This window comes from Anabrus simplex, chromosome 2, assembly GCF_040414725.1.
Source record: "Anabrus simplex isolate iqAnaSimp1 chromosome 2, ASM4041472v1, whole genome shotgun sequence".
NCBI lineage: Eukaryota > Metazoa > Arthropoda > Insecta > Orthoptera > Tettigoniidae > Anabrus > Anabrus simplex.
In genome coordinates this window covers 147,162,603-147,234,691 of record NC_090266.1, presented here as the reverse complement: position 1 = coordinate 147,234,691, position 72,089 = coordinate 147,162,603, and positions in this window count along the sequence as shown.

Below are 72,089 nucleotides of genomic sequence, written 5' to 3'. Positions count from 1 at the left end.
GTTAGATTATCCAGCATTAGATTTTTATGAGTTTGTGCGGCAGTAGATACAACAATGACTGTAATCACATACGTATAGCCTATACACCAGTTCATCCACACTAACTCACATCTGTTCTTCCTTAGAATTTCCTCACAGTGCACAGCAGTACAGTATATACACTTATTTCATACATATTTATAGGAATAACACCTATTGTAACACTCTACGATAATACCATTTACTTCTTTCAGTAATCCAGAATTGTACGCTGGACACAACTATCCCTGTTAGCACGGTTTTCAACTAAATGCGGGCATGGCGAATAATGTCGAATAATCACGTCATTTTTCGCTACCGAAAATGGGTGGGTATCCTTTACGTCTGATACGACATGTCAGTAGGACTTCATTTTACATATACCATGTTCTTCATCGTCTTCGTTCTCGTAATCATCGCCATTCATTTCTCTTGTCTATTCTTCGAGGTGATGGGTTACGAACTCTTCGATGTCTTCTAATGCCACCTCTGCCTCAACATCTGGATCAATGGCCACGTATTCATCCGCACTGACATTACCAGAATTACACTGTTCCAGAATTTGTTGTAGCACATCAGTAATTTCCTTTATTATTGTATCTTCGTCAGGGTGTGACACAAACTTGGCTTTGTGAAAGCAAGGACATGCCATATTTAGCGACAAACCTTAGACTTCCTCTGCGATCTAATTACAGCATACTGCACAGAGACAGATATTTCCTGGCCGTATGCTATCTCGGCCATCTTAGATCCTTTCGGAATACACATGTACTAAAGAGGTTTAGGAAGGAAATATTTTTTCCGTTATGATAGAAAAATTTCCTACCGTCTCCGCGTCAGAGAGATTTCGCTAAATAGGGTAAACTTACATGAATATTAAACCATACTTCACGAGACGGGGATTTTATTTTCGATATGGACAGTTTTCCGGTTCATAAAGGTTCCGCTAAAGGTAAGTTTTACTGTATATCGATGGCTTCCTTTTAACACCTCTTATGTGTTAATGCCCTTCCTACCCATTATACTCCTTAAGACTGGTCACGCCTCCCAGCCATATATTTATATGCAGTCCATCAGAATAATTTTTGTTGTGTTCATTTTCCTATGCTTACATGTAAAGGAAAATTAATCTTAAATACATTATACCGTAGGAGTGCGTAAATTCGCCATGCAAACAACTCCCTACAGTACGGTATGGTAAGGTTCATTTTCCTTTACATGCAAGCATAGGAAAATGAACACAACGAAAATTGATCTGACCGACTGCATATAAATATGTGGCTGAGAGGCGTGACTAGTCTTAAGGAGTATAATGGGTAGGAAGGGCATTGGGACATAGAAGGTTTTAAAAAGCCATCGTATGATATGTACTAACAGCGACACATGAAGCGTGGGGAAATGCAGACGTAGTCTCTACTGTACTGTGTCGAAGGTGGCGATGTTGTTGTTGTTTGAGTCATCAGTCCATAGACTGGTTTGATGCAGCTCTCCATGCCACCCTATCCTGTGCTAACCTTTTCATTTCTACGTAACTATTGCATCCTACATCTGCTCTAATCTGTTTATCATATTCATACCTTGGTCTACCCCTACCGTTCTTGCCACCTACACTTCCTTCAAAAACCAACTGAACAAGTCCTGGGTGTCTTAAGATGTGTCCTATCATTCTGTCTCTTCTTCTCGTCAAATTTAGCCAAATCGATCTCCTCTCACCAATTCGATTCAGTATCTCTTCATTCGTGATTCGATCTATCCATCTCACCTTCAGCATTCTTCTATAACACCACATTTCAAAAGCTTCTATTCTCTTTCTTTCTGAGCTAGTTATCGTCCATGTTTCACTTCCATACAATGCCACGCTCCACACAAAAGTCTTCAAAAACATCTTTCTAATTCCGATATCAATGTTTGAAGTGAGCAAATTTCTTTTCTTAAGAAAGCTCTTCCTTGCTTGTGCTAGTCTGCATTTTATGTCCTCCTTACTTCTGCCATCGTTGGTTATTTTACTACCCAAGTAACAATATTCATCTACTTCCTTTAAGACTTCGTTTCCTAATCTAATATTTCCTATATCACCTGCCTTCGTTCGACTGCACTCCATTACTTTTGTTTTGGACTTATTTATTTTCATCTTGTACTCCTTACCTAAGACTTCATCCATACCATTCAGCAACTTCTCGAGATCTTCTGCAGTCTCAGATAAAATAACAATATCATCGGCAAATCTCAAGGTTTTGATTTCCTCTCCTTGGACTGTGATTCCCTTTCCAAATTTCTCTTTGATTTCCTTTACTGCCTGTTCTATGTAAACATTGAAAAGGAGAGGGGACAAACTGCAGCCTTGCCTCACTCCTTTCTGGATTGCTGCTTCTTTTTCAAAGCCCTCGATTCTTATCACTGCAGACTGATTTTTATACAGGTTGTAGATAATTCTTCGTTCTCGGTATCTGATCCCTATCATCTTCAGAATCATAAATAGCCTGGTCCAATCAACATTATCGAATGCCTTTTCTAGATCTACGAATGCCATGTACGTGGGCTTGTCCTTCTTGATTCGATCCTCTAAGATCAGACGTAAAGTCAGGATTGCTTCACGTGTTCCTACATTTCTTCTGAAGCCAAATTGATCTTCCCCCAACTCAGCTTCAACTTGTTTTTCCATTCTTCTGTAAATAATACGTGTTAAAATTTTGCAGGCATGAGATACTAAACTAATAGTGCGGTAGTTTTCACACCTGTCAGCACCGGCTTTCTTGGGAATAGGTATAACAACATTCTGCCGAAAATCGGATGGGACTTCTCCTGTCTCATACATCTTGCACACTAAATGAAATAACCTTACCATGCTGGTTTCTCCTAAGGCAGTCAGTAATTCAGAGGGAATATCATCAATTCCAGGTGCCTTGTTCCTATTTAGGTCACTCACAGCTCTGTCCGAACTAACACAAACAGGTCTTATGGCGACGGTGGGATAGGAAAGAAGGCAATCGCCGTACAGTAGACCGTGCTAAAAATTGTCATTTAAAAACTAAATCTCAGATGAAAGGTTGTGGCTTTCTAAGCGTACACACGAATTTTTATGTAAAAATTGCTCTTAGTTTTAGTAACATGTATATTTTATCGACAGCTTGCATATTGTGATGGGCATGGCTACGTTGCAATGGATGCAAATGTACAGTGACAGACGGTTGTGTGGCGTCTCTTTTCGTCAATTTCCTATAACATTAGATGCATGGGTGGTATACATGTAGGAAATGCCTGTATCCATGGTTTAGTGAGTTTTCATTGAGAGCAGACAGCTATGAGATTCAGTTTCCAAGGTATCTGTTGGCGGTAGTAGCGGTCTGTTTTGAAATTTTCTAAGCGTTTCTATTACACTGTGTTGTGAATTGTGATCGTAATGCCCAAGAAAGGGAATGTAGCAAGATGGAACAAGAGGAGATTAGCTGGAAGTCGCTTTTCCTATCGAGAGACAGGTGGTAATTGCAATGTTATCACCTAGGTAACCACCAGGCCTAGTGCTTCATTGAGGAGACTTGGGCCAGAAGTTAGGTTACCTTTGGTCCCAAGGGCTGAGATTCTTGGTGTGGCTATCGACGAGCTGAATCAGAGGGAACAGTCAGTACTTACAAGCACCCACATCCCATTCCCAAACCTGTAATGTACGCCATAAAGCCTGTTTTTAAAGATCATGTTTAAAGAGTTATCTGGTTTCTTGTTATATCGTCGCTTCACCGGTAAAACGTTGTATCCCACAATACTCTTCCTCTCCACTATTCTCCTTAAGACTGGTCACACCTCCCAGCCGCATATGGATACGCAGTCCACCAGAACAATGTCCGTTGTGTTCGTTTTCCTATGTCGGCTATTAAACGAAAATGAACCTTACATGCATTGTACACTAGGAGTGCGTAAATACGTAATGCAAACGTACATTCCTGCAGTACAGTACAGTAAGGTTCATTTTCCTTTACACATGGGCATAGGAAAATGAACACAACAAAATTTGTTCTGATGGACTGCATATCCATACGTGGCTGGGAGGCGTGACCAGCCTTAAGGAGAATAATTGATATTAAGAGCTTTGTGGAATACAACCTTTTACCGGTCGAGCGACGATATCATGTGATTAATTAATAGTGTGGATAGTTTCCATTAAATTTGGTTTTGTACTATGTGTTGTTTGAGTCATCAGTCCATAGACTGGTTTGATGCAGCTCTCCATGCCACCCTATCCTGTGCTAACCTTTTCATTTCTACGTAACTATTGCATCCTACATCTGCTCTAATCTGCTTGTCATATTCATACCTTGGTCTACCCCTACCGTTCTTACCCCCTACACTTCCTTCAAAAACCAACTGAACAAGTCCTGGGTGTCTTAAGATGTGTCCTATCATTCTATCTCTTCTTCTCGTCAAATTTAGCCAAATTGATCTCCTCTCACCAATTCGATTCAGTATCTCTTCATTCGTGATTCGATCTATCCATCTCACCTTCAGACAATAGGTCAGGATGTTATATCACCATATTAATTTTCAATGTCCTACTTGAAATAATGTACGAAATAGTCATATACCGTACGAGTATTTGTCATAATATGACAGCTCTATGACTCCCCTCAATGTAGAGCCCGGCACTTACTTACTTACTTACTTATCCGGCGCTACAGCCCTGTGTGAGCCTTGGCCTCTTCTACGATAGTCCGCCATCTACTTCGATCCTGAGCGGCTGGTCTCCATTGGCGGATGTTCATTGCCCTCAAGTCAGCTTCAACTTCGTCACTCCATCTATTACGGGGCCTTCCTTGTCGCCGTATTTTGTCTACTCGGGATTTAACTACTTTTCTTGGCATTCGATCTTCCTCCATTCTTTCCACATGGCCAAGCCATCGCAGTCTCTGTACCTTAATAAATCTAACAATATCCTCCTGGTCTAATATGTTTTGTATTTCAGCATTCGTCCTTATCCTCCAACCATTCTGGTCTTGAATTGGGCCATATATTCGTCTAATAATCTTTCTTTCAAATATCTTTATATTATTTGCGTCATCAACTAAAAGGTTCCAGGCTTCTGAGCCAAATGTCACTACAGGTCTAATAAGGGTCTTATATATTTTGAATTTTGTAGGTTTAGACAATAGACGAGATTTAAATAATGTAAGATTAGCATAATAGGCCCTGTTTCCAGCTATTATTCTACGATGTATCTCCTCACTTATTCTATTATTATTTGTCAACATGGTTCCCAAATACTCAAAATTTCGTACATTCTCAAAATTATGGCCATTTATTGTCAGATTATCTTGACTTCTTCTGCCCTCTATAACAGTCACATGCATATACTTAGATTTACTGTCGTTCACCTCCAATCCCATCCTTTTTCCTGCTTCCTCCATTTCAAGAAACATTTCCTTCAAATATCTATCATTGCTGGCCATTAATACTACATCATCTGCATATGCACAAATTTGTTTAGATTTTTATCCAATATTTCCTGTATCCATTATTTTTTCAAGGACTTGGTTAATTGCCAGATTAAACAAAGTAGCTGAGAGTGCATCACCTTGTCTGACTCCTGTATTAAAAGCAAACTCATTTCCAATTCTTCCATCCACCACCACCTTTGCCCTTACTTCTCCTAAAGTGATTCTGAACATCCTAATCAGTTTCTGTGGTATTCCTATTGTCTCCATGTATTCATATAGCTTATCCTTGTATATACTGTCAAATGCTTGTCTAAAATCTACAAACAACATATGTAGATCTATGTTATGCTCATAGCATTTTTCCATCGTTTGACGTACCACGAATATTTGATCTACTGTGCTCCTATTTCGCCTGAAGCCACTTACCGGCACTTACCTGGTGTAAAAATAGGGAAAGCCGGGTTGAGTGGCTCAGACAGTTGAGACGCTGACCTTGTGACCCCAACTTGGCGGTTTCGATCCTGGCTCAGGCTGGTGGTATTTGAAGGTTCTCAAATACGTCAGCCTCGTGTCGGTAGATATACTGGTACGTAAAAGAACTCTTGCGGGATTAAATTCTGGCACCTCGGCATTTCCAAAGACGGTAAAAATTGTTTTTGGGACATAAAGCCAATGATATGATTTATTATTATTATTAAAATAGGAAAACCACGGAAAACCATTTTCAGGGCTGCCGACATTGGAATTCGAACCCACCATCTCTCGAATGCAAGCTCACAGCTACGTGTCCTGTACCGCGTAACCAACTCACTCGATAAGGGAAGGTTCTAATGACTCTGAGGTTAGTGAAGTAAATTCCTTTTGTAAGCCATACTCTTCATGCTGCATCATCCATTTGTGGTAACTATATTCTTATTTTCTCATTCACCTTTATTTTTAACTAGCTGATGTACCCTTCGTTGACGAGTTCGTTTTGAACCATTACAGCAGTACTGTCATCTCAGTAATACTGTCATTTAACAGAGGTGGGTGGCAGTAGTAGAAAGGGAGCATACTTGAACTGACATTTAAGATTACTGTTAACCTGTGAATTTGTATATGATGATGCTGAATTAGAATGTCAAACTAGTAGTATTTCTTGTAATAATTTCTTTCCATGGAACTGCTTATTGTATTCTTGTAGTAGTAGTAGTAGTAGTAGTAGTAGTAGTTGTTGTTCTTGTTGTATATTATGTTCTAACTTTGCTTTATTATCGCACTAATGTAAGTGATCATTGCCACCAATTGTGATGTATTTGTTAATAATAATAATAATAATAATAATAATAATAATAATAATAATAATAATAATAATAATAATAATAATAGCTGCTATTCCCGGAGGTCCGGATTCGATTCCCGGCTCTACCACGAAATTCGAAAAGTGGTACGAGGGCTGGAACGGGGTCCACTCAGTCTAGGGACGTCAACCGGGTAGAGGAGTGTTCGATTCCCATCTCAGCCATCCTCGAAGTAGTGTACCGTGTTTTGTCACTTCTCCTCCAGGCAAATACCGAGATGGTACCTAACTTAAGACCACGGCCGAGTCTTTCCCTCTTCCTTGTCTAACCTTTCCAATCTTATCATAGCCCCCACAAGGCCCGGGTTCAGCATACCAAATGAGGCTCTCTGGGCGAGGTGGGCCTACTGGTCGTCCTCCCCAGTTGTATCCCCGACCTAAAGTCTCACGCTCCAGGACACTGCCCTTGAGGTGGTAGAGTCCGAAGGAAAACCAACCCTGGAGGTAAACGGATTAAGAAAGAAAGAAAGAAAGAAAGAAAGAAAGAAAGAAAGAAAGAAAGAAAGAAAGAAAGAAAGGAAGGAAGGAAGGAAGAAAAAAATAATATCATCATACAGTGTGTTTTCAGCCTTTGTGATTTTGTTTTCAAAACGTTATCGTAATTCGTTAGCTGTTTCTGAGTTTTACACGACGAGGGCTACGTGACGCGGTCGTACTGAAATAGCTGTTCTCGCAGCGGAAGTGCACTGTCAACATACTTTACGTAAAGCGTTGGTTACGTAGTTCGCGAACTGTCTGTTTAGAAGTTAAGCCATTCGGAGAAAAACTGTACCTATTATGATGAATGATCACAAAAATAAGTTTAACACATAAGAATCCAATTTTTCCTCTCTATAAAACAACGTTCAACCCTTTAAGTGTGATGTGGATAACTATTTATATCCCTGTATTTTCCTCTTTAATCATCCTCCCAAACTTATTATAGTCGAATTTCGATATGTCGAATCACCTCGGGAGCTGAATTTTATTTCGAGTTATAGATATTTAGAGATATGGAGAATTCCCGCCTTTGAAGTTTGTGTGTAATCGGATCACGTGTAACTACGGCTTGATACGGTCACAAGTGTTATTTAAGCATATAAAAACAAACTCGAAGTATTTTGAAACTTTAATTACAACGCTTATTATAGCAAGTCGTTGAGGTTAGAATGCACACAGTAGAGGAACATGTTTTTCATTCTCAAGCTTCTCTTCTTCCACATAGTTTTGAACAACAATTATTGATGTAAGACCATTTTCATTTAAATCTACATTCGATTGACTCTGTAGGTAGGATCGAACAATAGTCAGTGCACTTAACGCCCGGTCTAGTGACGATGCAGTAGAGGGTTCATAGAGCTCTAACTGCCTATGGTCAACGCACTAGGGGTTGACAAGTAAGATATACTGTAGTAAGATAGGGAACAATAACATACAAAACTTAAAATGCCGTATTGCACGGTTAATGTTGCACGTAATTCAAGTTAACGGAATATTTTCAGTAGCTATGCTTGGAGAATTGGAGAAATTCATGTAATCGAATTTCGAGTAGTAGATGAATAAATACATGTGAAGAACAGAACAGACGGGAAGGAAATCGAAATTATTTCGAGATACTGAAAATTCGATTAATGGAGCTTCGAGATATCGAGGTTCGATTGTATTTATGAGACTAGGAAGTGTCATTTCACTCATCGTTTGCCCTGCGAGAAAACTGCGGGTTTTGACGCAGGATTAGAATCTTCAGACCAGGCTGGACAGACCTCACATTATGTGATGTTAGGAGTGGGATTTACAGCTCATTTTGGTGAAATTTACATGTGCTGATTTTAGCCTACTTCCTAGCGATTGTTACATGTGGATTATAGTTAAAATGTTTCAGGGGGTATGAAAACATTAAAATGTGTGTGAAATAAAGAATGAAAAACAAACCAAACTATTTTGTTCCGTTACGAATTGATGCCATTATGAACAAGGAAGATGCTATTGTGTGAAAAGAATTAAAATAACAGATGCCCAGGATGTTCGTCAGTAAATTACCATTTTTCCTGTACTTACAGTAGATCAACTTAAAATAATAGTTAAATGTTACGTCCTTTGCTCACGGTAAAATGTTTCGTAAAATTTGTTGTAGGCCTACAACTAATTTTATAAAAGTATGACGAAAACAAGTTGTGTTCTTCACGGTAAAATTATTTTACAAAATCCTTGGAAGTATCAGGATGGTCGTCTATGACCTAAATTCTGAACTAAGATGTGTACATGCAGCCAAGAATTGAGTTCGAAGCCCGTTTATCTTCGCGTTCACATCAGCCTGGCTTGTGTTCGGCCGAACTTATGACAAAAATTCGGCGATTGAGTTTTCTGCCTCCCTTCTTGCATTTCTGTTGTGATACATTGGCGTTTTAAATTCATACAATCACTAACAACTTCCTTAGTCCACCCGGATCCTGACATTTTAGAAATGTTAGTTTATGTTTACAAACGAGCTTCACAATCTTCTCATGTCGTAGCGCCAGCATGATCGTCATGTCAGTTTCGCTAATTGGTGCTTTTCACAAACTTAATTTTACGGAATACAATATGTCGTATTTTATGAAACGTTTTTTTCGAAGGCTTTATAAAACTTGAATCTGATCCTGAGCAACAAAAATGTTATAAAATTAAATTATTGTAAAATACTTTGAAGGAAAACTTACCGTGAGGAACAGGCATTCTATCGTCGCTGCCGGGACAAAACCTCCTATGTGAAATATTTTAGCTTAGAACTTTGACCAGTAAGGTTCTGTCATATAAGGTGCAATATTGTGTGAATAATGTCAAGGCATTCTCGCTCTTTATAATGTATGTGCTGCGGGTCAGTATACTTCCAAAAATGTTATCACATAGGAGGTTTTGTCCCGGCAACGACGATATACTCTTCCTCTCCTTCTCCTTTTTGGCCTCCTGTCAACGACTTGGGGTCGACACTAAATGTGGGTTAAGCCCAGTTTTATGACCGAATGCCTTCCCTGGCGCCAGATATCTACGGAGGGATTTATTCACTATTGTGTATTTTTGTGGGGGTTTATAATGTGGTGTATACTATGTAGGCCTAAATAAAGATGTGTATTAGGACGCAAACACAGCCCAGTCCCCGAGCTAAATGAATTAACCGGACGTTTTCAAGACTCCCGACCTTGCCAGGAATCAAACCCGAGACCCTATAAACCTAAGGCCCCTTCGCTGACGATCTATCCAAAAAAGCCGGAGAGGGAACAGTACGCTTGTTGTTAGGGCTGTCTATGCTGACTACAGTGAACATTCTCTGTGGACGTGGAATCTTCGAAGAGGATTTTGCAGTTTTACTCATTACTGGTTCATCCATCAGCAATGAATGAAAATGCTGTTCTTCTTTTTAATGAAAGTAACAAGTTTAATGGAATATGATTACTTACGAAGAATACGAAGTTATCAGCCCTTATTCGTATGTGCAAGTAATAGTGGTCCGGGGAATTTTCGAGCAGTGGCTGTTATCTCTTTATGTTGGGTTTTGATGTGAAAATGTATAGTGAACTTTTAGATACTGTATTCATATTTGTAAAAAGGGAAGGCTCGGTTACAGGAAATTTACTACAGTCAACAGAGCGTAGCTACAAGATAGGTCACATATATCAAAATACCCGTAAGCAAAAGTACACGCTCACAAACAACGAGCACATTAATTAGAAACTCATATAAATTAGCTCATTTTTCTTATGGATATAGATAAGCATAAATCTATGAAACAGCCGGACTGAGTGGCTCAGACGGTTGAGGCGCTGGCCTTGTGACCTCAACTTGACAGGTTCGACCCTGGCTCAGTCCGGTGTTATTTGAAAATAATGAAATTAAATGGCGTATGGCTTTTAGTGCCGGGAGTGTCCGAGGACAAGTTCGGCTCGCCAGAAGCAGCTCTTTCGATTTGACTGCCGTAGGCGACCTGCGCGTCGTGATGAGGATGAAATGATGATTTAAATAATTACGTGTGGCTATTTCTAGCCGGATGCAGCCCTTGTAATGCAGACCCTCCAATGAGGGTGGGTGGCATCTGCCATTTGTAGGTAACTGCGTGTTATTGTGGTGGAGGATAGTGTTATGTGTGGTGTGTGAGTTGCAGGGATGTTAAGGACAGCACATACACCCAGCCATTGGAATTAACCAATGAAGGTTAAAATCCCCCGACCCGGCCGGGAATCGAACCCGGGACCCTCTGAACCGAAGGCCAGTACGCTGACCATTCAGCCAAGGAGTCGGACTGAAATGGTGATGAAGCCGACACTTACATCCAGCCCCCGTGCCAGCGAAATTAACCAATTAAGGTTAAAATTCCCGACCTTGCCGGGAATCGAACCCAGGACCCCTGTGACCAAGGATCAGCACGCTAACCATTTAGCCATGGAGCCGGACTATATGAAGGTGCTCAAATACGTCAGCTCCGTGTTGGTAGATTTCCTGGCACGTAAAAGAGCTCCTGCGGGATTAGATTCCGCCACCTCTGCTTCTCCCAAAATCGTAAAAGTAATTAGTGGGACGTAAAGCCAATGACATTATTATTAATCTATGGGACACGGACTACACTGTATCTTGTTTTTCCTGAGGTATTTATCGTTTGTTACTTTGTTATCTCTTGTTCCCAGTTCTATGATTTTATATTTGTTTAGAGTTTCCCCACTGTTCTAGAAAGTACTGTAAGTTTTTAAAGCACTTTCGAACATGACGTCTGTTGTCATGTAAAATTTGTCGGATTTCTACAGCTGCCATAACACTGGACATAATTCTGAAATCGAGGGTTGTAACTCGTTTATATTTGTCAGTTTATATCTGTCACTTCATTAATTTACAGTATAGTTATAACTGAATTCAGTTTTGAGAAGTGAGATTTCAGTTGAAATAGGGTGGACCATCACGTCTCTATGCTGTATGTCTTAATTCAAAGTGGTTTACAGCCAGCAGAACTTTGTCTTCTGTGGTGTAAGGATGGAACATCAGTCAAGATGGTGGACAGTGCTTGTGTTAGTTCATCACCAGGTGTAATAGATCATTTGCATAAATTCCAAGGACGAAATCGCATCCATATTTTGATATATTTTCTTGAATTTTTATTGTTATTGTTGTTTGTATTTTTACATTAGTGTTATTTGCTATCATTTTTGTTCCGCTTGTGTGTACAGGATTTCTCTTCTGTTGTATACAAATGTAAGACATACTTGAAGATTATTTTCCATTGTATCACGTCCAGTTTATATATATTTACAAAATCTTAGTTTATAACATTAACATGCTTTCAATAGATGAACTCATTTGTACACTTGCATATCGACGGCTTTCTTTTAAAACTTCGTATGTTCCAATGCTCTTCCTACCCATTATATTCCTTAAGACTGCTCACACCTCCCAGCCACGTATTTAAATGCACAGTTTATATATATTTACAAAATCTTAGTTTACTTACTCCTGGACGCTACAGCCCGTGGAGGGCCTTGGTCTCTCGAACTATCGTAGCCCACTCCTCTCGGTCGGTCGCCTTGCTTCTCCATCTTCTTACACCCATCTTCCTGAGGTCTTCCTCCACATCATCCAGCCATCTCTTCCTTGGTCTTCCTTTCAGTCGTCTCCCGCCTGGTTTACCTTGATATACTTTCTTAACTGCTCTCTCTTCAGGCATCCGGTCCACATGTCCTAGCCATCTCAGTCTACTACCCTTGATATTCGTCACAATATCTGGTTCCCCATATAATATTTTTATTTCCTCATTCCTCCTTATCCTCCATACCCCATTATCATATACGGGTCCATATATTTTCCTTAATATCTTTCGATCCCATCTCCGGAGGAGTTCTTCATCTGTGCCAGTAGGAGTACATGTCTCTTATCCGTAAGTCACCACTGGTTTTACTACGGTTCTATACACTTTAATCTTCAAATTACTGCTAAGTGTTCTTAGCTTATAACAATAAAATATTGCTTTCAATAGATGAACTCATTTGTACACTTGCATATCGACGGCTTTCTTTTAAAACCTCGTATGTGCCAATGCTCTTCCTACCCATTGTATTCCTTAAGACTGGTGTGGCATAATCCCACAAGTAGCTTTTCAACTCAAGTATAATTATTATTCAGAAATATTCTGACATACACCAGGCTCCATTTCGTTATCTCTTATCTGTTATGACTTGAGTCAGCCTTCCTTTTAGAAAGGAGGCAAATGTAGTAAACACAATTATCTATGTCAAATGTACCCGACTCTGTATTGGAATGTATTTGTATTTGTACTGGTTAGTTGCCGACAGGCACTATCTGATGTTAACATAACGACCCTAAGTGGTTAGTTCACTTATCATAACAACCATTGCGGTCTTTTCATTTTAAAAGGAACTTCACAATAATACTGTATTAGTATCTAAGACAAACAGATCATTAGGGCAGGCCGGAGGCCATTAATCATCCTTTGAAAGAGTATATAAACTTAAGGAAATGTAAATGTGTTGTCAGTGCACCATCATAATATCTGCTATGTACTTGTAGCTGTGCACTGGAGGACTTAACTTCATCTCTTGAATAAAACCTATCTACTTTGAACTTCAAATCTTCGACTTCTCATTTAAAGCTTCTCCATGTGTCTGAAGAACTGCGACTACGTTAGGTAGCCTACACTTGGCAGCCTTAAATAATCTATCTTCTGTAAGACTTCAAATTTAACATCTTCTTTGGACTCGAGTTAAGGCTCAGGTCCGAACCCAAGTAACCATTTTCGGCAACAGTATCTAAATTGATTAGTGTCACGGCTCGCTACGCGACATAATCTGGTGGCAGCGGCTTGGATCAAAGAAGATTTCTACATAAAGAACTTGGTTAAATAAGCAGTCACAACTTTCAACATTTTTCGGCGATCTACATCGAGGTGTCTGGTCGTCATCACTTCACTGGTCTGTTTCCACCTGAGAGACCGGGACATCTTTTCTTCCTCTAACCGGAGGCCGACGCAGCCCGTCCGTCTTCTGGCGTCGAGAAGGTCAGAACTTCTGATCGAGTACCAGTTGGGGTCCTCGAGGGGACACTGCGCAACCCAGCAAGCCTGCAGCTATCCTTCTTCGCGGTGGTATTCGACTTCAGTGGCAGCTCCGAGGAGTGGCTTTCTCCCTTACATATTTCCAAGTAAGTCCTCAGCATTGTTGTATCTGGCATTGTGTTAGAAGTGATAACTTGTTAAAGAGCAGCAAATAGTAATAGCATTAATATGCCTGATAATTTAGTAGGAAGTTCAGCTCTCAGAGCGGATGAGCAAGCAATTCAATATAGAATAATCTCAGTAGATACGGCGGTCAAGTTATTGAAAACCACCTTCAGTGGAAACCCAAATGAATTACAGGAATTTATTGATAACGTAGAAAATGCCTATAGTATTTTAAATCCTAGGGACCATTCAACTTTCTTAAAATTTGTGTTAGCCCATATCACTGGAGATGCAAAAACTGTGCTAAGTTTTCGCACAATTCCAGAGGAATTCCAGACTTGGGAAACTATTAAAGATAAATTAGAATTAAATTATTCGGTCCAAAGAACTCTTGATTTTTACGCAAATAAACTATTTACGAGTAAACAGCAACACACAGAAAATGTTACTCAGTGGGGAAATAGAATCGAAAAAATGACTACAGAGTTAAATAAAGCTCTTACTAGGCAGATGATAACTTGGACTAATGAAATGCAGGATGGAGGCAACAAAACAATTTCCTTATTAAGCAAATGTTGTTTCATACAGGGAATTAGTGACGAGTCTGTAAAGACTATTACGAAAATCAAATCGGAAGATAAGCCTTTGAGACAATTAATTGAAATAGCAGTAGAAGAGGAGAGTGCTAGGAAATCTAGAGATCATTTCAGGGCATATAATGGAAACTTTAAGAAAACTAGCTTTTCGGGGAGCAGCGTAAGAACCCCAATGCAGAATGTACGAAATGGAGGTGGCACTAGTACATCTTCTGCGCAGACAAGACGTGAACCAGGAGTTAACGCGGCAGCAACGATTACTTGCTACCGTTGTCAGAAAACTGGTCATGTCGCAAGGGAATGCAAGGGCAAACCTTTGTGTATGAAGTGTAAGAGGAGTGGACATGTAGCCAAAGATTGCCTTAGTACTAGCAATCAGGGAAACTAGCAGCTGGACTCTCTGAGCGACCCAGCTACAGTCCAACTCCACAAGTTAGTAGAGGTTGCAACCTAAACGAACAAAATGAGGTATTACACCTACGGGCAAGTGAGATCCCAATTAAGGCCGTGAGTGCCAATGTTGATAATGAGGTATTAAACCTACGGGCAAGTGAGATCCCAATTAAGGCCGTGAGTGCCAATGTTGATAATGAGGTATTAAACCTACGGGCAAGTGAGATCCCAATTAAGGCCGTCAGTGCCAATGTTGTTGATATGAAGGCCGTGAGTGCCAATATTGTTAATATGAAGGCCGTCAGCGCCGATGTTGTTAATAGGAAGGCCGTGAGCGCCAATGTAATTGAAAGAAGTGTAAAAATAGATAATCCATATGTAGTATATGTGTTGAATGACCATTTCACAGATGGTTATGGGGAAGCGTTAGTTGACACAGGGTCACAAGTATCTTTAGTGAGGGAAGTGAGTTTAAGAAACATAAGAATTAAACCTGTAAACGTATCTTTTCAAAGTGTAACTGGTGAAGTATTTCCAGTAAGAGGTGTGGTTAACTTGCGTGTTAATAATGTAATTAATGAAAGAGAAGTGCCATTTTATGTTGTTGAGAACTTGCCACATAATGTTGACATGCTGTTGGGACAAGATTGGTTAGAGATTCATAAAGGTGAAATTAGAATTCCGTGGAAAAAGGATTTTGTAAAATTACAAGCTTTGAGTGAGACAGTAGTTCAGTTTCCAACACTAGAACATGGAACACGACACTGCCAAAAGCAAATGATAGGAGACAATGTAATGTGTGCAGACAGTATAGTTCATTGTGATGAAGGTAAATTCTGTTGTTTAATAATCAATTGTAACGAAGAAGAAACCTTGATAGAAAAGGTACCAGAATTAACAACCATTAGTTTAAAAGAGAATAATTCAGTAATAAACGTAAAAGATAGGAAGAATTTATTATTAAGTAAGTTGCGTTTTTCACATATAAACGAAGACGTGGATGAATTGAAAGAAATTTGTGTTGAATACAATGATATTTTTCGCTTACCAGGCGATAGGCTGACAGAAACGAAATCAACGGTACATTCGATACCGACCCCTTCAATATTACCGGGCAGGGCAATAAACCTTAAGAATTATAGAATTCCAGAGCAACATCAAAAGGAGGTAGACAAACAAGTAGAAGAAATGTTAGAGCAAAATATCATTGAACCCAGTAAATCAGGTTGGAATTTTCCAATTTTAGTAGTGCCAAAGAAGCTTGATGCTTCAGGTGTTAAGAAATGGAGAATTTGCGTGGATTTTCGAAATTTAAATGATATCACTATAGGAGATAGTTACCCCTTACCTAACATTCAAGACGTGCTAGATAAATTAGGAAGGTCAAGATACTTTTCAGCACTAGATTGTGCAAGCGGATATTGGCAAATACCAATAGCTCCGGAAGATCAATGCAAAACAGCTTTTAGCACCCAGAGAGGACATTTCCAGTTCAAACGGATGCCTTTTGGTTTGAAATCAGCTCCCGCGACATTTCAAAGATTAATGAACACTATTTTAAGTGAATTAGTGGGATTACGTTGTCTGGTCTATCTTGATGATATCATAATTTTCTCGGAAACACTCCAAGAACATCACGCTAGATTGCGACAAGTATTTCAGAAATTAAGAGAACACAATATCCAATTAGAACCTGATAAGTGTGAATTCCTAAAGACAGAATTACAATATTTAGGTCACATTGTAACAGCTGATGGAGTAGCTCCAGATCCTATGAAAATTGAAGCTATAGTAGGATTCCCTACCCCAAAGACACAGAAGGACGTTAAATCATTTTTAGGATTAGTAGGTTACTACAGGAGATTTGTACCCCAGTTTAGCAAAATATCAAAACCACTTAATGATTTGCTAAAGAAAGATCAAAATTGGAAATGGGAAAAAGAACAAGAAGAAGGTTTTCAGAGTTTGAAAGACAAGATAACGAAACCTCCAGTTTTAAAGTTCCCAGATTTTACTCAACCTTTTGTATTAACTACAGACGCTAGTAACTATGCATTAGGAAGTATATTAAGTCAAGGAGAAATTGGTAAAGATCAACCACTAGCATTTGCAAGTAGAACTTTAAATAACGCTGAAATTAATTACAGCACAATTGAAAAAGAATGTCTAAGTTTAGTATGGAGTTGTAAACATTTTCGACCTTACTTGCTAGGAAGAAAATTTACTATAGTTACAGATCACAAACCATTAACTTGGATATTTAGTGTGAAAGATCCCAGTTCACGTTTGTTACGATGGCGATTGCTCTTAGAAGAATATGAGTTCGATGTAGTGTATAAAGCAGGTGTTAAGAACGTAAATGCTGACGCACTTAGTAGGTATCCTATTGTAAGTAGTATTCAACCGGCGAACCAAGAAATTTCAGAAGAAAGGAAAGCAAAACTCTTAAAAGAAATGCATGAATGCCCCATAGGAGGACATCAGGGAGTACAGAGAACATATGAACGTTTGAAACTGTATGTTTCATGGCCTAATATGTTCAGAGACATTGAATCTTACATTCGCAAGTGTTCAGTTTGTCAGTTAAATAAACAAACACTTCCGAAGGTAAAAGCGGATTTGCAAATAACAGACACACAGGATAGGCCGTGGAGTAAAATATATTTAGATATCGTTGGGCCATTCTCAGTTTCGGAAAAACAAAATAGGTATCTCCTGACATGCCAGGATAATTTAAGCAAATATGTTATTGGAATTCCAGTTGAAAATATGACGGCGGAAACGATAGCTCTCAAATTTGTGTATGAAATAGTTTTAAAATATGAAATACCAGACCAACTCTTAACAGACTGTGGAACACAGTTCATGAGTGATGTGTTCACAAACTGTTGTAAATTATTAAAGATTAAGAAACTTAAGACTAGTGTGTATCACCCAGAAACCAATGGTAGTCTGGAACGCTCACACAAAGTCTTAGTTGAATATCTTCGATGTTTTGGCAATAAATTACAGAACGATTGGGATCAGTGGATTCCATTTGCGTGTTTTACGTATAACACTTCTCCGCACAGTGTTACAAAATTCACACCGTATGAATTATTGTTTGGTAGAAAGGCTAATATACCAGGACAATTACAGCAAAATCCTCAACCGTTGTATAACTATGAAAGTCTAGTACATGACATTAAACAGAAATTCCAGACAGCATGGCAACAGGCAAAAGAAAGATTACATGTAGCTAAGATTAAGCAGTGTGATAAAATTAATGAGAATAGAACGGGAAAACAGTATGAAGTAGGAGACTTAATATTGGTTTATAATGAGCAAAGAAAGAAATTAGACCCTTTATGGAAAGGTCCATATGAAGTTAAGGAATTAAAGGGAACAAATGTAACTTTAATTAAAGTAGGCACGATAGGTAGAAAAGTAATACAGACTCACATTAATAGAACGAAACCGTATGTTTCAGATCAGAGCGAAACATGACGATGTGGATAACTCTACTACTTATTATTTGGTGGTGGACAATTCGGCAAACAGCAGCAGAGCTCGAACCGACAGACCTCAGCAAAGGTTCACAAATTACCCAGATCACAAGTCAAACAGGTGTTTACTTTGATCACATCGGGAATATATATTTCTATCCTACAGAATGGAATTTTATAACGTATGTAGACTTAAGACCTGTTAGAGATTTATGGAAGGAAACAAAAGATAGAATTAACTCTTTAAATGATATATGTAACAAATTAAGTAATGAGACTTGGTTTGTATATACTGATTGTAGACCCAGTACACCTTATTTTCAATCTAAGAGACGAATTGTGGACAGGTTAAAAAATATATTAATAGATTTAATTGGAAAGGATACGAGCTTTAATAGACGTAGGAGAGATTTATTCAATTTTGGAGGTAAGATTTTAAAATTCCTTTTCGGAACAGCAACGGAAGATGAAGTAGCTGATAACTTTGAACATATAGAGTCAATGGAAAAAGACCACAAAGAATTCTTAAGAATAGCTTCAGAACAATTACTAGTTTTGAAATCAACTATTATTACTATGAATACAACTTTAAAAGACGTGTCGGATAATGAACGTAAATTGACGAATGCTTTACAGATATTAAATAAAGAAATTAAAGTGCAAACTGCAGAATTAAAGAAGGAGATTGATACTAGTCTCGTATTAAATGAATTAATTAAGCAAATTGAGCGAGGTATTGAGGAATGTCAACACACGTTTGACTTATTAATAGATGTATATTTGCATGCTCAGGATGGTATTCTCCAACCTCAAATTATAACGATTCAAAAAATTAGAGAACTTCTAATGGAACAAGCAATGCCAGAGTCGACGATGTTTCCACCTTTCACTTCTTCCGAACTCCTTTCCTTGATACAGCCAACTATCTATACTCAAGGATCATATTTGGTGTATTCTGTAAAAATACCTTTGGTAATGGAAACAAAATTTATATTACATAAAGTAATACCCTTTCCTGTTATGATGAAAACTAATGTAACAACAAAACTGCTAAATGTACAGAAAGAGTATATATTTGTAGACATGTTGAATGAAAAATATGGATATATTACTCAGTATGAGTTGGATAAGTGTATCCAACCAAATGAAAATAATTATGTATGTATAGAGAAAAATCCTATTAATACCTATATCCCTAATGTGGAATGTGTACCGACATTAATGCATCCTAATACTTTTCAGGTACCCAGTGTTTGTACTTTTAATTACTTACCTTTAAAGCAAGTGATGTGGTTACCACTTCACAAGAGTAATTCATGGTTATTTGTAGCACCTCAAATGGAGTTGTTTACAACAATATGTCAAGATGGAGAAAAATACTCCAATCGATTACAAGGTAGAGGTATACTTACCTTAAGAACAGACTGTAAAGGTCTAGGTAGTAAAACTACATTATTTCCATTGTCACATCATGAAACCAATTTAACAAAAAATGATATCCTTCCATTTGTAGATGTTGACATCGATTGTTGTCTAACCCTTCCTCAACAAGAAAATATGAAAAATGTACCTTTAAAACTTCCTTTATCAAATATTGTATCATCATTAAATGACTTGAAACTTGCTAGTTTTAAAATAGATGAAGTAGATAAATTTATAGAAGAGCAAAAGCTTAGGGAAGAACAGAGAAATTATTCTTGGAAAAGAATTGGTACTTCTTGGTACACCTATGTATTATCAATAATAATGTTAATTGGCATTTGGTTTTGTGGATGCTGTTGTTGTTCTTGCTGTCGCAAGATAAGCTTTTGGTTAATTAATCAATGTTCTCCAAGAAAATGGTGGAGAGAATCAAAAGAATTATGTCCTAGAATTCATGTTACAAATAGTCCTGTACATCAAATTAATTTATCATTAGAGAATATTCCAATGGAAAGGCAAAGTTTAATGGAAATGCCAAGGTTCTTAAACCAACCATTGAGAACTAATTCAGTAAGATCATTGCCTTCAGCACCAGAATTAACAGAATTAGAGAAACATAACGCAGAAATGGAATCTGATCAGCAACTAAGGAGATCAGAAAGGCTTAAGAAAAGAGAACTATGGTCCATGTACAAAAATTAGCATTTTTAGAAATGATAATTTTCGTCCAAAAGGGGGGAGGTGTGGCATAATCCCACAAGTAGCATTTCAACTCAAGTATAATTATTATTCAGAAATATTCTGACATACACCAGGCTCCATTTCGTTATCTCTTATCTGTTATGACTTGAGTCAGCCTTCCTTTTAGAAAGGAGGCAAATGTAGTAAACACAATTATCTATGTCAAATGTACCCGACTCTGTATTGGAATGTATTTGTATTTGTACTGGTTAGTTGCCGACAGGCACTATCTGATGTTAACATAACGACCCTAAGTGGTTAGTTCACTTATCATAACAACCATTGCGGTCTTTTCATTTTAAAAGGAACTTCACAATAATACTGTATTAGTATCTAAGACAAACAGATCATTAGGGCAGGCCGGAGGCCATTAATCATCCTTTGAAAGAGTATATAAACTTAAGGAAATGTAAATGTGTTGTCAGTGCACCATCATAATATCTGCTATGTACTTGTAGCTGTGCACTGGAGGACTTAACTTCATCTCTTGAATAAAACCTATCTACTTTGAACTTCAAATCTTCGACTTCTCATTTAAAGCTTCTCCATGTGTCTGAAGAACTGCGACTACGTTAGGTAGCCTACACTTGGCAGCCTTAAATAATCTATCTTCTGTAAGACTTCAAATTTAACATCTTCTTTGGACTCGAGTTAAGGCTCAGGTCCGAACCCAAGTAACCATTTTCGGCAACAGTATCTAAATTGATTAGTGTCACGGCTCGCTACGCGACACTGGTCACACCTCCCAGCCACGTATTTAAATGCAATCCATCAGAATAATATTCGTTGTGTTCATTTTCCTATGCTTACTTGTAAAGGAAAATGGACCTTACCATAGCGTATTGTAGGGATGTTGTTTGCATGGCGAATTTTTGCACTCCTATAGTACAATGTATTTAAGGTTCATTTCCTTTACATGTAAGCATAGGAAAACGAACACAACGAAATTTATTCTGATGGACTGCGTATAAATATGTGGCTGGGAGGAGTGACCAGTCTTAAGGTAGGTAGGAAGGGCATTGGGACATACCAGGTTTTAAAAGAAAGCTATCGATATGCAATTGGTTTAAGTAGTGTATACTATGAAACAAACCCCAAAAATAATTTCCCTCTCTCCTGAAAAATTACTGCTTTGTTGGTTACATCCTTATTTCGGGGAGGTCTTCAGTTACTACGGTGGCTTAAATACACAATCGCTGTTGTTACCTTTTGCCATTGCCTTTACTCTCACGGCAGGTTCCGCTCTGCTGGCCAGCCATGGTCTAACCATGACGTCACGCAGCACTGCAGCGCTGATTCCGCGGTGCTTAAGGGAACGAGGCAACCTGTACTCTGCTAGCCTTGGGAAGAACCTACAGACTCAGTGAGATTGGCAGTGCATGACAGGCGAGCGATGGAACTCAGAGAATTACTTTAATACGGTGCTGTCTCATTTCTACGATATTTGAAATGTATGCTGAAAACAGGGACATTCTTGCCTCCCGATTTACATACAAAAATATTAATGTAGTCTGGTCAGCCTTTAAAATTAAGAAAAACGCTTTCTTTGGTAATACAGCAAACTCTCGATTATCCGGGCTAATCACCAAACAAATTCGCACGGATAACTGAAAACACGGATAATACGATGTTGTGCATATTAATAAACAACGAAACTTTTAATAACACAGAGTACACAATGGTGTTAAAATTTCAAAAAATAGCAAACAATTAATGCATTCAATAACCACTTTCATCAATAAAGTAGGCCAATATAAAATTACTTAGGACGTCTATAGTTGGTGAAACACTCGAAGTACAGAATGTATATTGTCGCTGCCGGGGCAAAACCTCCTATGTAAAATATTTTAGCTTAGAACTTTGGCCGGCAAGGTTCTGGCATCTAAGGTGCAATATTGTGTGAACGTTGTCAAGGCATTCTCGGTCTTCATAATGTATGTGCTGCGGGTCAGTATATCCCCAAAACTATTATCACATAGGAGGTTTTGTCCCGGCAACGACGATATCTTGCTGCAATAAGATTTTCTGTTTGATATTTGTAATATCTCTAACTGCCTGAACACCAATCCTATAAAAAAAATCCACAGCCTGTTTCCAGTCATTCGACAGGGTCAGGAATGGAATGAATGAAGTCCCCATCTAGCGGCGAGGATAGGAAATGTGCCGGCTGCCGAAGCCTGTCGCACTCCTCTGGGGCAATGATAAATGACTGACAGATGAAATAAAATGATAATGAAGAGTGTTGCTGGAATGAGAGATGACAGGGAAAACCGGAGTACCCGGAGAAAAATCTGTCCCGCCTCTGCTTTGTCCAGCACAAATCTCACATGGAGTGACCGGGATTTGAACCACGGTATGCAGCGTTGAGCGGCCGGCGCGCTGCCGCCTGAGCTACGGAGGCTGCACCAATCCTATAATCATTCGCTGATTTCTTGACTGATTCTTCTTTCTCGAACTTTTCATTTAATTCAAGACTTTGTTATAAAGTTTATAAGCACTTTTCTTTCGCTTCGTAGACATGACTGCTATCAGAGAACACCAACAAGGAACTGCTACACAGTACATTCTTTAGTGTCTATTTCTCGAACGAAGCGTGCCGCCAGCACACACATATAATTCAGAGCGCACTCGAATTTCATAAGCACGGTTCACGCGTCACTAAAATAAAGGAAATAAAATAATGATGCAATAAACGTCGGGAGTGCACGGATAACCCGCAAAACGGATAATCCGCACTCGGGTAATCGGGAGTGTGCTATATGTTTCGGTCTTAAAAGAACGTAATCAGATTCTAAGAAACCACACTCACATATTTAGAAATGTATAAGTATTTCTGTTGATTTCTGTTTAAATACCTTTTGTTGTTAGAGTCAACAGTCCATAGACTGGTTTTATACAGCTCTCCGCAACACCCTATCCTGTGCTAACTTCTTCTTCTTCTTCTTCTAATTCTTTATCTACTACTTTTTCCCACACCTGTGGGGTCGCGGATGAAAACTGGGTCGCACATGTGGATTTGGCCTTGTTTTACGGCCGGATGCCCTTCCTGATGCCAACTCTATATGAAGGGATGTAATCACTATTGCATGTTCCTGTGGTGGTTGGTAGTGTGGTTTGTTTTCTGAATATGAAGAGGAGAGTGTCAGAACTGACATAAACACTCAGGCCCCGAGCCAGAAGAATTAATTAGAAGCAATTAAAATCCCCGATCCGGCCGGGAATCGAACCCGGGACCCTCTGAACCGAAGGCCAGTACGCTGACCATTCAGCCAACGAGTCGGACTGTGCTAACCTTTTCATTCCTACATAAACTTAGGAACTTGAAATCCGGAATTTATCTTAATGCAGCCCTGCTTTATTATTATTATTATTATTATTATTATTATTTACTTTCATTAAATTACACATCTACAATTTAGGGGTGGTGGATGGAGAAACGGGAAGACCCACATACACGGAAGTGCCTCCATCCCTACCTGTATGTTTACATAAACCCTACTGAATATTTACATATGTGAGATTAATAACATTTAGATAATATTTTATACTTGCATAAAAAAAATATTTTAAAAATTAACTGAATCATCCCATAATTGGAACAGATGCTCTTAAATCCGGACATCACTGAAACATAGTTAGCCATTTCCCGACATCATATTTTGGCCAGTGACGATGGTTTCTTTCCCCACTACTCAACTTAGCATATGCACGATTCATTACTATTTACATTTTATGTTGTTTTATAACACATTTGCCACACACAAAATCACGCTTTCATGCTGTTCCCACACAAATTTTGTGAAACCATATTTGACACAGGCCGCACTGAATCCACGAACCTATCCGTGCAGAAACGTCACTGAAGTAGTCAATACCACAAAAGCCACTTAAACATGTATTGTCCTTATAATTTTTTCAACCTTTCAGGACGGGGCATAGTGCGTAATTTAAGGAATCTAGCCGACCAAAAATCGTATCTCGGAAACTAATGGACTGATTTACATAAAACTTAGAATGTAACTGCTATTATTGGAGATAATTAAGTTTGTGGTTAATCAAGTACAAAGAACAAATTACTACGCCAGGAATAGAATTAGTAATCTTTGTAATTTTAATCATTTTTCGTTATAGCTTTAAGAAATTAAATACACGTTAATAGTGGGTCATGCTGTTTAGAATGTTTAAAAACAGATACAGGAATACATGTACTTGCTAAACAATGTATTCGTTAGATGCAGTTAGATCAGAATCGCTATCGTCACTTTCATTATCTCCTTCGGCAGAACCAGATACAGGAGGCTCAGACAGTAAGTTGAGCACTTCTCGTGAAAGTGGAATCAACTTCCTCCTCCTTGATTTCCCTAAGCTGGTAATATAAGGATCCTATGATATAAGCAGCCTATGGAAAAGGTCAGTATTTGTGTCTTTCTGGAAGGTTTCCTATTATCTTTATTCCTGGTCTCCTGGGCTTCCTCGGAGAGGTGTCTAATAGGTATAATAAAGTGTGGAATGTTACAGGTATGTAGTACAATTTGTATTTTTGTAAATACAATTGTATAGTTTCCTTTGCGTACATGCCAAATGTCACTTTATCAGTGGCATACCCACACGAAAGAGTTTCTACAATGGCACGTAAATGGTTTATTAAATTTATATCTACTCCAGTAATATCCGCAGAAGTGGAAACCTCTCTGAAGAATCTTCTAGCGGTTGCCATCATTGGTATTGCCAGCACTTTGCTTCGGATATCAACCAATAGACGCGTTTTCTCCCTGAACTTCTGTAGTGAAGTCATCTACAGTATTTATTTATTGCGTGTGTATTTTAGGCTTTAAATCAGTGCGTAAATGTATTGTGTTGAATGAGAGTTATGCGATAATCCTACGTGTGTGATTTATTTGTTTAACATTAATACTGTGATCTTTTGTAGTCACCTGCAGTATTTATTTACTGCGTCTGTTTTCTAGCTTTGATTGTCTCGATACATTTATTAAATGTAATTAAATACATCACCCGCCCCTCAAAGTCCATAAAATTATTTGTCTATTTTCTCTCGCAATTTGCCTTATATTTCAGTGCTAAGGTTTCTTATGTGCCGTAGTTTACCTCTGTTTCTGTACAAACCAAAAGTGGCCCCTGTAAACCCCGCGTCCCCTTCAGTTCATAAAAGTAATTTTTAGCTTAGTTTCTTCAGCCTTTTGTCTTACATACTGAATTTCACAAATTTATGTGTCGCCGTTTTCCCGTGATGGCGTTGAGCGGAGCGTGATCAAATTTTAGAATACAAAATACTGACAGATTTCCTTACTGACTTGGATATATTCTCGGAACAATCCTCAAAGACTAAATGTTCAATTACAACATTCACAATATCATCGTTCCGCTTGTATTCCCCGCTGTTCCTCAACAGCTCGAAAACCGACCTTTGGGTTACAGAGTACATGGCTTCTGAAAAAAATTAATTACTCCCTGGTCGCAACAAAAAGTCACAGTTTTCTATTCATTAAAGTGTAGATAACTCATCCAAAAGACTTTCATTGCGGAAATTTGAGGCAATCCATTTTGAAAGTCAGCTCAACTTTGTAAAATTAGATGGCGCTTGGACAGCATGTACCTGAATAAGTGCATATTTCGGACAACACTATCGTAATTTTCAGAAAATGCTACATACTATATAAAAATACATACCTTCATCTAATATAATCACATTGCAAGCTAAATAAATATTTAATTCTGACGTCTTTACTGAGCCCTCACATAATAATGACGACGCGCTCGCCTCGCCAGAATGTGAAGTCCTAACGGAGGAGAGCCACTTTAGGCCCTCGGTGAGATTAGATAATCAGACAGCGCGACTTTTCAATACTTAATTACTGTACCCAAGAGTCTTATAAAAACGACCCACAGAAAATGCGCACCAAAGACAAGGGTTGAAAATATTATTTTTGGCCGGCTGGATGCTAGAAATTACCCACTGTGCGGGGTTGAGGTAGAGCCTCATTTCTCCTCTATCCTGGACACCCCTCTATAACCGAAGTTGGTCATCATTGAGGGCTATATCAAGTCTAATGTCCGACTCGTTGGCTGAACGTTCAGCGTACTGGCCTTCGGTTCAGAGGGTCCCGGGTTCGATTCCCGGCCGGGCGGGGGATTTTAACCTTAATTGGTTAATTCCTACGGCACGGGGGCTGGGTGTATGTGTTGTCTTCATCATCATTTCATCCTCATCACGACGCGCAGGTCGCCTACGGAGGTCAAATAGAAAGACCTTCACCTTGGCGAGCCGAACCCGTCGTGGGATATCCCGGCACTAAAAGCCGTACGACATTTCATATCAAGTCTGTCCTGTTAAAAATGCTAAATTGCTTGATAAGGTTTCGGTCATCATGAACGAGTCCGGCTCCATGACTAAATGGCTAGCGTGCTGGCCTTTGGTCACGGGGGTCCAGGTTTCGATTCCCGGCATGGTCGGGAATTATAAGCATCATTGGTTAATTTCGCTGCCACTGGGGCTAAGTGTATGTGTCGTCTTCATCATCATTTCATCCTCATCACGACGCGCAGGTTGCCTACGGGAGTCAAATCAAAAGACCTGTACCTGGCGAGTCGAGCATGTCCTCGGACACTCCCGGCACTAAAAGCCATACGTCATTTCATTTATCATGAACGCAATACACAATGGGCTTAGAGAAATAGCTTGAGAGGGTAGGTTTTCCTTGTAACTGTACCTTCCTCATTCCATCTGGCATTCGAATATGAAGCAAGTGAGAGAAGTCGTGGGGTTGAGGGGTAAGAGTATGTCCCAATGCTCTTCCTATTATATACTGTACCTTAAGACTTGTTACGCCTCCCAGCCATATATGTATATGCAGTCCATTAGAATAATTTTCGTTGTGTTCATTTTCCTATGCAAATAAGTAAAGGAAAATCAAACTTCACTATGGGAGTGCGTAAATTCGCCATGCAAACAACATCCCACAATATGGTATGGTAAGGTCCATTTTCCTTTACAAGTAAGCGTAGGAAAATGAACACAACGAACATTATTCTGATAGACTGCACAACAATATGTAGCTGGCAGGCGTGACCAGTCTTAAGAAATATAATGGCTGGGAAAAGCATTGGGACATACGAGGCTTTAAAATAGGGGCCGATGACCTTCGATGTTAGGCCCCTTAAAACAACAAGCATCATCATCATCATCATCATCATCATCATCGAGGCTTTAAAATAAAGCCGTCGAAATATTTATTAATAATTTATTTATTTATTATTTATTAAATTTATTAAATTTTCATGATTTTAATCTTGAGTGATTTGACTCGTTTGTCTTCATAATTTGCCTGACTGGATGAATAATTTGTAATATCTCAAGCCATCTCTTTTCAGTTTCGAATCAGTTAATGCATAATATTATAACATTGTATACTGGAGGGGAGATAGGACAGGACTTCGTTAGGACAACTTTCGGATTTCAAATTAGGCCCTCCTAAGCATTAAAATAGAAATAAAGATGCATATTTATACATGTCCAAATATTTGAATGTGATTTGTTAGAATGTGATGATGTCCCTTTAAGAACTTCACCTGAACCAGCGAGGAGTGGTGAGATTAGGTGAACTCTTTTCGATGGTTACCGAGTCCTTTTCTACTCAACCGGATGACGGCACAGAGCGTAAGCGGTAGTGTTAAGCACTGGAGATACTTGAGTTGTGTGTGAATTTGCATATGATGATGATGGATTTAGAATAATAAACTAGTAGTAGGCCTATTTCTTATCATATTTTCTTTCCATAGAATTTCTTGTTGTACTCTAGTTGTTGTACTTGATATTGCTGTTGTTGTTGTTGTTGTTTGTAATTAGGTTTAAATCTTACTTTATTATCACTTGTAATGTTAAGCTAGTAGTAAGGTGAACGTAAAGTATTGTAAGCCGTAGTGGAAATACTTAAATTGTGTGTGAATTTGTAAATGACGATGCTGGATTTAGAATGTTAAACTAGTAGTATCTCTTGTAATATTTTCCTTTCACGCAATTGCTTGTTGTGCTCTACTTGTTGTAGTTGATGTTGAGTAATTAGGTTTTAAGTTTACTTTATTATTACTTGTAATGTTAAGTAAGTAGTAAGCTGAAACTATAGTACTGTAAGCCGTAGTGTTAAATATTGGACGTACTTAAGTTGTGTGTGAAGTTGTGTATGATGATGAAGGATTTAGGATGTTAAAATAGTAGTTTTTCTTGTAATAATTTATTTCCGTGGAGTTGCTTGTTGTACATTTGTTGTTGTAGTTGTTGTTGTTGTTGGGTAATTATTGTTTAATTTTACTTTAATATCACACTACTGTAAGTGATCATTCCCACCGGGATATTCCCCAGTTCCGATGTATTTGCTAATATTAATAATAAGAATAATAATTATTATATTATATTATATTATATTATATTATATTATATTATATAATATAATAATAATAATAATAATAATAATAATAATAATAATAATAATAATAATAATTCCTTCTTCTTCTTCTTATTATTACGTAAATACGGTCCTTTAATTTAATTCAGAATTTAATCGTAATATGTAATAGGATTTAATTATTTTTTCTCATACTTATCGTTAGCATAAGTACTGTACCCGGATGAGATAGGCCCTAGTTTCGTGAATTGATTTTTTATAAGATAAATACTGATATATTGGAATATTAAATGGAATACAGTGTCAGTTTTGTGTGGACGGGAGGATTTCAACATAAGCTAGACATATCGCGACTGTCCGTCGCCACAGTTAAGCTTGTCATTATGGGGAGAATGTTTCTTGGTCAAAAGCTAAGAGGATTAAATCTAGAGCTCACAACAACAGAATAATGACTACAAGGAAGTGAAAGAGTAGGTGTTTCGGAACAAGGGCAAGCAGGCAGCACCAATACCGAGGATATGACGTACCATTATTTTCCACTGCCTCAAGGCATTTTGTGTTGTCATGTTGCAAAAAGAGATTTTAAACTAACCGATGCGGTGTTGACCAATGGAAAAATTTACCATAGGCCCGCAGATAAACCAACATACGAAAAACTCAGAGTGGACTCCAGTTAGCTTCTCCGATAACAATAATTAAATCATTTCAAGCACATAATTTAATAGAGGGGATTTTTGGGATATCATTCCCATGTTGATTAATTGTAATCGTAATAAATTAAAGTAATGAATTCGTGGAAATGACCCACGCTATCTCGCCATTGGTCAAGATGAGCACGCCATCAAGGACGCCGAGTTAGCGCGCGAAAGGTGGAGGACAGGAATTAAGTGATATTTCCATGATCACCGAACGATATGAGTTCAGAATACGACACATGAATGTGTATCGCCAGTTTATTAAGTAGGATAAAGCAAGGGATCAAAATCCACCTGCATATGCCAATTTAGGATAACCAACCCCCCTCCCTAGGAGATGACAGCGGATGACCCCGGCGGGAAACCATGTCGTCCATAAATAACCAGTAGTGGGACCTCACAGTAATCAGTTCTTACCAGTCACCAGTTCTTACCAGCCACCAGTTGTTATCGGTCACCAGTCGTGTCAGTCGTATGAAGTAGTTGAGACTCTGTAAGTCAGTACCTCGGGATGCATTCGAAGTCAGTTAGAGCTGAAAATGCGTGAGTTGTTATGAGAATGAAGACGAACAGTGAGATTATCCATAGTACCGAGTGTAAATAATCAGTACAACTGTATGTTAAATTTAATAAATGTCACGTGATTAAATAGTAAATAATTAACGGAACGCCGATAGTACCTTTGGAAGGCAGTGTGCGGAGCCTGAAGTAAATAGCTCAAGATAGACGGTGAATAACTATCCGAGCAGGGAACTATACGGGCTAGGCGATTATCAAGACGGCTTAGAAATAAACCAGGAAGTGCCGGTTGAAGACGCGATACGCGCCGATTCAAATGAACGACACTTCGTCGTAATGTGTCACGACGTGTGTTTCGGGCTTATATGAAGAATATATTGTGCGAGTGTCAGGGGTCTAGGCGCACCTATAAGTGATTTTTTATTAGTATTCTTGTATAAAATAGTGTAATAAGGTGTTAACCATGGGTAATTGCACAGAAGTGTTTTGCTGTGTTAATTTTATACTGTGCGACATGATGGACGAGTAAATCACCATGGGGCCGTGAGGCCTATCTCCCGCTACGAGACAATGGAATTCTACATAGGAATGAGTACACAATTTTAATATTTGGGGATGTTATCGCGACTAAACGGGGTTCAATGTAGATTAATTATAGTTACTTAACATGGTCCGCCTCCCGAGTCCATGATTTTATTTTTTTGTTAGACGGACGAACTAATTTATATTAACGTAATAATGGGTTAGATTAATTAATTTGAGTATTTGTTTGTTGTATATAATGTAAATATGGGATATATTTCTTTCAATTAATGCATGCTGTTTGTAATACTTTGACTTAAGTTCATTTCAAGTGTTAAATTCCTTTTTATGCTAACCCATTTATTTGATTTCAATCACTGCGGTGATTATTTGTATGTTAGTTAGGAATATTTTCTACCAAACAGCCAGATTATGAAAGTGCCAGGGGATGTAAAATTCGTGTTGCGTACGGAAGGTCATTCAAATAATAATAATAATAATAATAATAATAATAATAATAATAATAATAATAATAATAATAATATAAAAACATTTGAAGAAGAAGAAGAAGAATTTACTTTTTTATATTTTGGACATAATAATGATGTTGGGAGTTGAAATGAAAAATTTGAGATTTTTAACTAATAATAATAATAATAATAATAATAATAATAATAATAATAATAATTAGAATATTTGAAGAAGGAGAAGAAGAATAAAAAAGGAAGCTACTTTTTTATTTATTTTTTTGATGAAAATAATAAGAGCGAGAAGTTGAAGTATTATAGCAAGGATGATTACGGGTTACGATAATCACGATTTCTGCTACTAATAATAATGTTCCATCTGCTATGGGCCTTGGTAAGTTCCATATAATAATAATAATGATCGGTGTGTTTGCGAGAAAATAATAATAATAATAATAATAATAATAATAATAATAATAATAATAATAATAATAATAATAATAATAATAATAATATTTGTGAGTTGGCAAAGGAAAGTAAATTAATAATAATAATAATAATAATATTTGTGCGTTTGCAAGTTAAAGTATAATAATAATAATGACAGTGCTTCATGAGTTAGCTAGTGCAATAATAATAATCAATGTGGAGATGACATGTAGCGTTAAAGACTTTCATTCGCGTAATCAGTTTGATTTTACGTAAATTTTTGATTTCACCTTTTTGGACTTTATTTTAACCATTAAAATTTGTTTAAAAGCGATAGAGGCACGTGAATTAGAATGGTCACGATATGTTAAAAGCCCAGAACGGTTTGAGCCCATATTTAGGGTTGGAAGTCATGAGGGACGAATATCCGGCGTGAAATAAATTGAGCCGTATTGTTTGTAATGATGAAATAGATGAATCTCAAGGCCTAAGATGATATAAAATGCATATTCCGGTGTTATTAGTGGCAGAATCCACGCACCGAGGATTAATTTATGAATTAAATGTTTGAAGAGTTCCGATAAAAGGAAATGGACTTCAAATTGGAAGGAATAGTTTAGCAATCGCCGGCATTGGAGGTATTTGCCCAGCCGCGATGTGCCATAGGTTGTGAGATGTGTCTTGGGAGGACGTGTGTCCCCATATAAATTAACGGCAGTATGAAACTGAAGGTACGGTCCCGAATACCGTGTTGTCCCGACCGATATACAGCAGATCTTAGTGGTTCATAACGGGATTTAACATATGTGACTAAATTCTAAAGAGTGGAAATTAAAATATAATCTTTCCATTTTTAATAATAATAATAATAATAATAATAATAATAATAATAATAATAATAATAATAATAATAATAATCATACTCCAAGTGAATCTTGTCTTAAATCAATTGCGTAGTGCCAAAGTAGACTGAAATTGTAAAGGTTTATGCATTTAACCATAAATATCGCTAACGGTAGTGTAAACGTGAAATAATAATAATAATAATAATAATAATAATAATGAAAAGTTGAAGAAGCAGAAGAAGGAGCACTTGCAATAGTAATTTGAGAATAATAATTATGATGAAAGGAAGTTAAGATATTTAATGGGCGATGATTCATGGTTACGAATATAATAATAATAATAATAATAATAATAATAATAATAATAATAATAATAATAATAATAATTTATTAGGAAACTGATCATTAAATTGTGCGGATAAATTACGAGGAAGAACGACCCTTTGTTTGAAACGTCGGCAAGGGTTGGCATATAATCATCCCGGATGACAAATGATAATAATCAAATATAGGATTATAATTGAAATTAATGATAATAATAAATTAATTGATGGTAGTCACAGAATATGATAATGATCAGATAAAGAATGGTAATGATATTATTTAATAATCATAGGAGGATATGATAGGGACAGTCGTCCTGTGTCGAACTGCTCAGGACCAGATGTTGGGTTTTCACGGGGAGATTGTTAGCGGTAGATACGTAAATAACCCACGGACGGCACATGTCTTCATTGTCAGAGCATAGTAATGAACCTTTCCGTACGTCTTGTCGTATTGACAAGTGTAAATATTGAAATAGGCTTTGAGTTAATGAACTCTACCTGGCGTGTTTGTGAATCTGGAAATAATAGGCTAGAGTTTGTCCGTACTATAAATTCCCGTTTTTTTTTCGAGACGATAACATTTCCACGGTGGGTGTCCGACTCACCAGAATGTACATACCGGAAGTGTCTCATGTCCAAATGGAACGAGGAGACGACAGTAAAAAGTTACTGTCGTGCCTTCGTCTCCGAAAGAAGATCTCCAGCGGTGAAACGTCCAATCATACGGATGTGAATTCGATCCCCAGTAACCAATTGGGGCGAATTCACCAGATGTTTACACTACCAGAGTAGTGAGCTAAATCCAAGTAGTATGTCATTTATTTTGCAGGATGGAAGTGTACCAATCTAATAATTGTCATCATGTGTAGTTTGCAAATAAGTGAATAAATTGCTCCTCATTGCAATTTCAATAGGAAACAGTTTCCATATCTTTTTATTATAGTTAGTCCAGTATGCCCATGGAATTTTAGTTGTCACTTCCCAGTCCTATTGTGGAGTAAAAAATTTGTATCCATGAATGAGTCGTTCCCCGTAACCTTAATTTGCATGCCCCGTTCATCTCTGTGTTCATTTGATGCGCCGATATATAATTTGATTTTCTTTATATAATTTTTTGTTATCGTTTTCGAACTGATCACCCCTGAGATAAATGCTAGTCTGGGACTCAGGAAGAGAGCGGGTGCATCATGGCGCTCAGCGTGAAGGGCCTATTGCATCATGTTTGAGCAACGTGTGATTTTATATTTTTTTACGAAAAAAAAACTGAACTTTTTGTTGTATTAGCGACGATATCATGAGCGACCAGCTCAGTGCCCGATTGCATTATAGATAGGCCCAGATGTTTAACTTAAATGTAAACCCAATCGGGATATTTAATTGAATTTTGACCGCATCACGGTTAAGTTAAATAGTGGTTTTAGATATGTCAAGTAGTAATTCATGTTAAAGTATGGTTAGTTTCGAACGGGGCTAGACTTGATAATTATACAATAGTATTTTATTGCTATAAAGGCTCATTAAATTAATAATTCCCTATTCTATGAAATTAAAATTTGATTGTGATTTAGTGAGACTCCACATAAATGTAACTATCCATGGGCAGGAATTTTATATAGGCAAAATTTATTAGGAATACTGTATTTGGTAAATATGTTACTGAGAACCAGATTCAAGTATTAATAAAAGGATAATGGAACTGTGTAAGTTAAATGTAAATTATTTCAAGACAGGTGACTTCAAGTTTTTCATCGTTGTATTATCGATTGTTGTTGTTGTCATAGTCTGGAGTGACTGATGATATCTATTTCAGGCATAATAAGCACGTGATGGCAATTAATATGCAAATTTGAATTAGGTTATATAAATTATTCGCTATGTGTATTATTGGTAACAACTTTAATATCAATTTCATATAAAGGGCGATTATACTATTACATTGTCCGGCTCCATGGGTAAATGGTTAACATGCTGGCCTTAGGTCAGAGGGGTACCGGGTTCGATTCCCGGCAGGGTCGGGAATTCTAATCATCATTTGTTAATTTCGCTGGCACGCGGGCTGGGTGTATGTGTCGTCTTCATCATCATTTCATCCTCATCACGACGCGCACGACGCGCAGATCGCCTACGGGTGTCAAATCAAAAGACCTGCACCTGGCGAACGTGTCCTCGGACACTCCCGGCACTAAAAGCCATACGCCATTTCCATTTCATTGTTACTTTTATCTTCGCTTCACATCCAGAATCAGCAGGCCTATAGTGTACTTTATTCATTTCATTTTATTGTGTACTTATTTGTTGCGGTATTGTGTATTTTATGCTGCCATCGGTTGTAAACCACTTGTAGCCGAAATAGATACATGTCATTCTATTTTATTTAACTTGTTCCTTTTTCATGTATAATACTGTTACCATATGTTTTCTTTTTCCGGTAGTTTATACATGTATTTATCAAAATTAGTTCCAGCAGACTGAATAACGTAACAGTTGTAAAATAAAATAAAATAAAATAAAATAAAATAAAATAAAATAAAAAATAAAAAGGAGTGTCCCGATGAAATCGAGAAGACTGGTAGCCTTAATTTACCCGCTAAAGACGTCGAGCTGTGCGTTATTGGATTTCCCGACCCAGAAAACTAGAAACGTTTTTTGTCAGTACATAAATTTCGTACACTTTACCACATACATTGTCTTAAAACCATCATGAATGCCTAATGGTTGCTTTCAAGAAGAGAACTAAAATATTTCCTCCGTTGTCAGTTAGCGGTGGAACCAGCATCAGGTAGGGATGCCGTATGACGTAACATCAGATATTTATTATGTAACGTCCAGTGATTGCGACGTGACATGCGATGTAAGGAATACAATTCAGTCAATACGGCTTGAGCCGTGATTAGACGAAGGCGCGATTTTCATACTTTTCTTTTTAAATGTTAAGAAACAATAAAATGAAAAAAAAAAGAATTCACAAAAAATCCTGTAAATTACTTAAAAATAGATCCGGTTCGAAATGGGATCCACAACTCTTCCCGTACTGGGAACATCTCTAACTACTTGCTAATTTTCAGCTTTTAGTTAACGAAATTGCCAGACTGGCTCCTTCGCTGAATGGTCTGCGTTAAGGCCTTAAGACCAATCTTAAGGAATATAATGGGTAGGAAGAGCATTGCGACGTACGAGGTTTCAAAAAGAAATGCATCGATATTCATTTTCTTTATTGCATGTAGGAAGTGGGGAAGAGGAAGAAATTTTACTTCAGATGGTAGAAAATTCCATAGACCAGCAGACCGTGCGTAAGATCCATTTAAATATGAGGTTGTTTTGGCAAGGGCTGGAACGAGGTTAACTCCTTGGCTTCCGTTAATACAGCGGTAATTAACCTGAAGGCGGTGGAAAGGGGAGAGGTGTGCGTTGTCTGTCAGGGATTCTTAAGGAAAGCTACGTCTATAACAAGTTCCCGGTGACAATGACCTGCCTGTGTTTAGAGGGATGTGTGGATGGTCAAATAAAACTTCATAAACGGTGGTAATAGTGCTTTTGCTGTAAAATTATACTCACTTACTTACAGTACTTACACAAAATTAGTGATTTGTTTGCCGGGTGGAATGGCTCAGATGGTAGAGCGTTGACCTTCTGACTCCAAGCTGTCAGGTTCAACCCTGCTCAGTTCGGTGGTTTTTGAAGGTGCTCAAATACGCCAGCCTCGTTTTAGTAGATTTACTGGCAGAAAATGAACACTTGCTGGACAAAGTCTGGCATCAAGACGTCTTCGAATCCCGTAAAGGTGTAGTTAGAGAGACTTAAAACAAATAACATTATTATTATGATGGTGATGATGATGATGATGATGATGATGATGATAATGATTACTATTATTATTACGGTATTATTATTGTTATTTTTATTAATCCAAGATGAAGAATTTATCCATTTGAAAAAAAGAAGAAACCCGCCCACCATGAAGGAGCCATCGCAGGGGCACATCAGTGGGTGCAGGCACAGGATATAGTAGTGTAAAATATTGTACCTTACCAAGCATATTTACTGCAGAGCAGCAAACCCTTACAGGCTGCACCATCCGTGGCACGGAGACGGTGGCGATGCGGTCGGACATGGAGGCATACACACGCCGCATATATTCCACACATAGATCCTGCCACAGTTGGCGCACTGAACCCTTCAAAACTGCCGTAGTTGCCGTACTTGCCGCTGTGCAAAGATTCCACCCAATTTGTTCCCGAAAGCTCTCGATGGACAAAATGTGTGGAAACCTTGCTGGCCAAGGAAGCATGTTGACATCACGAAGGCGGGCCTGAGATACACGTACTGGGTGAGACCAAGCATTATCATGCTGCAAAATGGGGTTGTCGAGCAGCACCAGGATGGGAAGCACAACTGTCGCACGGTCGTACTGCTAGCCGACTGGGTTCATTCAATTACTAACTCCGGGGATCGAAAATTGTGGGAAATGGCACCCCACACCAAGACACTGAACCCATAATTCTACAATGGTAAATACTGCAGCTAAATATTGCAGCTACAAATAAGTATTGGTGCAGCATTATTCTTTATTGCGAGATTATCTCACCCTTCATGGCGTGAGAAGTTACCATGGTTTCGTATTCACCGTGGCAAGCTAGCGATCTATTCGGACATTGTCGAGACACTTCGGCTGACTTCGACTATTAAATAATTAACAATCTATACATAATTATAAAATAAGAGTTTTGTCTGTACATTGCTCAGAATTTGAAAAGAATGGTATTTCTGCACCGTTCATGTCCACAGTAACAAGGAAACGCACTTTTCTGTTTTCCGTAATTTCTGTATGTATGTATGCACTGTATGTATGTATGTATGTATGTATGTGTGTATGTATGTATGTATGTACACGCATCATAGAAAACGGATCAAGAGAATTTAATGAAAATCGGTATGCAAAGTCGGGGAATAAGTCGCTACAATCTAGGCCATAAATAATTTCATTATCGCTGATAGAAATGGTGGTTTAGGGGAAGGCCTAAAATTTAATTTTCAAATATTTATGTTATTACTGGTCCTGTCTTAAGGAAAATTTGTATGAAAAGTAAAGGAGTAAGTCGCTACAATCTAGGCTAAAATAAGTTTTTTCACGCTGAGTGAAATGGTAGTTTAGGGGAAGGCCAAAATGTAATTATTAAATATTTACGTTATGAGTAGTCCTATCTCAATCAAAATTGGCGTGCGTAGTCGGAGAATGAGCCGCTATAATCTAGGCTATGAATCATTCTACTCACACTGAGTAAAATGGTAATTTAGGGGAAGGCCTAAAATGTAATTCTCGAATATTTATATTATTAGTGGTCTTATCGATAAATGGTACATAACCAAAGTTATATAGAATTAAATTTCCGACCATTTATGTCTTATACATTTTTACCGTACCGGATGCGATAACACAGATATTCATGAATTTCTAATTTTGTCCATATCAACGCCGAGCCACGAGAAAATGTTAAACAGAATGTAATGAAAATCGTTATATAGAGTCGGGGAATAAGAAACAACAAACGCATAAACAAATTTATTCACCCTGGATGAAATTGTAGTTTAGGGGAAGGCACCTAAAATGTTATTTTTAAATACCTATGTTATTGATGCTATCGGAAAGTATTACGTAACAACAGTTATAGGGAATACAATTTCCGATCATTTATGTTTTATTCACTTTGACCGTACCGACTATGATAAGAGTGGTATTTCCGAGTCGGAAGAAAACTAAATGTGAAGACCTACAATATCGAAAGCGCATTGCATTGATCAACAATAACATTACATTGACCATTGTTTGTTATGATGTTTTTGTCTCTTGTGCTGCCCCTCAACTCCGATACATGGGATTACCGCTGAGTACCGAGTATAACAGCCTGACTGAATATTAGCGGGAAATAGCTGTGGACTTAAAAAACTTTCTTCTTTAGCATGCCATTCTTCTGGCTCATACATTTTCTGATACAGCTGGTACGTAACACACTGGTTCATCATAGTATTCCAGCTATTCGATCCAAATTAGCAGTGAAGGGGGGTTTCTCCTCTGGCTTGGAGAAGAAATTTGCCTCCCAGTCAGACAGATTTTTCCGCCACCAGTGTAGTGAATTAAAATTTTCCGACTCATCGGGTACTCCTAGGAAACAAATTAGTAGAAAGGCATTGTTTTTGCCTTGGGAGTCTCCACTATTCGACCCCGTCCCGGCTGAAAAAAGACGGGTGTTAACGGATCACGGCTGTCTGCGGCTTTGATCATTCCAACTCTGGAACTTTGGACTGTTAGATCGGCAGCGTAGTCCTGTTCGTTAAAAGTGAGAAAATATGCGGTTTTTCATTTGATCGAGTATTTTATATGATATAATTGCTTTTAATCGCTACTTTCCTACCGGCGTTTTTGTAATGACCTATGTTGACTTCAGTTAGGAAAACCACAAGGTCAGTCTCTCTGAGAATCCAATCACGTAGCGAAGCACGGGTACATCAGCTAGTACATAATTAACCTTCACAATGAGAGATTTTGGCAGTATCATTATCCAAGGAATAAAGAATTAAAATTTGCAAGAAATATTAAATGAAGATAGAATCCACAGGGTGGAAATGAATTTAATTAGGCCTGGGAAAATCTTGACACCCATTCTAATAAACTGTCCGCGCGTGTCAAGGCCAATATACCAAATTAGTGCGAAACTCTCTCCATGAAATTAATGAAATACGCCTGTTTAAAGAACGGGAAAAATTAGAAAACAACACCATTGTGACTTGGACTTTGGTTGAATTTTTGGAGTGAATTTCAGAGAAATTGGTCCAGCGGTTAAGAAGTTCATGATTACACCACCAGAAGACCAGGGAAGCGTCATCTAAAAACCTGTAAATATATCCCCCTCTGAACAGCAGACACACTCTCTTTGTAAGTTCGTAAGGAAGAACCCGCGCCGCGCATCTCCAAGAAGGTGTTTTTAATTGTCCCCTCAAAATAACTTGTGATATGTATTAATTTAGTTGGCTCGAGTTAAAATATTTAGTGGAATTGAAATGAAATTCCTGAAATTCTGCAGACGAAAACCGCGAAGGTATAGATATTTTTCATTAAAGTACTGTGTGTTTTGCTGTCAGTGAAGCGAAACCTAAGCGGGTCCAGATAAGCTTTGGGTCCCATATCAAGTAGCCACCTGGCGATAGTCGATTGGGGGAAGTTCTCACGGGCAGTTGATATTCTCTGAGGAAACGGAGAAGTCGTATATACAGTGGTCGTCCAGAATATTTTTTATAATGTGTTTTATATCGTAAAAACTGTAGAATCTGTGTAATAATAATTAATGTGTAAGAAGATAATGTATTCTCCAGTCATGTGTGGCTGAATCTGAGACGAGCTGGCTAATATGTAGCCAGGACCCCAAAACTGATATCATTACCAGTTCTGTCTAAGTTTAATAATGTTGTAGATTAGACTGTACATGCTTGTCCCATTAAATTACTATGCTGCATGTGTAAATTTAAATATATTATAATGTCCAAGCGAAGTGTCCATTGTTCATGTCAGGGTGCGAGACTCTTAAATGCGTTTGAAATCTCGTTAAGAAAAGGTAAAAAGCGGAGTTTAAATATGGTACTAAAAATCAATGAAATATTGTTCAGGCTGATAAAATAGTCGCAGTGAGCGTGATAAATTCAAATATCAAAATAATAATAATAATAACAATAAAACTAATATTTACGTCAGGATAAATTTTAAATGATGTATGTATTCAGCAGTAACGTCGAGTGAGATTTGCGATTAATATGGAAATCCAGTGACGTCTGATAAAGTTAACATTTATTTGTGGAAGCTTAAGTTTTGTGACACCATGTACTTGTGATACAGAAAATCACGGTAAATTATTTTGCTCTTGAGGTCAGATAAACGTAAATAAGTAAATTGTGAGATTCTTATAGAGTTGTATATCATGGAATTACGTATACTTGAAAAGTTTCAAACAGGAAGAAATGGATTGTAATGAAAAATGAAATATTATGAGAATAGTTAGGAAGATGTTAAAGGAAGAGTAACCCTGTATTTTCTGAGTGATGTATAATGTACAGATAGCCGAGGATGAGAGGCTCTGTTTGTCGATGGAGAATAATTTTTGTGGCAGGCTGTATGTATAAAAGGTGATATTTCTGAGACAGGCTGTATAAGATAACAATGTCCTATGAGCAATCCTGAACAGCTGACTAATTTAATAATGGTCAAAATCCAAGCTAGAGCGTTGTAACGCCTATATTAATTTCATGTCGATGTTTTCCATGGTTGTGATTTTGTGAGATCGTAGGTTTTCGCAATTAAGTCCAAGTGACGAGTCTATGTAGAACCAGCGTAGTGCATTTTATGACTGTTGACTTCACGAACAAAGTGCATTCTGACACATGGTCGAGGTGAAATTTATTATTGTAACCAAATTCCATTCTGTATATTTTAAGAGACGAAATTATTATTGAATTGGAAGCATTGTGGGATAGAATATTGAATGTTATTAGAATGCTAGTCTGGCTTGCGTAGATCGATTGGAAAGTTGCTTCACTTGATAGTTCATAGAGAAACATGTTTGAAACGGGAAGATGAAAGGCAATTTAGAGCCTCACACTAGAGTTACACTGTGGACATCGTGATGGTGGTGATTACTGTTTCGGCGATATTAGGTTAAGTTAGACGAGTGTTGAATTTATTTTCATTTACCGAACTTCACTGCGTGTGGTGAGATTGTATTGTGAGATGGCTTAAAGTAGCCGGACGTTGTTTAATTTAAATTTTACGTTTATTGGAAGGAATGGACATAGTTATATTTTCACATTCGAGTTCATTCTGTGGCGAGTTTCATTTCATTGTGTCACAATTTCAACAAGGATTACGCTTAAATATCCGTGATTGTGTTTTAAGTTTCAATTTCGCGTGACTGTGTTAATGATGTGTAGACATCGCAACATCGGCCCAACGATAGACTTAGGATGTTGCGCGTATTATATGAATATATCAATCAGTAGACATCCCAACATCCGCTCAACGATAGATTTAAGGTACTGCGTGTATTATATACATTTATTGTAAGGATATATGTCTGTATGTAGGCAAGTTTTAGGTTAGTTGTTTTGCGAATCGACTTTAACGATGTTAGTGTCTGTAGTAGTGAATGCGAATGCGAAGAGGGTTAGCAGGTATTATCAAGGCCATGTTTCGGCATAATTCTTACTAGCCAGAAGGTGTTCCCATAATAGCATGGCACCAATAGTGGCATGAATATGAGGGTTGTACAACATCGAAACCTAGCTAATGGAGATTGATTATTACTGTTTAGCCACACAGGTTCAGGTTCGATGAACTTTAGTTTCTTTATTTCTCTCTTGACTTTAAAATTTATTGTTCGGATGTCCGATATCTATTGATAGTGCCGTGTATTGACACTTAGCTGATTTATATAGGCACCGAGCTCGATAGCTGCAGTCGCTTAAGTGCGGCCAGTATCCAGTATTCGGGAGATAGTAGGTTCGAACCTCACTGTCGGCAGCCCTGAAAATGGTTTTCCGTGGTTTCCCATTTTCACACCAGGCAAATGCTGGGGCTGTACCTTGATCAAGGCCACGGCCGCTTCATTCCCACTCCTAGCCCTTTCCTGTCCCATCTGAGTCGGTGCGACGTAAAGCAACTAGCAAAAAAAAAAACATATATAGGATTTACATTACGAATGCGGTTTCGATTTGTCAGCTGTTAATATATTTTATTTCAATTTTCGTTATTTCAATCTGTGTTAGGTGAGACGTTGGTCTACCGATTACTTGCAGTTTCGTTTAATGGGACAAGCGAAGGTAGACAGATTTTTAATGGTAGTTGTAGTTATTGAAAAGGAAAGATTTCCTTCCATTTGTTTTCTAGTGTGGAAATGGCGTATGGCTCTTAGTGCCGGGAGTGTCCGAGGACAAGTTCGGCTCGCCATTTGCAGGTCTTTTGACTTGACTCCCGTTGGCAACATGCACATCGTGATGAGGATGAAATGATAATGAAGACGACACATACACCCAGCAACCGTGCCAGCGAAATTAACCAATGATGGTTAAAATTCCCGACCCTGCCGGGAATCGAACCCGGTACCCCTGTGACCAAAGGCCACCACGCTCACCATTTAGCCATGGAGCCGGACTTCTAGTGTGGATTTGTAATTTATTAAACTTAACGACATAACCGTTTACGACTTGAAAGTAGGTTCTATAAGACTATTTTCAAGTGACATCATTTTTCTTTAACTTCACTCTTTGGCATTTCTTCTAAATTCATAATGAATAAATGCTTTCCTGCATTTCGCAGTTTTGTTCCTTCAGAACGACGTAACGTAAGATCCCCTCGGATCAAGTTTTTGTTGGTTCCTTCTGAACAGCTTTTTGTGTGATGCATGTTTCAGCATCGGGATTATTCCGTAACTTAAGGGTGTCCCGAGATGACAATACATGGTGGAATTTTATTTTTAATTGTGACCATTGCTGTTAATTTGTAGTGAACGCCATCGCTTTCTAGTAATATTTCGCAACCTATCCAAAGCAACTGATAGTCAATTTGGTTTGATTAATAGTCCATTCGGGGGATGTTCCAATATCCGTTAGGATGCCGGACTGGGGGATAATCTTAATTAAATGTAAATCTGGAATTCTAATTGTTGAAAGTCAGATTTTACACAGATCGTGTGGATTAATTCTCAGTTATCGTTTGGATCAATGGTGCCCGATTTTTAGGTTTATTTTCGGTTTTCTAGTTTTGCTATTCACGAATTTCATGATACTTTTACATTCTCTGAAATAATGTTAAACAGTAATCAGAAGACAACACTCACGCAATTTACTGTGACTGGGTCAAACTATTATAAATAATTAAGTTATTTTATGGATGATTGTTTATAAAAATATTTTGCATTGATATAACTGAATAGAATTTTAGTAAGCACATTTTTGCTCCTCATTTAAAGTAGTTAGGCTCTCTTCTGAACCCCACCGTTTGGTCAATGCAGTGACAGAAATAAACCCGCTACGATCCTAAGAGTTCGATATTGCTCTATTGCAGCAGCTGTGGCAGACGACCAACGATGGAACGGTAAGTTCAATGGTCCAGTAATCTGTATCCAGAAAGAATCGCGATTCATCGTTGAACGGGGCCGATGACCTTCGACGTTAGGCCCCTTTAAACAACAAGCATCATCATCATCATCATCATCATCATCATCATCATCATCATCATCATCATCATCATCATCGTCGAACACCACTCGTCACCAGTCTGCAAGTTGCCATGCTGCCCGTTCCTAGCAGATATTCAAACGTGCTCGGCGATGCTCAGGCCGTACTAGCAGACGTCGTAAGGTTCGCCGCGATGACAGAGCCTGCTCTACTACCGTGATATGTGTCTGGGTGGTGAACAGTCACGCCCCTGGAGCGCTTACAATCTATCGCACTACGAAATGATCCTTCCCTCTGGTGGTCTACCGGGATCGACCCGACCCTTCTCGACGCTTGTGTATATCCTCACGTTCCCACTGCGTCCGATACCGAAGCATAGTGCAATCAGCTCGGTTCAAGAGGCGAGCGATGCACCGAAACATCCAACCTGCTTCTTTTAGTCAGACGATGTGGCATCTCTCAAACTCATCTAGGTGGTTAAAGACTTGTCGAATGTGTCGTCCGGACATGCTGCATGTTCATTCACTTAGCTCAGTGGCTTACACTACTCTTAGGGAGTCATTCGGTGTTTTGTCTCTATTAATATGGGAGGAACATGTACACCACTAGTGACAATTCCATGCAAGCAATAAGCATTAAACGCATATGGGGCACATGTCTGCCTTGGGCGATATTGTGTGGCAACCTTCATTGAACTCGCGCACTGCATTCATGGTGCCCGTTCGTTTAAATGACTCGGACTCTGTATAGTGATATGATAAAAGAGAAGGGAAGGAGAGGGTTCTTTTAATGTATTTAACGTCGCAATGAATCTTGTAAGTTCCGGTTATGGGATGCAAAATGGCTAGGACTGCAAAGGCAGCGGTCAAGGATTGAAATAAGGTATACCTTTTGAGAAAGTGGGAAACCTTGGAAATGTATCTTCCAGGGTGCCGACAGAAGGGATCGAATTCATCATCTACCGAATCCAAATTTGCTGCTAGTACGGCCCATGTCGCGAAGCTAACTCGTGAGCAGTAAGCAATGTTTTACGATGTTTACGAGACCTTGGGAGTATTTCATTTTCACGCCCTTCGTGGCCTGTCCATCTCCTTTGCTGATATCTTCATTCCTTGAAGGATCGGGTCTATTCCCTTTTTCACTTTCCAGTAATGTTAGGAGGGGGTGGTTGCCTAGATGTACTTGACCTCGAACCAATAATCCCTCTGGAAAAGGTAGAGGAGCCTTATCCTTGGCTTTGATAATATCAAAGCGACTGAGGAATGAGCGATGCTAGTAATATCATTTCTTGTGGAGTCAGTCCCTGTTTTGAATGAGTACTCATCACACATATAATTTACAGGGTATTCTTCTTCTTCTTCTTCTTCTTCGTCTTCTACTTTACTACCGTTTTTCAAAAACTGTAGGGTCACGGGTGAGAACTGTGTCACACATGTGGACTTGGCCCTGTTTTTTACAGCCGGATGTCCTTCCTGACGCCAACCCTATATGGAGGGATATCATCACTATTGGGTGTGTATGTGATGGTTGGTAGTGTGGTGTATTGTCTGAATATGAAGAGAGTGTTGGGACATACACAAACACCCTGTTCCCGAGAGAGAAGGATTAATAAGAAAGGATTAAAATCCCCGACCCGGCTGGGAATCGAACCCGGGACCAACGAGTCGGACATATAATTTACAGGGTCTCTCATATAAAATACAACCGAACGCACTGTGTTTGTACTCTGCGCTAGGACAGCTGTCTCAGCCGAACTTATGTCGCGCGCGGCCGCACTGCTTTAAGTGTGTATGCAATCTTATATGAAATCTTACCTTATAAAAGACGCTGGAAGTGTCGTCCATCCTGGATTATACAGGCATTGTACCTGGTAACCACATTCTGGCTGACGCAAGTGAGTTCTGCGACTGTAATGTTTCTGATTTCATTCGTAAAATTTTCTTTCCGTTCCTCCAATGTGTGAGGATTTGCTAGATACACTTTTTCTTTCAGTTTACCCCACAAGTAAAAATCACACACTGTTAGATCTGGAGAACGAGGGGGGAATATACTAGGACATATAACTCTGCAAACACTTTGGAGATTGCAAGAATGGAATCTTCAGCTGTATGAGCAGGGGCTGTATCTTGTTGAAACCACCCACACGATTTTCCTTTTTCCGTCAACTGATGGAAGAACGGCGCCCAAATTTCGTCTTGGTACCTCTCTGCATGTCCGCCTCTGTGGTGTAGTGGTTAGTGTGATTAGCTGCCACCCCCGGAGGTCCGGGTTCGATTCCCGGCTCTGCCACCAAATTTGAAAAGTGGTATGAGGGCTGGAACGGGGTCCACTCAGCCTCGGGAGGTCAACTGAGTAGAGGTGGGTTCGATTCCCACCTCAGCCATCCTGAAAGTGGTTTTCCGTGGTTTCCCACTTCTCCTCCAGGCGAATGCCGGGATGGTACCTAACTTAAGGCCACGGCCGCTTCCTTCCCTCTTCCTTGCCTATCCCTTCCAATCTTCCCATCCCTCCACAAGGCCCCTGTTCAGCATAGCAGGTGAGGCCGCCTGGGCGAGGTACTGGTCATTCTCCCCAGTTGTATCCCCGACCGAGAGTCTGAAGCTCTAGGACACTGCCCTTGAGGCGGTAGAGGTGGGATCCCTCGCTGTGTCCGAGCCGACCCTGGAGGGTAAACAGATGATGATGATAATGATGACCTCTCTGCATTTACTGTCGTGTCGAAAAAAATTATTCGTCTTGCACTAACAGCACACCAAACACAAACCTTCCTATCATAATGAGGGACTTCATAAAAACCATTAGGATTTTCTGCACACCAATAGCGAGAGTTATGACTGTTCACACGACCATTAAGATGAAATCAGAACTTTTCGAAAAATGTCCACATCGAATGTAGTTATAAGGGCTTGCATTGACTCACAAAAAGGCTCGTAGTGGTGCTTAAGTGAAACAATGCAACTTAGTGACTCACATTAGCGCTTGTAATGGTACAAAAAGGCACGCTGCTAATCTAATCGGCCACATAACGATGATTAAGGAAAGGACTAATGTCCGCCTCTGTGGTGTAGTGGTTAGTGTGATTAACTGCCGTCCCCGGAGGCCCGGGTTCGATTCCCGGCTCTGCCACGAAATTTGAAAAAGTGGTACGAGGACTGGAACGGGGTCCACTCAGCCTCGGGAGGTCAACTGAGTAGAGGTGGGTTCGATTCCCACCTCAGGCATCCTGGAAGTGGTTTTCCGTGGTTTCCCACTTCTCCTCCAGGCAAATGCCGGGATGGTACCTAACTTAAGGCCACGGCCGCTTCCTTCCCTCTTCCTTGCCTATCCCTTCCAATCTTCCCATCCCCCACCAAGGCCCCCGTTCAGTATAGCAGGTGCGGCCGCCTGGGCGAGGTACTGATCATTTTCCCCAGTTGTATCCCCCGATCCGATGTCTGAAGCTCCAGGACACTGCCCTTGAGGCGGTAGAGGTGGGATCCCTTGCTAAGTCCGAGGGAAAAGCCAACCCTGGACAATAAACAGATTAAGAAAGAAAGAAAGAAGAGGCCTAAATTTAGGAATAAGTAAAGTATATATTCTCATACTTTATTATACCGCGTGTTACAGCTGCTCATGTTTATGCAACCCGCAGATTGTAGTCTAACCTAAAAATATTGACCTTGGCTACTCACACCAATATCTGGTCTTATTACGCTTTCAATATTTCGTTTATTCGTGTCAACCAAATCAACATTAATGATACAATGCACAACGATGGTAAGGAATCGAGAAAATTCTGTATCACAGCAACGTCATTTACAGAGAATAAGATGGATGAATGACTAGAAGTAGTATGGACATAACAGAAGTCCAAGACAACTCGGGATAGCCGAGGGTGCTAGAAATGAAAGGGGGAAACCAGTGTTGTTAGTCGGAGGTTCGAGTCCGCTGTAGGACGATTTTTTCCTATTTCGTTGTTAACGTTCTTGTAAGCCGCGTTGTTGAAGACAAATCTAAATCATGATCATTTCTGATATTGCAGGTACTCTGCTGTGTTTGTTTTTAAGTAGCTCTTAATGGAGCTATTGCAGTAAAGTAAGCTATTACCGACAGAGGTGCAATCGGCTTGTGTATGGTCCTTCGATTTATGAAGCAAATGTTCAAAATGACCACCTCCTTCGTTAACGCAAGTCTGAGCACGGTGGAGGAGAGACATTCTTGCTTGCTGCAACATATCGATGGCTTACTTCTAAAACCTCGTATCTCCCAATGCACTTCCTATCCATTTTCTTCCTTAAGACTGGTCACGCCTCCCAGGCACATTTGGATGTACAGTCCATCAGAACAATTTTCGTTGTGTTCATTTTCGTATGGTTGCGTGTAAAGTAAAATGAACCTTACATACGTTAAACTGTCGGAGTGCTTAAATTCGCCATGAAAACAACATCTCTACAATACTGTATTGTAAGGTTCATTTTCCTTTACATATCTGCACAGGAAAATGAGCAATACGAAAAAGGTTATGATAGACTGCACATAAATATGTGACTGGGAGGCCTGAGCAGTGTTTATAATGGGTAGGAAGAACATTGTAACATACGAGGTTTTAGAAGTAAGTCGACGATATGTGGTGTAACCTACCTACAGTTTTCAGTGATGAGCCGCCGTAAATAATTCGGGCTCTCTGGCTCCTGTTCATAGACTCTTTGCTTTAAATAGCCTCGGAGGAAAAATTCTAGTGGAGTAGGGTCAGGAGACCTAGCCGGCAATGTGACAGGAACTTGTTTTCTTTTTGATATAAATCTTAGCGAACTTAACTTATTTACATAATTATTTCTGTAATGTGTTCCTTGGTTCAATACACTCTGGTGCTCTTTTTTACGAAAAATGTTCACACCGAAAGTGCTTGCATTGACTCACAAAGGCGCTCGTAGTGGTGCTAAAGTGAGACAATATACGGTAGAAAATAAAGCAAGCTGCTAATCTAATCGTCCACATAACGATGATTAAGAGAAGGACTGTAATTTTATGAATAAATAAAGAATAATGTAATGAAATGGCGTATGGTTTTTAGTCCCGGGAGTGTCCGAGGACATGTTCGGCTCGCCAAGTGCAGGTTTTTTGATTTGACTCCCGTAGGTGACCTGCGCGTCCTGATGAAAATGAAATGATGATGAAGACGACACATACACCCACTCCTAGTGCCAGCGAAATTAACCAATGATGGTTAAAATTCCCGACTGTACCGGGAATCGAACCAGGGACCCCTGTGGCCAAATGCCAGCACGCTAACCATTTAGCCACGGAGCCGGACAATAAATAATATATTCTCATACTTTATTATGGCGTGTGGTACAGATGCTCATGTTTATGCAACCCGCAGATTATAGTCTAACCTAAATATCTTGACCTTGGCTACTCACACCAATATCTAGTCTTATTATGCTTTCTATCCGTCGTCGAGTATTTGTTCTCTAAAAGTGAGTAGTCCATGATCAAAAGTGATAATCTGACAGTTTTTAAATTGTACAGGAGGTGCAAAAATATTATTTAGAGAACAGTCTTTGTGTAAGATAGAAATAAATTGTATTTCCGGCTTTAGGGTGATTCAAAATAGTGTGTTCTTTGATTTCACCTTATGAAAATTGCAGGAAGTGGGTGAAAATTTGCATTTAAATATGAAAATGATCATTTTTTTAACAGTAAATGCAAGTTGATTAGTTTTGTTACCGTAAACTGATTATTGCAAATAGGTTTCTGTACTGCAAAAATGCCATGTATTGTTACTAACATAGAAGGAACTAAAAAGCACTAGAAACATCATAACAACACAAGAGAAGCCAACATAATAATATAAACGACAAGACAACACCAATAACATTACTTTTCCTGACTACTGGCTCGGTTAAAATAATACCAGTAAACGAATATTGCTTGTTTGAAATATGATCAACATAATCATGTATCCGGCTTAAAATATTACACATTATGGTTAATTGTAGAATTGTTTACGTCATTCCCATTCAAACAATGAGGTCAGTATCTGAGCCCATTGGCGTTTCCCCTTCTTCTTCCACTTCACCTCCTGCTGTTTCACCAGTACAGGCATCCAGGCTACGTTTGTAGAAGGAGAGCACTGGAGATCAGGCCACTCATCACTGTAGTGTTTGGAAAGTGCATAGTTTTCTCACATCTTGTACATTTTTTTGGATTCGGTTGCAATCCTAAAGCAATCGGCAAAGGCTTAATGTCAGTAATTTTTTACATGGTTTGAAAATGCTCTTCAGTTGATTGAAGTCTGTCATGTAAGCCCTTTCTCCTCTAAATAAAACCTTTCAGCTAATTTAGTTTCAGAAAATATGAAGTTTTTGCACGGTGGTTTTACCACATCATTGACTGTTGTTTTCCAGTCGAACATCTGGACATCTTTTATCTGTATGACAGTTCCATAGTCTTCAAAAGTAACAGTGTACAAATGAGCATCAACAGAATGTCTTCAATGAGTTCAGAGTATGATGTTACTTCGACTACGAACCAAACCAAACAAAAACCATACCCCATGGCACTACAGCCCTTGAAGGGCCTTGGCCTACCAAGCGACCGCTGCTCAGCCCGAAGGCCTGCAGATTACGAGGTGTCGTGTGGTCAGCACGACGAATACTCTCGGCCGTTATTTTTGGCTTTCTAGACCGGGGCCGGCATCTCACCGTCAGATAGCTCCTCAATTCTAATCACGTAGGCTGAGTGGACCTCGAACCAGCCCTCAGGTCCAGGTATAAATCCCTGACCTGGCCGAGAATCGAATCCGGGGCCTCCGGGTAAGAGGCAGGCACGCTACCCCTACACCACGGGGCCGGCGGTTCGACTACGACATGATTAATTTTGTTTCCGTGTTCAACCTTACTCATTAAGCATTATACACCAGATGATAAGTTTTGGAAACAAAATCTACATTTGTAGAAGATAAGTCCTGTAACCAAAGCAATGATGCAGATGTGCAGTTGTGTAACCGAAACGGAATTTACACGCTTCCAATAACAGTGAAATTAAGAAGTTTCGACACTGATCATTCTATATGTTGTAGCTGGCCTTGTGACGGATCGTCTGCCATGTGTAACTCAATTTCCCCCAAAAATTTAAGACGATCAGTTTTGATAATTTACTACTCAAGTGGTTCCGTACTGTCAACGACTAGCGTGAGGGGCTCCATCCTGCTGGAACCACGTCATTAACCGTGTAATGAGGGGCACATCCTCCAATAAGAGCGGGAGGTATTCACGAAGAAACTGTAAATAGCGTCGTTTGGTGAGGTTTCCTTCGAAGAAATATGCTCCAATTATGTTGTCACCTATTACACCGCACCACACGTTGACCCTCCATTGTACCTGAATTCGAGCTTCCTTTATCCAGTGAGGACTTTCAACGCTCCAGTAACAGAAGTTATGACGATTAATAGTTTCGTTGTTGTTAATTGGATTCGTCACTAAAGATAATGTCCGTTAAGAAATCCGCAATAGCTTCAACGCTTTGCAATATCCATTGAGAAAATTCTATCCGTTTTTTAAAGTCACCTCCGTGAAGTTCCTGGTATAGCTGTTGATGGTAGGGGTGGAATTAAATAATAATAATAATAATAATAATAATAATAATAATAATAATAATAATAATAATAATAATAATAATAATAATAATAATAATTGCAACACCCCGAAAAGAAAAGTTACTTAAAACCCAGGCGCGACTGTTCCCGAATCGGGTGGCTTTCTGGTCAGCGTCGGATTCCATGTTAGGGACGGCTGTTCTAAAACTCCAGGTCTCACCAACTTGGTTTTACCTTTTGGATGGTGTTCTGCCCTATCCCCCAAACCAAAACCACGCAACTAACATGATGACAAAACGTACGGAATCTAGTACCCCAGCCGGTAAAACCCGGGGCCAGAGTTCTGGTTCAAGTAGGGCAAAGGATTCTGGGGGCCCTACACCATCATGTTTGGATCAGTCGGAGGATCCATCACCCCGCAAACTCAGAACGAAAGAATAGCATTTCTTTGGCACACTCAATGTGAACACCCTTATGAAAGTTGGTAAACAAAAGGAGCTGATCAAAGTACTCGATGAATATAAGATCAACGTTCTAGCGGACCAAGAAACAAGATTTATTTCAGATGAAATGTCGGCTATTGGAAACTACAGAATACTGCAAGGACGGCCAGCTATCAAAGTTAAGAAGTCAGAGAAAACCAAGAATCCAGTGTTGATACTCGGGACAGCCTTCTTTATTCACAACTCTATAACAGAATCTATAGTAGACTTCAGATCTCCATCTCTCAGACTGTCTGTACTAACTCTCAAAAGTGGAAACAAACTGTACTCCATTTTCAATGTTCATGCTCCAATTAATGAAGATAACAGAAAAAATCCAGAGAAAGTAGAATAATTTTGGTCACAACTTGAAGAAGAACTGTTCAGAACCCCAGAAAAACATGTCAAGATCTTGATGGGGGATTTTAATGCTCAGATTGGAAAAGAGAAAAAAATTTCGAAACATCGTTGGAACATACACGGCTCATAAAAGGACAAACAGAAATGGTGAAAGATGGTAGAATCATTTGGTATGAAAATAATGTCCACTCAATTCAAGAGAGCTCCCAAGCGGATGATGACATGGCGATCACCTAACTCCATGTTAGGAGAATTCCAAATTGACCATGTAGCGACCACCAGCCCGAAGGAAATAATGAATGTTAGAGTGCAAATAGGTGCTAATTTTGATTCCGACCACTATCTAACAAGGATAAAAGTGAAACCCATACCTTGTAACCGTAGAAAGAAACCCCTCAGAATACAGAAGTACAGAACTGAAGAACTCTAAGTCAGCGAAGAAATAGTAGTGAAATATCAGAAAGAACTCGACATGTTGGAGTCCTATGAGTGGGACAAAATGGCTCGAAAGATCCAGGAAGCACCAAAACAAACAATTTTTCTTGCTAAGAAGAAGAAACATCCATGGTGGAATGATGAGTGTGAAGGTGCTCTACGAAGACGATCAGAAGCTTGGAACAAGTGGAACTCCAACAAACAGAACTTCGAAGAATTTAAGATCCAAAGGAAAAGGACAGCAAAGTTGTTCAAGAGTGCCGAAAGGAGATTCGAAAGAGACCAGCTGAGAGAGATAGAAGATAATTTCAAGAAACACAACACCAGAAACTTCTATCAGACTTTTAAGACAAAACTTCTAGGTTACTCGTCATCCAACATTTGTTTCAAAAATGATCAAGGTAAGCTGATTATGAGCAACAAACAGAACTGTGAACACTTGGCTAAATATTTCAAAGAACTGCTCAACTGTGATCCACCTCAAGAAAAACTGCCGTTCCAGAAACCAGAAAGCACACTACATGAATCAACCCCGCCAGATAAGAACGAAATAAAGATCATCAAAAGCTTGAAAAATAACAAAGCATCTGTCAAGGACTCAATTGTTGCTGAACTTCTGAAATATGCGGGGGATAACTTCCTGGAACAACTTGAAACACTCTTTGAACAGATCTGGTCCACAGGAGAGATCCCAGATGAATAGAGGGAGGCTATCATCCACCCCCTGCACAAGAAAGGAGACAGAACGAATGTCAATAACTATAGAGGGATATCACGTTTGCCAGTAGCCTACAAGATACTTTCTATAGCACTCAAGCGTAGGATAGAAGGACATATAGATAAGCAATTAGGAGAATATCAAGCTGGCTTTCGAAAAGGGCGGTCATGTGCAGAACATATTTTTAACATTAAGACCTTAATCAAGATAAGATAAGATAAGATAAGATAAGATAAGATAAGATAAGATAAGATAAGATAAGATAAGATAAGATAAGATAAGGTAAGATAAGATACGATAAGATAAGAAAGTGATAATGACATTCGTGGATTTCAAAAAAAGCATACGACTCCATAGACCGGGACACACTAATGGAAGTGCTTAAGGAATTCGGAGTAGACAATAAGACAACAACCTTGCTTCATCAAACACTAAAAAACACACGATCGCAGGTAAAATTTTTAGGAGAACTGTCAGAGCCCTTTCAAATCAAAACAGGTTTGAGACAAGGAGATGGCCTCTCTCCAATTTTGTTCAACTGTATTTTAGAGAAAGTTATCAGGGAAAGGTGATAAAAAATGAGCAAATTCAGCTTTCCAAATGGAATTAGATTAGGTCACAAGAGAACTGGGCTTAAATGTGAATGCCTCGCATTTGCAGATGATATAGTCTTTTTTGCAGAGAATTTGCAATTTGCAATTAAGCAGATTGAAGTACTCAAAGAAACAGCAGACAAAACAGGATTGTAAATATCTTTTGAGACGACGGAGTACATGAACATAAATACCACAGACCAAACCTGGACAATGAGGACGAAGTACGGTGACATCAAAAGAGCTACAAAATTCAAATACCTAGGAGAGATTTCGACTCCAAACATGAATGAGAAAGCAGCAATTCAAGAACGTGCAAGAAAGATGGAAACTGCATTTAGATTATGTCAGGACACCTACAAATCTAAGTCACTCTCCTACCAAGCCAAATTCAAGCACTACAGCACGATAGTCAAACCTGAATGTTTATACGCAGCTGAGACAGTAGCCACGAAGGGACTCTCAGATTTGGAAAAGAAAGAAAGGAGGTTCCTTAGAAGGAATCTTGGACCCATAAAATCATCAGACAAGTTTACGTTTCGCATGAGACCAAACCGAGAACTATACCAACAATATGAAAACATCACCACCACAATGAAAAAGAGGAGATTGACGTTCTACGGACATATTAAAAGGATGGGATCAGAGAGACTCGCCAACAGGATCCTCACCTTCCAGGAGAACAGGAAGACACAAGTCCCATGGGTAAAAGAAGTCCGTGGGATCACGGCAGAAGATATAACAAACAGAAAAATCTTCAGGCAGAGAGTTGCGGAGGTGAAGGACCTAACTGATGAGAAAACGAGGAAGAATAGAGTATTCTCGGCAGAAGAACGAGCACGAGCAAGCCAACGGATGAAGGAATACTGGCGAAAGAGGAAGGAGAAAGAATTTGAGAAAGCAATGAAGTTGCGTAATCGTAGCCCATAGATGGCTGAAACGAAAAGAATAATATTAATAATATTTGCTTTACGTTCCACTAAGTACCTTTACGGTTTTCGGAGACGCCAAGGTGCCGAAATTAAGTCCCACAGGAGACCGTTTACTTGCCAACAAATCTACCGAAACGACGCTGACGCATTCGAGAACCTTCAAACACAACTCGACTAAGCCAGGATCGAACCCGGCACGTTGGAGTCAGAAGGCCAGCGCCTCAACCGTCTGAGCCACTCAGCCCGACCGGGTGGAATTGCTGGGGGTGCAATAGACCTATGCGCAGTACAGATATATGACTGATGTTCAGTTCATTTGATGATGATGATGATGAAGATGCTTGTTTAAAGGGGCCTACCATCTAGGTCATCAGCTCCCAATTCATTTCCAATCGCCCGTGGGCTTGTATACGGGTTGTACGCTATTGCATTTTGAACAGCTTCTTAATTATTTCCAGACGTCAATGGAGCATCTCGAATGGGTGATATTGTAAAATGACCCCGTTACACGCTAATCGCACTAACCACTACACCACAGAGCGGAACCTTTTGAGACTTAAGAAAGTTAAACCTTAATTGCGAATATAAAAATAAAATTGAGAATCTCCTAAGCAGATTCGAACTCCGAAACCCTCGAACACACCACACACCGGCTGCGACAAACAAGCAGTATTGTAACTCTTACTAATGAAAAAATCGAAACTCGTCTTATATTTTACAAGTTGTGAACTCTAATGTGCAGACAGGTTTACTTTGCTGCAAACACCAGTGTGTGCTAAAGAATCATGTCTCTCTCTTAAGCCCAGATAGTTGCAGTCATTTCCTACGCGAAGAGCATGTACCTATTACTGCTTTGTTGAGTCCAGCATAATGTTTCAGGTGGCATCCACAATTCATTTGTCCATAGTCGGTGCTTACATGGCAATATTTATTATCACTTCCATAGAAGAATATCTGAGACTTCAGAAAATTCAAGTCTTCGTAAAGGATGCCTAGACGAGTAAGAAATGGAAATTAAAAAAAAAACGCATGAATAAGGAAGGCTTTGAGCCCTCACTGCCCCCAGATGCCTATCGAAGCACATCTACCATGCCCATGGGTAGATCCAAGCAGCTACTTCCAGCGCGTAACTCCCGCCCTTAAAGCTAACTCTGTATGTACGAGCAGAGCGAAATTTCTCACTTAGAAAAGTTACTAACTTGTTACAGCCATGTGGCCCGGTGTGATGCCCTTATTGAACGCTCCAATGAAATGAAATGAAAAGTCGTATGGCTTTTAGTGCCGGGATATCCCAAGACGGGTTCGGCTCGCCAGGTGCAGGTCTTTCTATTTGACTCCCGTAAGCGACCTGCGCGTCGTGATGAGGATGAAATGATGACGAAGACAACACATACACCCAGCCCCCGTGCCATTGGAATTAACCAATTAAGGTTAAAAACCCCGACCCGGCCGGGAATCGAACCCGGGACCCTCTGAACCGAAGGCCAGTACGCTGACCGTTCAGCCAACGAGTCGGACATTGAACGCTCTAACGGCAGTAATTACATGGCGTCAGCTATCACACCTGCTGTACAATATTTGCGTGCAAAAGGTTGTACAATACCACCTCTGTGGTGTAGTGGTTAGCGTGATTAGCTGCCACCTCCGGAGGCCCGGGTTTGGTTCCCGGCTCTGCCAAAAAAATTTGAAAACTGGTATGAGGGCTGGAGCTGGGTCCACTCAAACCCGGGAGGTCAACTGATTAGAGGTGGGTTCGATTAGCACCTCAAAGTGGTTTTCCGTGGTTTCCCACTTCTCCTCCGGGAAAATGCCGGGATGGTGCCTAACTTAAGGCCACGGCTGCGGCTGGAACTGGGTCCACTCAGACTCAGGAGGTCAACTGAGTAGAGGTGGCTTCGATTCTCACCTCAAAGTGGTTTTCCGTGGTTTCCCACTTCTCCTCCGGACAAATGCCGGGATGGTGCCTAACCTTAGGCCACGGCTGCGGCTGGAACTGGGTCCACTCAGACTCGGGAGGTCAATTGAGTAGAGGTGGGTTCGATTCTTACCTCAAATTGGATTTCCCTGGTTTCCCACTTCTCCTCCAGGCAAATGCCGGGGTCCCTCGCTGAGTCCGAGGGAAAAACCGACCCTGGAGGGTAAACAGATTAAGAAGAAGAAGAAAAATGACTAGAGTATTGGACTCCGCTCTACATAAAATGGCAGCCGACAGTGTCTTTGATATGGGCCTCACATACAGTCTCTTGTACCGTTTTTGCATTTTGCGGGGAGGTCTATATCGGGCAACTACACACAAATTTGCTGTAAGATGTTGCGTACGATAGAACTAAGAGGCATTTAATTCCTAGCTGGTTGCACATTTTCGGGAAACAATAGGGGCTGCTGTACCACCCGGTATTTTATTTGCCTAAAAGTCGTAGGTCATATACTTAGCCTGAAAGGCTACAACTGTTGATTTTTGGTAATGTCTTGAAATATTTTATTTTGGTTCTTAGCCCATTTGGGACTGCAAGTCTTCAGTTAATAGTCCGTTTAGAAATAGAAAATACTCTCCTCAAGAAGTGTTAGAAAAATTTAAAACAAAAAATGTAATTGTTTATATTCTCTTTCTAACATTATTTTACGTAGTTGCGAGTAAGGGCGGCCGTACCTCATGTGCTGAAGTACTGCAGCATGTTGTCTATTTGAAAAATAAATTAGTTTAATAATATTATCTACAATCATTTTTTTTGCTATTAGTTTTACGTCGCATCGACACAGATAGGTCTTATGGCGACGATGGGACAGGAAAGGGCTAAGAGTGGGAAGGAAGCGGCCGTGGCCTTAATTAAGGTACAGCCCCAGCGTTTGCCTGGTGTGAAAATGGGAAACCACGGAAATCCATCTTCAGGGCTGCCGACAGTGGGGTTCGAACCCACTATCTCCCGAATACTGGATACTGGCCGCACTTAAGCGACTGCAGCTATCGAGCTCGGTATCTACAATGAAATACAATGCATTGAGAAATATATCAGCCAAAGAACAGGAAATCAATCAACTCCCCTCACAACCAAGTAACTAGTCGTGCGCTCCACGCCGGGTGCTTTGCAGATCAGAGCTCAGCGAGATTTTCTAAGCTTTTTGCCAGAAAGCAGGAACTCTGCTTTTTGCGCATGTGTGCCCAACCTGTTTGATATGCTGTGGAAACAACAGCCAAAACATCACTCCACAGCGATTCGTTCGACCACAGAGGGGCATCACTGGCCACACTTGCATTTCGACCGAAATGAGAACGTGGCAGGTGCCACCCTCTTGACTCAGCGGTAGTGTTTAAGAGGGGAACGCTCAAAGGAAACAGAAAACAAAATACTGTAGAGGAAGCCATCAGCTGTTCCCACCAGGTCCTTAGCTGCCTCTGTGGATCAGTGGTAGAGTGTCGGCCTCCGGATCCCAAGATAGCGGGTTCAAACCCGGCAAAGGTAGTCGGATTTTTGAAGGGTGGAAAAAAGTCCATTCGACACTCCATGTCGTACGATGTCGGCATGTTAATGATCTCTGGTGGCACATTTGGTGTTCACCCGACAAAATTCATTAAATCTCAGCCATAGACGCCCAAGAGAGCTTCGGTTTACTTGGTCTGCCATCTAGTGGGCCTAGAGTAAAACGAAACGTCGAAATTGACGAGCGGACAGCCAGATGGCGTCAAATTGAAATGTCTGCACACGGTAGCTGATGCCATACGATTATTATTATTATTATTATTATTATTATTATTATTATTATTATTATTATTATTATTATTTACCAGGTCCTTCAATACTCTCAACCTGCCTATTCCATAACTACATTTGTAAATTGATGAACTATACAAATTGTACTTCTTCTTCTTCTTCTTCTTCTTCTTCTTCTTCTTCTTCTCCTTCTTCTTTATCTGGTTACCCTCCAGGGTCGGTTTTTCCCTCGGACTCAGCGAGGGATCCCACCTCTACCGCCTCAAGGGCAGTGTACTGGAGCTTCAGACTCTGGGTTGGGGATACAACTGGTGAGGTTGACCAGTACCTCGCTCAGGCGGCCTGCAATGCTATGCTGAACAGGGGCCTTGCGGGGGGGATGGGAAGATTGGAAGGGATAGACACGGAATAGGGAAGGAAGCGGCCGTGGCCTTAAGTTAGGTACCATCCCGGCATTTGATTGGATGAGAAGTGGGAAACCACGGAAAACCACTTCCAGGATGGCTGAGGTGGGAATCAAACCCACCTCTACTCAGATGACCTCACGAGGCTGAGTGGACCCCGTTCCAGTCCTTGTACCACTGTTCAAATTTCGTGGCAGAGTTGGGAATCGAACCCGGGCCTCCGATGGTGGCAGCTAATCACACTAACCACTACACCACAGAGGCGGACTAATTGTACTTTTTACGTTGTCAAAATAAGGACACGATGTTGTGCTTTCCTTTAATTACAAAATGTGTAGTTTATAAATTTCCCTATAACAACATTATATATAATTTTGAATGACGACGGTGCTGGTTTTATTTCAGTGATTTTGGTAATATTGAGACGTTCTATTCTTGAGCGCCCACACCAAATGTTTGTGAGTTCGTTAATGTTTTGTCACTGCAGGTGTTGTTGTGCGTCTAATTAGTTTTGTATGAGGAATGTGTATATGTGTTGGGGTTGTTTGCATATTTGTTCAGTATGGAAAACTCAGTGGAGAGCCTCTTGGAAACACCATATCTTTCTAATTATTTTTGGAGGGGGATGGGTTACAGCACACAACTAATTTTCTGAACCAGCCGCCACTGGTTACGAGTGGAAGAAAATCATCATCATCATCATCATCATCATCATCATCATCATCATCATCATCATCTGTTTACCCTCCAGGTTCGGCTTTTCCCTCGGACTCAGCGAAGGATCCCACCTCTACCGCCTCAAGGGCAGTCTCCTGGAGCCTCAGACTCTTGGTCGGGGGATACAACTGGGGAGAATAAACAGTACCTCGCCCAGGCGGCCTCACCTGCTATGCTGAACAGGGGCCTTGTGGAGGGATGGGAAGATTGGAAGGGATAGAAAAGGAAGAGGGAAGGAAGCGGCCATGGCCTTAAGTCAGGTACCATCCCGGCATTCGCCTGGAGGAGAAGTGGGGAAACCACGGAAAACCACTTCGAGGATGGCTGAGGTGGGAATCGAACCCACTTCTACTCAGTTGACCTCCCGAGGCTGAGTGGACCCCGTTCCAGCCCTCGTACCACTTTTCAAATTTTCGTGGCAGAGCCGGGAATCGAACCCGGACATCCGGGGGTGGCAGCTAATTACGCCAACCACTACACCACAGAGGCGGACGGAAGAAAATAATACGAAACGAAAATCAAACCCCTTGGCGCAAGGGCTCCGAAGGGCCATATCCTACTAAGCGACGGCTGCTCAGCTCGAAGGCATGCAGTTTACGAGGTATCGTGTGGTCAGCACGACGAACCCTCTCTGCCATTATTCTTAGTTCTATAGACCGGGGCCGCTATCTCATCGTCAGATAACTCCTCAGTTGCTATCACGTAGGCTGACTGGATCTCGAACCAGCCCTCAGAACGAGGCAAAAGTCACTGATCTGGCCGGGAATCGAAACCGGGGCCTCCGGGTAAGAGGCAAGCACGTTACCCCTACACCATGGAGCCGGCAGAAGAGTAGAATACGGACCGGAATACAGAGGTAAAGCAGCAATAAAGATTAACGATCATGGATAAAGCACGTAACTACTTTAATAGCTCTATGTGTATCACGCTTACTCAACTACAATAGGTTTAACGAGTTATTGAAATGCCGGAAGTTTGTCCTGAAAAGGTGTTCTTTATCGTACCAGTAAACCTACTGACACGGATATCGCGCATTTACTACCTTAGTGTAGACTGTAGTTCCTTTCAGTGTTTAGTCGGCAAGCTTCCATGAATTAACTAAGCGTCTGAAAAATCCTCTATTTGCGAATAGCCTTCTTGTCCTGTTCAGTCCCACATCTCCCATAGGTAGCCTTTTCCCACCCACGCGCTTTTCGGCCCTTTGTATGTCCCATACTAGATTTTTCTGAATGTTTCGGCAATGGTTTAAATTGGTTAAAATTATAATGAATTTACACAGCTAATGAACAGTGATTGAACAACAACATTAGCAACAGTGTTCTCTTGACCCTTGAACCAGATCTTGACATGCAGTGATAAATGTTTACGGCTTATTTCACTTAGTACGTTTACATAGGGTTCGAGATCGATTTGAGCACACTTCCTTTCCTTCTTTCTTAATCTGTTTACCCTCCAGGGTTGGCTTTTCCATCGGACTCAGCAAGGGATCCCACCTCTACCGCCTCAAGGGCAGTGTCCTGGAGCGTAAGACATTGGGTCGGCGGATACAAATGGGGTGGTAGACCAGTGCCTCGCGAGGAAGCTACGCGAGTCGTAAATTACTTAAGTATGTAAAGTGTAAAGTATGTATTTAATTTTTATACTACTTGATAATGCACACTAGTTCTTAACACTGACGCTCTTTCCTGTTATTTTAAGGACAAACAGATAGGGAGCCTCAAATATCCATCAGATGTTGTCATAAATAATTTAGTTACTGGTTTAAAGTTGTTTAGATGTTATGACTAGCGAAAGGTTTGAATATTAATACTCTGCTTATAAATGCCAGGGACCAGTACTAGTTTCTGTGATGAGCAATGTTCTTGACAGTTTAGACATTTGATTTATATCATTCATTAAATACGTTTGAAACAAGGTATATATTTGCGTTTTGTAATGTTTTACTGAACAATTATAGTAAGTTAATAAGGAATAAATTAGTTGATGACATAAAGAGAAAACTTGACAAGTTTGCTAATCAGTTAATGGTGTTTTACATCCTACAGTTAGTAAATCGTCCCTTAAGAAACAACACCGCGTATCTGACAATGCTGTTCTGACGGACGGCATAACCATGTGTGGCCCGGAGGCGTGACCAGACTTAAGGAAAATATTGGACAGGAAGAGCATTGTCAGATACGCGGTATTGTTTCCTAAGGGACGAAATATTAACTTTCATAAATTTAAGGTGGTTTATTTTTACCCTTCTTCTGTATGCAGTTAAAGCAGAAAAGATTAAAATATTTTCTGATAATAACAGCCAGGGAAGATAAACAGTAATCGGAGCGGGACTAGGTAACTCAGGTTCAGTCAAAGGGACCTTTTGCTGTGACGTTACAGAACCAGGAGTCCGGCTCCGTGGCTAAATGTTTAGCCTGCTGGCCTTTGGTCACAGGGGACCTGGGTTCGATTCCCGGCAGGGTCGGGAATTTTAACCATAATTGGTTAATTCCCCTGGCACGGGGACTGAGTGTATGTGTCGAATTCATCATCATTTCATCCTCACCGTACATTCCAGAACTTGTTCACATTTTTATTCACCGTTTTCCACCGATCATAGTTAGTTTTTAAAAACACCCTCATGCCTGTCTGATCAGCCATATGGTACTGTCCAATAGTCCTACTTTTAAGACCTTCCTTTCTATCACATTTCGACTGCTTACTTCTAAAACCTCGTATGTCCCACTGCTCTTTCTATCTATTATATACCTTAAGACCTGTCACGCCTCCCAGCCACATATTAATATGCAGCCCATCAGAGCAATTTTCGTTGTGCTTAACCTTAAATATATTATACTGTAGGAGTGCGTAATTTCGCTTTCAAACAACGTCCCTACAATACGGTACGGTAAGGTCTATTTTCCTTTACACGTCAGCATAGGAAAATGAACACATCGAAAATTATTCCGATAGACTGCATATAAATATGAGGCTGGGAAGCGTGACCATTCTTAAGGCATATAATTGACAGGTAGAGCATTGGGACATACGAGGTTTTAGAAGTAAGCCTTCAATTTATTTATTTCATTTTGGCCAACTGTGGACCATGTTAATTTGATTTCAGCTGATTCTGGGCTTTGATCTGAGCCCAGTAATCCTTCATTCTTTCACTCTGAAACCTTCCTTTCTCTTCCGCCCATTGTGTTTGGGTTCGCAAACTAACTTTCACTTGGAAACTCTTTGTGTTCTTTATTTTCGACTTGTAAGTTTCCCTGTTGCTTATTTCCGATCCTTGTAATCCCATTTCTGTCAGGTCATTCTCCACTTCCTGACGCCAGCGTACCACAGCCTTCCTGGTCTCAAAAACTTTACTATCTGGTTGGTCAGTTTCCCCGGGTCCAATCTGTAGATGTGTCCAAAGAACATGGCTCTCCTCTTCCGGATGGTGTCTGAGATCTCTTCTATCTTGCGGTACAGTTCTTGGTTTGCTTTCCTTCTGTATAATCCATCCTCTGCTCTTTGGGCTCCCAGTATCTTCGCTCCACCAGTTCTAATTTCTTGACCAATCCTACCTTTATCGGGTTCAAACATTCTACTGCATATAAGGCTTCTGGACGGACCACTGTCTGGTAATGTCTGAGTTTTGCATTGATTGAGATCTTCTTCTTGTTGTAGGTGTTCATACTTAGCTTGTTTGCCAAGTTCATTTTGTTGATTCTCGATATTAGCGACTCTTTCTCTGACAGGTTGTTATCTATCCACTCTCCCAGATATTTGAATTTCTCTACTTTTTCTACATTTATTTTTAACTACGACAAAAACCGCTTCGTGATCGCCAATACCATCTATTACTTCGGTTTCTCTATAGAGCTCATCTGGTTTTTACCAGCACCACGTCCAGAATATTCTTCCCTCTAGTTGTTTCCGTCACTTTCTGAATCAGCTGTCCTTTCCAAATTAACTTATTTGCCAGTTGTTTGTCATGCTTCCTGTCGTTCATATTACCTTCCCAATTGACATTTGGTAAACCGAGATCACCCGCTACAATCAAGTTCCTTTCCATATCGTTTCCCACATAGATGATTATCTTATCAATTTACTCTGAATCAGCGTCAGCGCTACCCTTTCCCCTTCCGTACACTCCAAAGACATCAAGTTGTCTATTATCTTTTGGGGTAAGCCTTACATCTAGAATTTCATATTTGTCATCTTTAACTATTTCGTAGCTTACAAATTCTTCTTTCGCCAGAATGATTACTCCCCCTCCTATCATTCCTATCCTATCTCCACGATACACACTCCAGTTCCTAGGGAATATTTCTGTATCCATTATATCATTTCTCAGCCACGATTCAATTCCTATTACAATATATGGTAAGTATATACTGGTATGTCTATTAAAATACTTAATTTTCCTTGCTTTACAATACTTCTACTGTTCAACACTAACATTTTATATCGTCCCTACTTGACTTCCAGATCCACGTACCCTTTTCACCGTTCCCTAGACCACCCCGTTTCCCTGAATGTACATCCCTATAACCCTTCCAAACAAATTTCCTAACTTATATGTACTACTGCGGTTTAAGTGAAGGTCATCTGAGCGCAGATCCCTATCTCTTACCCACCCATTAGGATCTAGAAATCTCACTCCCAGTTTCCCACATACCCACTCCATAGTCTCATTTAAATCCCCAATCACCTTCCAGACAGTATCCCTCCTACACAGCATTCCATTGATAACAATTTCCGCTTCCTTAAACTTGACCCGTGCTGCATTTGTCAGATCCCACACATCCCCAACTATGTTGGTACCAACGTGAAACACTAACACCTTCACCTGTCCCTCCTCCTTCTCTTCTACTTTCCTCAACACCTTCCTTAACCTATTACCTGGATAACACTCTACCCTGTTTCCCTTTCCTCCACCCACTTTCCCCACATGTCTAACAATGGAATCCCCCACGAACAGAACCTCACCCCTATCCACCTCATTTGAACCCCTCCCCTCCTGGTCAGCCCTGATGGCAGCCAGAAACTACTTCCTCCTACCTCTTCTCCCTCTCATGAAGTTGTTCCACCTGTCTTTTCCTATCCTCTACTCTACATTTCACTTTCCTACCTTTCCCTTTTCTCCTACTTCCACATTTCTCGGCAACAGTTCCCTGTGAGAGTTATTCGAAGGACCGTGGGGAACAGTCTGCCCGAGGCACAACGGAAACTGAATTGTATCTGGGGGATTCCCCTAGTCTGGTGATGTGAGATGAGTCTTTAAAAACCCGAGGGAGCCAAGCGCCTTTGACTTGTCTGTGAAGAAGTGGTGAGGTGTGCGTATCACACGACGCCGTGAAGAATGGAACAATAAATACTCAAACAATAACTAATAGAAGATTAACTCTGTTGGAGGTAGAGAATCGTAAATGTTAATTAGAACAGCCGAATCATTTAGTAGGCTATTGAGAGCGTAGTGATGGGACGAACTACGAGTCCTTAAATAGGCATAAACTATACCCTAGAGACGTTCACGGAATGTACGTTTTAGTGACGCAGAAATGCCCGAGGACGTGTGCCAAAAGACAATAATCCTTACATTATTCTTTGTACTGTAGCGGCAGACAGATCAACGTACGAGAGAGGTGGCCACCTGAGGAGGATGATCATCCCACGGATCGAAGCCAGGACCTATTCAACCGCCATAACGGGGCTGATACGTAATGACAAGGAAACAGATAAGTCTTAATCAACTTACGATGCCAGGGTTTAGTTTTTTGCAGCTTTTTTTTTAAAATATGTATTATTAGGTGTTCACGCCGAATCATGGCGAAATTTATTTTCTTTAGAAACTGGAATGGGGTCGAAATGAATGTTTATAGAGTATGACTTTCTTTCTTTATGGTTGGGCTGGGTGGCTCAGACGGTTGAGTCGCAGGCCTTCTGACGCCAATGTGGCACGTTCGGTCCTGGCTCAGTCACGTGGTATTTAAAGTTGTTCAAATACGTCAGCCTTGTGTCGGTAGAACTAAATTCCTGTGGAACTAAATTCCGGCACCTCGTCGTCTCCGAAAAACGTAAAAGTACTTAGTGGGACCTAAAGCCAATGACATTATTATTCTTTACTTTTGGTTTGCTTATGGGGGTATTTAGTTTAATAAGGATTGATTTAGGTGAGATCACCGGACATTAGGTTATCGTAGAGAGTACTTTTTGTATGTGTAATGATAGAGTCATCTTATATCACGGGTTATAGCACCCACGTCAAAGGTCGAACCGGGAGTCAAGGTAATAGAAGGCATCCCTTTAATGTCAGGGCATTCATGTGTATAGTATATTTTCTGTAAGACATGAGCTTTACAGATGACGTTGGAGATTTTTACAATTGTTGTTCGTGTTTTAAAGAGGGTCTTCTTTAATGGAAAGGGGTTAATTGGTTCAGTAATGTAACCCGTGGTCCAACCAGGATGTGTCAGAGTAGCGGCTGAGACCCAGAGGAGATAAAGCTGTGCCCAATGACATAGAAGGCCATGAGGTCTGAATGAATGAATAAGAGACGTTTTTCAGAGATAAATTTATAAATGCCTGCTATCGCCGAGGAACTCATTTTGAGTAAGTAATACATGCACCACGAGAGAGTTAATGACTTTAATAAATTGCCGAGAATCGGTTAAGCAGGGAGAGAAAAATACGCAGGCTGACATCTTGCAAGCGCCGGTTTTAAATGTGTCTGTACTTTTTGTGTCATGCGTCTGGCTAAGGGAGCCCTCAGCTATGTTAAATGGTTTAAAAGGACGATGTGGAACGAAGTTTTAACTTGACTTTGTTCGTGGGGCGGAAGCAGAATGTGGGATTACTGAACCCGATAGCCGCTGGTTTATTTGAAAGAGATATCGAAATTCTAAAGTTCGTTTGCTTGTGCCGAGGATGGAACCCACATGACCACCTGTGAGACTGAGGGCGTAAGGGTTCGTGACTTGCATGCCTATTCCCAAGATGACGTTATTTTACCTATGTCTTTTATTGCAGGTGTTTTTTTTTTTTGCTAGGGGCTTTACGTCGCACCGACACAGATAGGTCTTATGGCGACGATGGGATAGGAAAGGCTTAGGAGTTGGAAGGAAGCGGCCGTGGCCTTAATTAAGGTACAGCCCCAGCATTTGCTGGTGTGAAAATGGGAAACCACGGAAAACCATTTTCAGGGCTGCTGATAGTGGGATTGCAGGTGTTTATATGGATTTGATACTGAGTGTGGTGATCATCATACCTTGACGTGTTGTTTGTGTTGTACTTTTGGTGTTCAGTTCAGGTTGTTGATGGCTTGATTTAGAGAGCCGTCCGTCCCATCCGTGCTGTTGTGGCCATGACCACAAAATTTAGAATCTGTCTTTTTGCGGATTATAGAGACGGTTCCATATTCAACGTGAATAAGGGTATATAATTTGCCATGTCCGTATCAGCTGGGAGCATGTCATGTAATTGCGAAAACGTTCTTTTCTCTTATATAAATATCGGTGAGTAATCATCCTTGGACCAACATTGAGGAGATTTGTCTGTTATCCTCGTCAATCAGAAAATGTATCCCAGTTTACATGAAACAAGAATTAATATCGTAATGACAAGTGGGCGTGACCTCGTGCTTTGTTTCGATATGTTTACAGTGAGTTATATTTTCGTTGAGAGATTTGATTTTTTTTTGTCTTGGAATAATTAATCATATTTTTATCCTTTCCGTCGAAATATAAGTTCTCATTCATGGATATACGCTCTGAACCTGTCCTTGTAGAATAGATTTAGACGGATCCTCGACCCTCCACGATCCTGTTAGGAAAGATATGGCCAGGTATAATTTAGAACAGATTGAAGGTTACAGGCAGACAATATCATTTTTACTTATATCGATGGCTTTCTTTTAAAACCTCGTATGTCCCAGTGCTCTTTCTACCCATTATATTCCTTAAGACTGGTCACGTCTCCCATCCACATATTCATATGCAGTCCTCACCATATCGTATTGTAGAGATGTTGTTAGGGTGGCGAATTTACGCGCTCCTACACTATAATGTATTTAAGGTTAATTTTCCTTTACACTTTTGCATAGGAAAATTAATGCAACTAAAATTATTCTGAAGAAAAGCATATAAATATGTGGCTGGGTGGAGTGACCAGTTTTAAGGATTATAATAGGTAGGAAGAGCATTAGAACATACGAGGTTTTAAAAGAAAGTCATTGATATATACATTATCGAGTTCATAACTGCTTCAAACTCAGACATCACACATTTCAGCATTTTCGTCATAGTCAATATCTTCTTCATTTACACGAAAATCTCTCATTTCTAGGCCAGAATATTCCGCAAGAAATATCTTAATAACACTAATTGTTTTGAGCTTTTTCTCCAGAATCGATCACTTCCGCAACTGTAATTTTATAACAGGCTCTGCTCATTTGGCGATACTGCCAGAACCTAGTCTCCAAAACCTGTCTTAAATGTCTCTAGCAACTATTTGGAATCTAACGCAATTAATAAATACTCAACTAACGTATTTCTAGTACGGTACTGATAGTGAGGGTCAATGTTAATTGAGTACCTGATGTAAGTTTACCGTTTCTTTCCTTCGACTTCTCGCCTTCTCCTAGTCATAAAAATAGTTTCTCAAAAATAAATAATTGCCATAATCCATAGATGCTACCGGGCGATAGTAATTGTCATTAAATCTGTCCCCTTTAAGTGCATGATTTCATTATTTTCCACCATATAATTATGATTTCAAAGAAACAAATAGTTTCCTCAACATTGTAGTCTTAACGCTCTAGCTCGCAATGTTTGAGAGCAACCGCATAGCACACTATGTTGTTCAATTTGTTGCAGCGTTTTAAATTCGGACACACTGACCGTGTTAGTGGTATTATGATTTTTAAAATCTGGGAAACCAAATGTCCGTTTAGTATCAGTCTGGTTTAACCAGTTATTTCTAAAACATCTAAAAATATGTACCGAGTCATAGAGGACAACAATATTGTGAGTAATGTCGTAAGGATTAACGAACTTAGAAGATAAAGTTCCGTCACATTATTTCATAAATATTGACCTATTAATGCGATTGTTATTTGAAATAACTCTAAAAACCTTGTATTCCAGTTCGGACTAAACATTTAAGATCTATTCACATAACTGATCTCTGTTATATCTGTGCAAGGAAATAGGCCTACCACATCTTTATTGTTTGATAATAAAGAGGGTACAACAGAGCCTCCGTGGCTCAGGCGGCAGTGTGCTCCGTTACCCCATGTGAGATTTTTGATGGAAAAGGCGGAGGGGGGACAGGATTTTCTCCGGGTACTCCGGCTTTCCCTGTCATCTTCCATTACAGCGGTACTCTCCACTATCATTTCATTTCATCTGTCAGTCATTAATCAATCTCCCAGAGAAGTGTGACAGGCTACGGCAGCCGACACATATCCTATCCTCGCCGCTAGATGGGGGCTTCATTCATTCCATTCCTGACCCGGTTGAATGACTGGAAACAGGCTGAGGATTTTAATTTTTAGTAAAGGGGATACCATACAAGTTTGTATAGTTATATTTAGTGAATATTCATTGGAGAATTATACAGCTAAACCTTCAAGCTTGCCCCCTTTGTACAAAAATAAAGAGCATTGGGCTATACCGAGCCCATAATTCTACATAAGTTCAAGAGTTCAATGCGAAGTTTTAAAAGAAAGCCATCGATATTTACATTATGTACATTAACATACATTACATTTAAAAACAAACTACAATGATTTACGTGGCCACTCAATGCAGATACTCCATTCTTTAAATAATTTACATTTCAGAGCTTCCACAGCCTATCTTAGACGTAGATGTTTTCAAATTTCGAGGATGTAGCATAGTTAATGATTTTGACGGTCTAATATTGTATCCAGCAGCGAAGGAGAAACATTTTTTTGCAATCCAAGTTTCAGAGCAGTATATGATATTTTTTTGACATGGCTAAGTTAATTCGTTCTTTGCAGAAACTTAGTTAGCAAAGAATCATCAGACCGTGTTACCCAATTTTCCCGCACTATTCACCTTTCCTCATATATTTGAATTATACCTGTGACGAATTAGTATATGTATAACAGCTGGAAATGGCAGGGCTTGAAACAAAGCATTCGCTCGCACCATCTTCTGTAGTGACTTGGCATCTGAGGTGGTGGGGAAGTAGCACAGTCTGTAAATCTAGCGTGGCCTCGCTACAGCTCTCAGTTCACTGCATTAGCTTTGCTGCATCTTGATTCAATATCAGTTCTATATACCAGAAATGATCCGCTTGTTCCAGTTTTTTTTATTCCCGACCTGACATTCAATTCTCTTTGTTTGATTTTCCCCTCAAAAACGGCATCACTTTGTTCTTGGAAAAGCTAATTTTCATAATTATAATTTTCGCTGCACTTCTTTACAGGCGTCCAGATATTAGAATGCAGGCTTTCAACACAGTCCACCACATTTAGGTCCAGATTAATCTGCCACCTTCTTCCTCTTCTTCTTTGCATTATTCTCAGTGTCTTGGAAATTGATCTGGTTTTGGCCCTGTTTTACGGTTGCATGTTGTTCCCGACACCAATCCAATGTGGAGGTTGATATCCATTATTGCGCCTTTCTCTGGTGGTTGTTAGTAATGTGTGTTGTATGTAAATGAAGATGTGTATTAATACGTCCAAAAACACACAGTCCCAGGGCTACCGTACGAATATAAAATGCCCGACCCGACCGGGAATCGAACCGGGAAACCTCTGAAACGAAGGCCACTACGCTGGTCATTCAGCAAATGTGTCGAAAACCCCTGACATTTTATACCTTCAGTAAATGGTCAATGTAAACGAAGGTGAAAATTGACACCCAGTTATCACTGTGACCCCATTGCGGAACCGTAGCCAAACGGGTGGGAGGTTTACAAGCGTTTAGGAAATAAACAGAAACCGACAATCTTCTTTTACAGCATTTCCCACATTTGTCGGGTCGCGAGAGTGAATTGTGTCGCACAAGTGGATTTGGCCCTTTTTACGGCCGGATGCCCTTCCTGACGCCATCCCGATATGGTGGGATATAATCACTATTGCGTGTTTCTGTGGTGGTTGGTAGTGTTGTGTGAATATGAAGAGTAACGTGTTGAAATAAACACAAACACCCAGTCCCCGAGCCAGAAGAATTAATCAGACGCGATTAAAATCTCCGACCCGGCCAGGAATCGAATCAGGGACCTCCTGAATCGATGGCCTCAACGCTGAACATTCAGCCAAGGAGTCGGACAATCAGAAAATGACAATAAAAAGTGAAAGTCAACTCAATTGGTTGGCTATTTTGAACATTTACAAAGGCATAATTGTAAAACCGACAGATCTCTTGAATCTATTTTCTAAGAAGCTTCTAAAGTTGGACTTTTAATTGTAATCTGAACATACCATTCGCTGTAAACTATTCAAAATCAAAACTAAAATCTCTTTACTTGCAAATGAGGTGTCTACTTCGGTGGCAAATGGTACACTAAAATACATTATTGTCAAGCACTAAATTTTAAATTAACAAGAGACGAAGAAAATTTTCCTAGAATACAATATTATACAATTTACGCTAATAATGTTTTCTATTAAACACACACATTATCCTTAAATTTATGTTGTTTACAAAATTATACTTATAATATCTCCTGTACTTACAAACATAGTCAACTCATATACAGTATGTGAAGTTACTTCTAATACACTGACTGACAGAGCAAATGCAACACCAAGAAGGAGTGGTCAGAACTTTATGCCAATTGCAGGGTAGACTGACGTCACTGAGGTATGCTCATGATGTGAAATGCGCCGCTGTGCTGCGCACGTAGCGAACGATAAATGGGACACGGCGTTGGCGAATGGCCCACTTCGTACCGTGATTTCTCAGCCGACAGTCATTGTAGAACGTGTTGTCGTGTGCCACAGGACACGTGTATAGCTAAGAATGCCAGGCCGCCGTCAACGGAGGCATTTCCAGCAGACAGACGACTTTACGAGGGGTATGGTGATCGGGCTGAGAAGGCCAGGTTAGTCGCTTCGTCAAATCGCAGCCGATACCCATAGGGATGTGTCCACGGTGCAGCGCCTGTGGCGAAGATGGTTGGCG